This window comes from Ruditapes philippinarum, unplaced genomic scaffold, assembly GCF_026571515.1.
Source record: "Ruditapes philippinarum isolate M1 unplaced genomic scaffold, ASM2657151v2 ctg4983_1_1_1_1, whole genome shotgun sequence".
Classification (NCBI taxonomy): Eukaryota; Metazoa; Mollusca; class Bivalvia; order Venerida; family Veneridae; genus Ruditapes; species Ruditapes philippinarum.
In genome coordinates, this window is record NW_026860383.1 from 60,951 (window position 1) to 133,039 (window position 72,089).

Here is a 72,089-nt window from a genome sequence, read left to right on the forward strand (position 1 = left end):
AAAAAACTTAGCATATGATTGAGTTGAAGCTTATAAAATGTTTATAGATGACAAATGGGACTTATGCAATCACGTCAACTCTATTATCTAGTCTGTCTAAATTGTATTATCTACCTTTGCTAAATCTGATCATAAAAATGTACATTTTTGTCTACATTAAAAGCCTAGATTAAGACAAGATAGTTTCCCTAAATTTTAACAAAACAAACAGGAACAAGGAGATATGCGAAACCATTAAACCGTCATTTTCGTACTTTTTTTAACGAAAGCATTTCTTCGAAAACACCTTAAAGATAGACTTGAAAATGTAAATTTAAAAATTTGAATAGAAGTGCTTAAACTCATAACTGAAGAGCAATTCAAAGCAAGAATTTCGCTTTCTCTATAATATTTTTGTTTGTGACGATGCTGTTCCCGTCCGAAAAATAAACGTTAGTCATGCTCATATTTTCTTAATCGATTGCCTTAAAAAATAGATACAACAACCCTTTGGACTATTCTAAATGTCAGTGTTAAACTTGCTCGTTAGTTTGTTATTTATGAATGGATTGCATTCATACAGAGACAACTATATATTAAAGACATTCAAGACATTGGAGATAATTAAAATGGCATAATGTCTATCAATGTGTAAATGATCGGTGAACAGAACATGGTGTATATTTTCAAAAAAAAACTATTAATGAAACAATCAAGAAAAGTCCATTTATTTTATAAAGCAAATAAGAACAATTGTTTTTATCCGGTTTCATTTTTAAGAGTGACCGTAACAATTTTTTAATTATGTGTAACATTATTTCTGTTTAAAATCTTTCAGATAAAATGGCAAGTGACGGATACCATGCAAAAACATTCCACAAAGACAAAATATCATACACTGAAATATCTCGATCCAATGGCTATTTATGAGATAAGTGTATCCAGGAAATTATGTTGTTTTAAGGGTTCAGCAACAAAAAGATATGTAATTACACGAAAACATGGTACGCTATGATAGTTAGCGTAACCTATTTAAGTACTTTCTATTACTTAAATTATCTCCATAACGAATAATTACAAACATGGAGTACACTTTATGTTTCTGAAGAATAATTAGGTTTTTAATAAAACAGAGGTAAAAATATGTTTCCTGTGACTGTAACTGTATTTGAAAATATCAAATCTAATAGCGCAAGACTATTATCTTTCGTTTTTGGGATTACAGTTCAATAAAGTTAGAGAGTTTCTGTATATCGAGTTGTGTGCCTATGAATTTCCAAAAACTAAATTCTTGATACTTTGATTATTTTTTTATAGTTTTATATATTCATCAACAATAACTATTTAAGATAACTTACCTTGCATAAAATATAGTAATATATTGTATCAATATTGCATTTTATTTCATTCCGACTAGGTATGCCGAATGATCAAGGATATGATGCAATGTCAACAAGTATTGATGTACGGTGGACTAAACCTGATTGTATTAATAACCTGCAATTGAAATACCAAGTCACGTGCAATGAGGTGGTAAAACTTAAAACTTTATACCTTTATACCAACTTGTTAGTTCTTTTTTTTCAACGATAACAAATCAGTTGCTAGGTACAAAGTGAACAGTTTATTTTACCTAAGAACATACTTAATTTAATTTACACAAGAACTTATAACGTTCGTCAAAATAACAAGACCACCATTAACGTTCATAGTCACGCAAAGAATAACACACTAAAAAGGCAGCTTATCTGGTACAATCAGATTATGATGTTCAATAAATGCCCAATATATAACATGATCTTGATGTGTTAAGTTGATATTAATGTACATAACTTCATATATTTTTGCATTTTAAATTAGTATTTATAAATATAATTATCTAATGTTTACTCAGATGTTAGGTGTTCACTTTCGAAACAAAATTACATTAAGAAGGTTACTTACGTTGTTTCGAAATTTCAGTGTTTATTATTTTTCTTCGATATTTCCCTCTGTACGTTTAGCATACGTTTGAGCCCGATGCTGGTGTCACATGTCCTATGTCATTAGCTCAGGGCTGACCAACACGTGCCAGGTGGTCCTTTTGACGTGGAAACCTAGCCTAGCGAACATAAAGATCAAACATATCCTTCCACAAGCTGGCGGCCTAATCTCTCCGGTTTTTATAAGGCCATGGGCATACCTGAACGCCCATAGGTAGTAAGTGGTGTCAAATGTCCCGCTTATATCCCAGATTTGAGGCCGTAATTTAGCCAAAATGGGCTGAAAAAAGTGTGGTCGCTGGGGGTACGACGCTCGTTTTGGCTCTTTCTGTGCCCTTCTGCTCCAATATAGAGACATTGTAAGGCATGCCTGTAGTCTGCGTTCGTGTCCCATCCGTGACCGAGCCGCGATGCTGGTGTCACATGCCCAATGTCACGAGCTGATGGATAAACAACACTTACCGGGCGTTATTTTCCCGGAATGTGCGACAACCTGTATATTCAAATCAATTTTGTATGACTTTCCCGAGCTTTTTATATACTTCATTTTCATTAACTGTATTTATTATTGAATGATCCGACTACTGAGAGTGTAATATTGCATTGTTCAAAGGCATTGAAGGTTTTCAAGTCAAATAGTTACAGGTAGGAAACTATCCAGCGTAAGGCGGATAATATCCTGTGTTCCGGATTCCGTGTACTGGAACTTTTTATTTTACCCGACTCTGCTAGATAGAAGTTTGGTCGATCATTAATGTTTACCGTTCTGCGCATGCATACCGAAAGGCGAAACCCGAAACAATGTCATTGTCGTTACTTTGACTTTCGCAGTTCTGGACGAAAGCACAACAACACGGAAATCTTCCGTCATTTCGTTATTTCGACCTTCGCGTTTCGAGTGACAATAAATGTAAAACTTAAATCCGATCAATAACAAAATGATTAATACGGAGTAAGGCTTAGTTTATTGAACTTGGCAGGATTATTGCCATTTAGGTCAAAAGTCAAGTCAAAGCAGAAATTTGTATAAAATTGGCATTTTATAAATAACTAGAGAATATATATATTTTTTAATTTGTTGTTTGAAAAATTGTTTGAACCTTGCTTATGACCAAAAGCTGACTTCTACTGACCTTGTGAGATTTTAAGTCTGAGGTCTCTTCACAGTGTTTTCAAGTTGTGAAGTTTTGTACTGACAAATACTATGGCCAGTATTTCACACTTATTGATTTGAGAATATTAGGTCATAGCAAAAAGTCTCAATGAAAGGTAGGGTGAAATCCTTTAACAAATTTATGATTTTAATGAGATAGATTTGAGTAAGATAGAATGGCTTACTAGTTTAACTCTTGAATATTAAAAAATTTGCATTGAGTAGATGTCATTGGGACAAATAAATGAAGTGAGGGTATTTTAGTGTCCTTTTGGCACGTTTCTTGATACTATCTACTCATTTTAATATAATATAATCCAATTAAGGGTAACTCTACAATATAAAAACGTTGAGAGTACAGAATATTTTTTTCAGTTTGAGAAAGAAAACACGGACCAAACCGAAAGTACGATAACAAATCTCATGCCTCGTACGACGTATAAAATTGAAGTATTTGCCATAGACAATAAAAAGAACTGTCTTCTGTTTGCAAAGAAAATTACAACAACGGATTGTAAGACATAATTTCGTTTTTGTTTTGAGTTATTATTTTAGCATTTTAGGCAGCGCCCTTTGAGACGGATTTTTTAACTTTACAATAAGAAATAAATCCGTAATAAATTCTCAAACAAACAAAGTGTTTTCATTTTCTTGGTTTATAAACACGGACAGACTAATCGAGCATCCGAAAGGCAAATGAGACACCAGCTAGCATTTGTTCTAATTGTTTTCATTAATAATTATCTTCACTTTCTTTATCTAATATAACTATAAACATATTGAGAAATTAATTTCACAGATACATTCCAACTAGATAAAAAATGTTACTAAAACCTTTTTTATCTGTTCTTATTTCAAATGTAATAGTGAAAGTGAGCCTGAGAGATGTTTGCTCTCAGCCAGGAGAGTCATGTGTAGAATGCAACATAAAGTGGACTATTGAAGACGTTGTTATACCAGAGCACGATGATGATATACCAGGACACTTAAACGAATCAAACAATTTATATTTTAATGTTATATGTTATTCAGTAGGTATATTTTGTGATATCAAAATGTTTGATTTTGAAATAAAGACGGTTTTTTTAAAGAAAAGTGTAAGAAAAATTAATAAGATATGTAGTGATTGAATGAATATTTTTTATGTAAATTTGATTTATTCAGATATAAATGTATTTACTAACGTTAATCCCATATGAAATTATTGAGTATTCGTTCATTCTCTTTCTTCTTCTGTTAAAATAACAACTATATAACAGCTGTCAAGACAAATACTTACACGGTCGTATGTAACATAATTTTTCAGGAGGGACAAGTGGTCCATACAAAGGAAACGATAAGAGTTTCAAGCTATACTATACCGAAACTATATCCAGGTCGTTCCTACTCTGTATATGTTTACCCTGTTTACCACCCGGTTACATTTGAACCTGCCATGATGGAACTCACAATACCATGTACGTACTTTATGTTTATGATTTATTTGCACTTAAAGTCTGCTGATTTTTAAATCGTATCACTTTTATTGTTATATAATTTTTATTTTTAAATTTTCATTTAAATCAAAATACTTAAAATTCAAATTAGTATAATATTAGTTATAAATAGTTTTACAGGTAATATGGTCCTATATAAACGGCTGTTTGGAAATATAACCCAAGCCGCTAGGTCATATAACATGTCCGTAATATTTATAACAAATTTATAATACAGCAACTTCCGTTCTTTTGAGAAAAAAGTAAGATTTCTTAGAAAGTTGACAGCAGATGTGTATATAAAACTATAAACGTTACGATAATCCAATAAAAAGTGAAGTTACAAACGTCCAGAATTAATAGTAAATAGCAAATAGAGAGGTTCAACATGAATGTTCTTTATGTTGTTTCGTCTTACATTGAAATTGTTTGAGTAAAGAAATGAGTTTCGTTTATTATCAGTGCCTATATCAAAATCGTTAAGTATGTTCATGTACAGTGACATTTATTTCATATTACTGTTAGAATTGTTTAGGAAGTAACTCATAATAAAATCATGAGCGTTTTATTGTGTCATCCGATAGCAAACATGTGTACAATTCTACTGACAACTATGAATCAATTATTATATGATGATGAGTTATTGACTTCCCTAATGTATAATACATCGAGGCCGAATGCCGAGGTGAATTAAACATAAGGGAGAAGTAAAGATATACGCAAATAGATTCATGTGCTAACTGTGTTATTATATGATCAGAAAAAAATTGTTGTAAATTTTCAAATTTCTTATTATTTTTCACGCAATCACGCCCATAATCAGCAGACGTTAAGTGTAGAAGCTGTTTTTTGGGTGTTTTTTTTTCAGCATTTGTATCCCTTTTTAAAGCCTGTTACAAAGTTCTAATATGCAAAACAAAAGGCATTTTTACTTCAGATTTGTTTGTCCTGATGCATGTTACTTTTCGCTGTTACACTACTGTTTGCATACACGTTTTTCATTGTTGTAACATAAAAAAAACACTATGCAAACAGTGTTCGGAATGAACGTAAGCAGGCGAAGATACCTGAAGCATCACTTCCTGCTAAAGTAGATGCTTCAGAATATATCAACCGTCTACGGTCAAGTTTAGTTGCCGTAGAGATGCCACATATAGATTGTTCGTCACCATTTATTTAGAATGATTCGGCAATATACTCCGGAAGAAACGGTTTTCCAAATATGCTTAGAAAATAGGTACAACTTCTATATTCCCCTTTTTTCTTCGAAAAGGAGGGGGACCATAAAGATATATATACGATTGATCAGATCAGTTAAGTCAGATATCTACCCTGAATTCAATATATTTTGATGCAAAACAAATTATAGTAACTATAAGACTGGCAACTATACTAAATAAATATATTGCTTACTAATGCATTCTTTTAAAAGATAAAAAGTAATAATTTTCAGAAAGGAAAGTCAAGTTTCCGTTCCTCTGACTTGATAAAAACAGGTATTTTGGTACTGTCACTGATCATCCAGTATCATTTCACCAGTTTAGGCGATTAAACCTAAACGTTCAAACTATATTTTCACTAAAATATTTTATTACGAGCAGATAAACCGACTAATTTAAAAGCTGCTGCAAAGTCAACAGAGATTGCTTTACAATGGACGAAACCAAAACATACCAACGACAAGGATAAATTGGAATATCTAGTCACTTACGGTGAGGTAAATCATATTTTTTTTTATAAAACTTAAAATAGTTATTGTTGCTTTCACTGTTTATTTATCTATTGGTAAGTGTTTTTGACATATGTACTATAATGTTACCGCAATGATTTTTATCTTTTTCTCTAGGCAAAAACATAATTTGTTTTTGTTTTAAAGGAAAAACAGAATAGCTAGAAAAATACAGACATCTGCTTAAAAAGTACCCATGTAAACATCAGAAGTGTTCACATCACGCTTGCAAACACACAAGTGACGCGAGTTTCCTACATTTAACATTTATGTATCAACTAATAAAATTCAACATTTTAAGTATTCGCTTTAATTGCACAAACTCACAAATATTTGCTTTAATTGCACAAACTCACAAATATTTGAATACTTTTTACGACGAAGCCCATTGTTATGCAAACCTGGCCGGATGAAGCATTTTCTAGCGCATGCGCAATCTGTTTAGGACATGTAGGGCAGAAAAAATCACTAGTAATGTACTTGACATTCATAAACAAAGCTGACAGTCCAAAGTATCATAATATATTTAAAAGTATATCCCTTAACAAAAACGGAAAAATAATCGTTGTGGCCAAGGTGCTATAAAAATTGGAAAAGATTAGCAATACTTTGTACCCCCCCCCCCCCCGCGACCGTGTTGACTTTCATTGAGAAAATCAGTGTAAAAATGTCGAAATTCGTCATTTGGCAAGAAAGAGATATATTTGATTCATCTTGAAATATATGTCAAATAAAAACGATCTCAAAAATTTAAATATAATGCATGCGTGTAAGTTAGCTCGGTGAAAAAGTATACAAATCTGCAAAATCATCAGCTACGAATTAATTATTGTTCTGAAAAGTTAAAAAATATGATTATGTTCATGAAGATTTATTTAGTTTAGTTAACCTAATTTAATAATGTATCTAGATTGAATGTGATGCAAATGTTTAATTACATTGAAAAATGTTGAGCAGTTAAAGTACAATTGTAGGTTAATACATGCTTTAATGTCACATATTGAATTTAACAGAACTGATAAAAAATACTTTAATTTGGAGTATCGTAACTTTCTTTGTGGTTCAAAAACAGCCCAGGTTAAAGAAATTGTAATAACCGGTCACGTGGCCATCTGTTCGACACTTACCATTGTGACATTCTGCACAATCAAAGAGTGTACAGTACTCACCGCATGACCGCCACAACTTTCCTTTGAAGGTCGGCGTTCTCTAAATTTCAGTATTGGAAAACTTTGGGGTGCTCTAAGAGGTATCAGTACACTTTCTCGTGCGTGCCCAGTTTATTATTTTATTTCAAGTAATAAAGGTGAGTATACCTGAAAAAGAGCAAAACAAAACATTACACAGTTGACAAATTACATATCATCTCGATCTTTATTTTTTCAAAACTTAAAAATGCAGTTATTATAAAGATGTTGACTCAAGTGGAAAGTGCCATTTTCTGCATCCTGACCTCGACGACAAATCTGAAACAATGATCAAATTATTCATTACTTTATTTTCTTATTTATTTACTTTTTATTTTATTTTTTGCTTTGCTTTTAACAATGCCTTCGTTTTACAGGAGATTCTGACCAGTAAGCAACTTAGGAAATCACTACAAGTATGAACATAATATTCTAAATAGCTTTATTATTAATACATGGAAGTAGTGTTCAGAAAAAATCACTACATTGTCGTTAGTTTTAGAAAATACGCGTACAAGATATACCTCGAAATATACACCGGGATTCTTATCGACAATATTTCCTTGATTATATTTTGAAGATGAGCTGAAAAGAAAAAAGAAAAATGCATCAACATACCTCGTCAAATGGTTATTTATGTCCAGTTCCTTCAACGGCATCTAATAGGTGTATTTCTGTGGGTATTTCTTAAAATATTTATATGTTTGAATAAAGCAAATATTACGTACGAGAGAGCGCAAATTTCCAGAAAAAGTCGTGATGGTCATGCGGTAAAACAGTAACAGAATTAACACTCGGACTTCACCGGCATAAGGCGACAAAAGGGTCAATCATGCAAATTAATCTCGACGTTCCGTCTCGATCAATTTTCTATGATTGACCCTTGTTGTCGCCCCATGCGCTAATACCAGCCATATATTCTATAACTATTACGTATTCAATACTAAATATGTACTTCACGGGAAATAAATTTAGATCTCCTACATCCTGCTGTTCTACTTTAAATTTGATAAAGAAAAATTCTAAAATGATACTTTCCACAACTGGCTTATGTATGGGTATTTGTATTATTTTTATTAAGTTTGTTCAAATAAAGTTCTAATTATTTTCTTTCATTTGTTAAAAATTTCAAATCACGTTTTGGGTACTATCATGTAAGTGATTCCAACACAAAATTCATAGTTAGATTTACTTAAGAATTACTTTTTATACGCCCGTTCACCAGATAATAGATTGTTATACAGACAGACATATAGACAAACTTGAAGGATCCAGTTAATACCAGTACACATGCACAGAAATGCAAAATAATCCCTAAAAACTTAATAAGGTAACAAAACGGTTGTTTGATGTGTTGTGGAAGAAATAAAATTTGATGTTTTCTGCAGATTTTATATTTTGATATTTACTACCAGCAGACAGCACAATAAACAGAATATATGTTTACAATTACTTTACATAGAACTCGGAGCTTGAAACACTCTGTTTTATTCGTTTAATTCAATGCAACATGTAAAGATTTAAAAACACATGTCAAATTGTAAATGATGCCAGCTTCAGTCTCTTATTCTTTTTATTTATTTAAATGAAACAGAATTAAATAATTAAAAAAGAAATTCAACCTTGCAACAACTCAGTGGTACATATTAGACGAAACTTACTTATAATTATTGGCGAAAAAGTAATAAAAAAAATTAAGCACAGCGCCTCCAAACATGGAAACAAATTAGAAATTTCGTGCCAACTCTGCAAACGGACCCTCTATTATAAAATAGTAACCATTGAAGAACTTAAGCATCCTATTTTCTAAAGATGATTTCAAAAGAAGATAAAGTCTAAGAGGAGGATAGTAAATATAGGTATAGGGAAAGAAAGGAAATAGTTAAAACCACAGCACTCCACAGTAAATTTCCAGTTCCTGCCGTCAACGTCATCGTACAAGCAATACGTCAACGATAATTCTGATCCCAAACTACACAACCTGGGAAAACACATTTTGTTGAGAACATATATGACATAAAATTGAAAATATACAATGAATATATGCAATCTTCAAGTCAGGCAATCAAAAATATTGCAATTCATTCCGTTGAAGCCCAAAATCTACTGTGGTGCGGAACCCAAAACAAAACAAAATCGTCCCTCTAGCAAAAAATACCTACAGATGTACATGCTAAAGTATCACTGTTTCTGCTTTAGCAATTCCCTATACATGCAAAATATCACAAAGAAACAGGTGCTTGACCTTGCAGATCTTTTGATACTGCTTAAAGTTTGTACCCCCTTCTGTAAAATGACTTGTTTTTACCGAGCATTCTGTTTAAATGAAATGCAGCCTTGACATCTACAGTCAACAGCATGGGATTTCTGGCCATGTATTCGAATTAACCTGTGATCATATAAGATGTCACAAAACCAAATTTTATGCTGAAAATGCATTTTAAAGACAACCAGTCATTTAAATCCAGAATAGTCACTATATCAAAGAAATGCGTACATATCTGTGGCGTGCTACCTAAACGATTTGATAAACAAGTCGGTCGTAACCGCGATGACAGATATAACAAACGATAATAAACACATGTACACGGATAAGTTTAATTTTCCCGCGTGTTGTGGCAAGATAATCTTAAAATATAAGAAGGCTTCTGGATATTTACTGCAGCCGATTTATATTATTCTTATAGCTTTATATTTATAACATTATTAAATATGATATCAATATATTTTATAAATATGAAAACATTTTGATTTTGTAGATAATTGTAAACAGTTAATTGAGACAGAAATGATAAAACCAATCATTCAAAGCGTCATCATCACGCATATCATCGTCGTACTAACTTATTTGTCATAGTGTGCATATGTTCAATCAAATGCATTCAGTGTCTTTTTCATCTTTGTCTACTAGTGTATACTAATATTTCAAAAACATGGTTCTTTTATACTCCTGAAACAATAAAATATCTACATGTAAACCTAATAACATTCATGTAATTGTCATATTTCTATATACAGTATAAATGTGAGAACACCAATAAAGCATCGAGCAGGATAACGGATCTCGTTCCCGGTCAAAAATATGAAATTAAAATATTTACCATCCTCAATGAGATAAAGAGTCCTCCCTTAGTAGCGAATGTATCGACACCGCCTTGTAAGTGATATTTTAAACAGGACTCATTTTGAGAATTTAGCCTTCTATAAGGTGCTAGAAGCATTTTTTAGTACAAGTGGTATCTTGGTATATTTTTCCGATTTAGGGTATGCTGAATCCGATACAAAACTGAAAAACTTGATTTTGACTATTGAAATGGCCTTTTAAATTAACCACTAAAATGGCTACCAAATGCCTTTATCATAATTATATGAATGATATATCAAATAAAACTTTTAAAGGCAGGAAAAGCCTGAAATTTGTCACAACATATGTTTAGGTAAAAACCAATTTGACACCAACACAGAATTTAAAAAAGTAAACAATATGGCCGAAAGAATCCAAGATAACGGACATTTTTTATGGGCCAATATAAGGGGGAGTAATTTTTAAGATAATACTGCATATTTTAAGGCATTAAAACATAAGAGACTAGAATGCAAAAAGATGGAATTCTAGAAAGTTCATACTCCTTTAAACATTTACTATATTTAGGGTTTACGCAGCGACCACTACACTCTTCCCTGCCTTATCTGCTAGATAGAGCTTTCAAGTATTTTATCTGGCACACCATGCCAACATGTAGAGTTATTACTCAGATTCCTACTTGTATTTGCACGACACTGTATGCCAGTATTTCTTCCAACAAAGTTTTTAAACTTGACTAACCACCTGAGAATTTTCTAAATAGTTTACTCTTACTCATCAGAGCTGCCAAATGCGATTGGCCCATTGCGTCATAAAAATCAGGAAATATAAGGTAATTACTGATAATGTCCTTTGAAAATTTCAAAACCAAAATTACTCATATACCTTAAAGAAATTGATAACACAATCCCAGAAAAGAGGGAAAACTGCAGTTTAGATTTTATTTTGCTCCACTAAAGGTTTTCTTATTACTGTCGGACAACCCTAAATGAGTATGATGTCATTGTATGAGACTTTGTCTTGAGCTTTGAGACTCCTGCTTCATCTAAATAAGCATCTACACATCTACCATTTATTGACCCATAGGCAACAACATTAGGGAAAAACTGTGTTACTATGATGTATAAAGATTAAATTTGTTTTCGTGTTAAATCTGACTGATTTGTTTCTACTGGAATCGATCCATTACACAACTAGGTACAATAACGTATATAATACAGGCACCGTATTTCTTTCAGTTATCCGGACTCCTTAATCCCAACATTACTAAATGGTCACAGCCTGAGCCTCCCTTAAACTATTCGTCCCTTACCATTACCTACTGGGACAAAGCCCTTCCTATTACTGCCATTACCACAAGTCCACTATCGCTAACCAGGAAAGGCAGAACCTAAGTCACCCAAACACTCAAAATTAACAGAAACAGTATTTAATCTCACAGGTATTCGGCACATTTATCATAATCGCCCCGTGATCACCAATAACAAAATTTCTATCCTGCACCCGTTTACTATATAAACATGTACAAGTAGATAACTCATCGTGGCGGTAGCGAATTTACCCGACAAGGTCAACATATTTTTTCTCTCGCATTTGTTTCATGCAAAGACATATTTTCATACTTAAACGTGCAAACATAGCACAATAGATATAATTTATATCTTTCAGTAACTGTTAAAAATATTGAGTCATTTATCTTCATTTACAATGAATATCAAACGTGAAAAATTGCGAGGTCGACATGATTTGTGCCACGGAAATACCAAAATTACCACGAGTAAACATACATTTAGCTGCTTGCTATATTGTTGAATCAGAAAACAACATTTTAAAGACTAAACAATTTATCAAAGCAAATGCTTCTCACTGTGACAAATTCTGCCATGTGTACATATACACAAATGGGCACTCAATTCATGAGTGCGACAAGAAATATACATATGAAACCATATTAAGAGCTTCGTTGCATAACACAGTAAAGTTCTTTCAAGCGTCAGTATCAAATTCATTCTGAAGACACTTAAATAAGATATTAGTTTAAATAACGAGATCTAGATTTATCTTAAAGGATAATAATAATCATGGTTTGTGAAATGAAAATTTATATGACCTTTATGGCCTCGAGCTGATTTTTACGTATTAACCTTATATTACTAGAAATGTGTTAACATTTATTGCATAATTGGTTAAACTTTAAAAATATTGAATACTAATTTGATTTTGATAAAAAAAAATCGCACCATATTGTTTCACAGTTTTTATCACCTATTTTGACCTTTGGAAGGTCAATGCCATTTTTTCTTGGTTTCCACCCTCATCGTCTTCAGTCTACCCAAACTAGGTTAAAACACTCAAGATACCACTTGTACTATAAAATGCCTCTAGTATTCATATTTTCTTATAATCTGTCCTGTCATTTTTTTGGTAATTGTGATAATTAGGGATAGAGATATGTTCTTGATTAATAAGTTTAATAAAAACTATGAAATAGTTTTATTTCATTTGTGCTTGCCACGTTTTATTTAGTTAATAATAATTATAAAATTGTAAAAAAAGATATATAGCGCATTGGCGCTTTCAATAAGACTTTTCAAATTTTAGAAATGATTATGAATTCTTTGTATTTCAAAAGTAAAAGTGAGCATAGAAGATGTTTGGTATGAGCCAGGAATTTCATGTGTAGAATGCAACATAAAATGGGAACTTAAAGACTTTGATCCACCAAAAACCTGGAACGAATCAGACCACCTCGTTTTCGAAATCATATGTGACCCGGTGGGTATTTTTCTGTTTTTAGTAACAAAGTTATCATTTGAACAAATGTTCAGGCATGGTCTTATCCACAGTTGAACACCTGTGGTCTTATCATTAGTATTAAGGATTAAAATCATTGCAGAATACAATAAAGAATGAAAGATAAATGTACGAGTTGATCAATTTGATTAAAACTTATCTTGTTGTTTTAATTACGTCAATGGCTAATTGAGTTGCTGGTTCGCCAATCTGTCTTTTTCACTTTCTTGGTTTATAAAATACTTTTATATAGCAACTGTAAGGACAAATATTGACGCCTACTTAAAATAATATTCCAGGGGAACCAACATGTGCAAGCAGGCAACAGGTTCAGAGATAAAACCAATTCTAAACAATTTAAACTGGAACTCTCTCCCGGCTGCTCTTACTGTATAAAGGTGTACGCTTTTTATCATGCGGTTAGGCTTGAACCTCCAGGCGTAATTGAATTAACTGCACCATGTATGTCTTTTATGATTATAATTTATGTGCTTAAAACATCAACCATTTCATGTTTTGAATTTGTTTGACTTGTTTGATTTGTTTTATGCTCCCCAAAGGGAGAGCATATAGTTGCTGCCTTGTCCTTCTGTCCGTCTGACCGTCCGTACTTCTGTTCGTCCGCACTCACAGGAGAGTAATTATGTGGCTAGAGGGACAATAGGTAACTGTTCTTTCTCTTTGATGTCATTCATTCCGTAATGCTTTTATGTGGCTATTTTCTTTTGTGTGGCTAAAAAGAAAAATAGAGAGAACAATAGAGTAGCCACATACGAGTAATTACTCTCCTGTTAGAACGTCTGTCCGTCCTTTGTCTTGTCCGGAGCATAACTTGAAATCCCATAGAGATAATTTGTTTAAACTACACACAGTGGTAGCGGGCATTGAGGCGGAGTGCAGTGTCAAAGAACCATAACTGTGTATTACCATGTATTTGAATTATCTCCGATTTTAGAAAAATATTATACGGGGTATAACTCAAAAACTATAAGAGATATGAACATGAAACTTTGTAGATAGATAGATCTCAATGGGTAAATGTGCCCTGCACAAGAACCATAACTCTGCCATGCCTAATTTTGGAGTTATTGCCATTTGTTGTTCCTATTAACACATGAACATTGTCCGGAACATAACTCTTAAATAACTCTAAGGGTTAAGGAAGTAGAATTGCAGCAATTGTTTATCACATCGTTATCGTAACAGGCGACCTAATAAAATAAAGTGACTTAATTATAATTTTTAGCTTCAGGGGGTGATTTAGTTTTTATATCTGGTGTTGATATAAGTTTGTTACACCCAAAGTAAGCCGAAATCATTTGTTTTGGCTTCATTTGACCTAGATCAAATGGTACACCCGTACAATTAAACAAAAACATGCCTATAGTATAATGTGCCTACATAAACAAAATGCCATAAGTTCTGCTATGTTTGTAAGATTTAAATCATCATGACGTTAGGGATTATCAATATAACTTTAAATGTTGCTTTCAAACTGCACATATTTGATGCCTTAACAGATAACTGACCCTGTTTTGTTTCTCGAAAGATTATGAAAATGGCCAACATTTCTTAGATTAAAATTTGATGACCGTTTTTTTACAGTGGCTACTGTCACTCATCTGACATTTATCTCCATACCACTCAAAGGAAATAAAACCCGTATTAATAGAACACATAACATTTTCTCTATATCCTCTATTTATTTTAAATTGATTTCATTCTTAAGAGGCTTATTATATGAACATATTTTTCCAGGTGAACAGGCGCTCTTACCCGAGATCCATTTACGTGTAAGTAAAATTATTCTATGCTTGAGGGAAAATGTCACATCGGTTTAATAAGAGCGTTTAAATGTAGCACAATCATACCTCAAAGTGTTCTTTAAAGCATACTTAAACATTTTAACCTCTGATACATATCGATTTGGAAGAATATGACGACTGTTCATATTAATTGAATCTTAGCCTTTTACTTTATATAAATACCGAGGATGCAAAATCGAGTGTCATTTAATAATCATAAGAGGTAATTATTTTCTGCATTTATGGTTTTTCGTTCAATATTTTATAGAACCCACTGAAATTGTAAGGTTAAAGTTATTTTCCAACGCATTATATTTTCATGTTACCTAATACAAATAAACGACAAAGAAATAGTTCTTTAGTAAATGTCACATTTTCCATTTTCGTGTTGTTATTGAAGTTTCATGTTTTGTCTTCAATTTGATTTTTTGTCTTAAACTTTTCTGTTTTTCCACTGCTAAATGTAAAGAAAAACATCATGTTTGAAGTGTTCAAATTTAAGACACAAAGTTTGAAAGTACCTTTTATGATAATAAACAGTAACTATGCATAAGAAAAATTCGTCTGCATTGCTGTGTTTTATCTTAATGATTTAATTCATTCTCATATTTATCATATATAATAATTGTTTTTGTTTTGACAAAGGATATGTACACACAGTTTATGCTTTAAATTACCTTTATATAGTTTATATGTTACAATAATATCTATTTCAGAATGTAATCATCGTCTCTGAGAAAGATAATGGTGTGTACAGTTCTTTCAACTTTATAATTTTCGTAAACGTTATATTTTATTAAATTTTAGGAAGTTTCCTTCTTTGCATAAATATTTTAGGAAATATTAGAAAAATATTTTACCTGTAGAATAAAAAAGGATGCAAGGTGGCAAGCGTTTCCTTTCATTTGATCATAATCTACTTTAATGTAAACGTTTGATTTTGCCTGATGTCCATCGTCTCTTACTTGAACGTTAAAGACAATAAAATTTTACATTATGATTTTTATTTGACGTGTATTTTTTTTTTAATAAATGCATGTCTTTTTTTTCTAGACCAAACCAATTTAGACCAGCACACACGCAAAAATAAATGCCGTTGAGGCGGTTTAAGTAAGCAAAGACTTGGACAACGAGCCATTCAGTGTTTTTATCTAGACTTTGTGTTTAAATTGAGTTGGTAACAGTTCATAATGACCAGCGACATCTGATGTGTAGATCGCGGCTTTCACCTATAGAATGAAATTACTCGAACACATTTTAGATATAATTTATATGTTTATATTATTTCTTATTTATGTATTAGTACCTTCAGTTATTATCTTGTTTAAAATAACCATGTACGGCCTTTTTCCATATTGATAGTTAAATCGTAAATCGCAGACTTACTTAATGCAGTTTGCATTTTAGTTTGATTATTTTATTTAAACATGTTTTGGGGAAATGTAAATATGTACTCGTATATATGTTCTTTTTTATTCAAAAATATATCTATTTTGAGTTATGAAATAGATGTAATAGTGTTGCAATTATTTGTGTTGTCTTACATTATTAATCAAAATGAACCCCGTTGCCTTTTAGTAAGAACACCTTATTATGTACTTGGGTTGTTATGATTGAAACAGTTTTATAAAAATATGGATTAATCTTTTGGATCTTTTAATTTCCTAATAAATTGTCTTATGTTTTTTTTCTTCTCCATTCATCGCATTACCATGGCCTGTGAGATGTTATCATTGAAAGAAATATCATAAAGAATCGCTTTTCGAATGTATGAATGTCATTTTGAAACCTTTACTTAATCATTTTAGAGCTTTACTTTTTTCAAATTGTATGATGTATTTTAAAGTACTTTGAAGAATAAAAAAAAATGTAATTGTTTCAATAATTGTTTGCTTACAAGTATATCGTGTTTTAATAGTACAATTGCTTCATTATGTGTCCACAGTATTGTCATTTCTTTTAAAAAAAGCGTCATGAGTCAATTACTTTTTAAAATCAAGAAATTCATATATATTACTCAGCAAATGACATATGTATATCATTGACATGAACAATTTAATCAAAGCTCATTAACTGTAACCTCATAATTGATATATCTATACAGAATGTCGATGGTTGTGCTAATGTGCAAGATCCTGCCTAAAATAATACACGAAATGGCACCTGGGGGTTACCTCTACCACAAAGCTTGAAAATGACGGTATGGCCTTTACAGTGTGCCGGTGTGATGTAAAATCAAACGAACAAAAAAAACCTATATGTCTGTCCGTCGGTCTACTGATTGATATGAAAGTTGAAATATCCGACTATTCAAGTTGATAATTTTCCTTGTGAATTTTACGCTACTAACTCTAATATTTGTAGTATTTGGCGTTTTGTTTTTAAATGAAATTTCATCTAAAGATACATTTTAAATAAGAATCATGCATTTATATGGCTACTGGATGATCTATACACTTTTTGTCTGTAGAAACAACAACAACAAAAAAAAAACATCAAACTGACGTTTTACTATATTTGAAACTAACGTTTTACTATATTTGTGATGCTGCAACCTAAACCGTTTTACGAGACGTGTTCAAGTTATGAATTCAACTTGGTCAATGTCTCGCTTTTAACCACGTTTTGCACGAACAATGGTTGTGTAATCTCTCAATTGATACAATACATGTGTAAATCAGTTCACTCTAGCTTTGATCTTAGCTCGATTAACGCTATCTACTCGTGTATATTAAATCTAATAAAATGGTTGAGAAAAGGTTTCCTTTCATTGACAAATTACGGTCCTATATCAAGAACCGCTGTATTCTTGGTATACACGACACATGTAGACACATTTTATGAAATATGTCGGATTCATGGGAATAATTGGGAACAATGAACTTTCTTTTTCATATGTCACACGATGGTTATGAAATTTAAAAGTGGTGTGGATAAAGTAAAAGATGCACCTCATGCACGCCGTCCGAAAACTGCAACTTCGCAAATAATGGTTGAAAAAGTAATTGATTTGATTGCTTCTGATGCAAGATTTACAACTAGGTTATAATACAGCTAAATGCGTTGGTATCTCTGCAGGAGCCGCTCATACCTTCTCAGGTGTGATTAAAAAGTGAGAAGGATAAGTGCCATATAGAAGCCCCATTTCGTAACAAAATAGCAAATATTTGCTCGGATTAGAATCTCCAAACAATTGTTGAAACAGATCCCTAAATACAAAAGGTTAAAGCGTCCGCCTTCAAATCGGGAGGTCGAAGGTTCAAGCCCCCCAGAGAGTGTTAATGGAAGGATAATGTTTCTCGAAGGACTCGTACCAAAATGGCCGCTTCGTGAGCTTCGAGGTAGTTTTAATGAATGGTTACCGATTTCTATCCGCCTGGCGCCTGGCATAGTGGTAAGAGTTGTGAGGTACATGATATGCAAGCAAAAGGTGTCTCATAAATCAGAAATGGCTGGCCATTTCAGTAGGGGTGACACTATTATCTATAATAAAAGAGGAACTTTCTCTTTACCTTTTACAACAATCAATCTTTCGCAAACATCATCACTGGCGATAAAATGTTGGTTCACTTTTATGAGCTAAGGAGAAATATACATAGCAAAACTTTGGCAACCAAAGGAGATCAAAGACATTGCATAGCAAAAAGCACCATGAGCGTCAAAAGCGTCATGCATGTAATTGTCATTTCCAATCAAGGTCCTGCTGTTCAATTGCCGTACCAAAGGGTACAACTATAAATGCCAAGCTTTTCAAAGGCAAGGTCCTTCATAAAATATTTCAAAAACCGTCTAGCAGCAACTGGTCTCTTTGGTGTCAGATTGCTCGATAACAATGCTTCGTCACACTAAGCTGTCATTGTACGAGAATATTTGAAACAGGAAACGGTTGTCGAGCTTCGTCACCTTCCTTATTCGCTAGATCTTGCCCCTTCCTAGACTTAAAATACACCTTGTTGGAAGGAAATGTCAAATGCGAAAAATTATCGGTTCGCCTATTTTCCAGTGTCTGAACAGTTTACCCCGAAAATATTATGACAACACATTCAAAAATGAAATTACAAGACTAAAACTTTTAATTTTGTATATCATATGGTTGTGAGTATTTTGAAGGATTAAGGTAATTCTTTGGCACTGTTTGTTAAGCACAGTTTAACCATATTATTAACATTTGACTATTAACCAGTATGCTAGATGTTTACCATAATTATGTGCATGCACTACTTTGAGCATACATCGAATTCTACACGAATATGCTACTTCTTTACAATAGTTTAAAATTAGTTAAAATAGTTTCATCCAAAATATACGATTCTTACTGTTTAGTGAATTTAGCTAAAAATTCCACGTGTGCTTTTAAAGTTCAAGTAATCTCGAAATTGTTTGTTATGCTTCTCTTTATACTTTTTGTTAATTGTGTATGTTCTAAAATTTGTTAAAGCCAAATGTAAACAAACCATTATCTCCCTTTAATGTTATAATTACTGACGCAATAACACATTTCAGTAGTATCATTCATACATTGAACATTCTTTTGTCGAGTATAAAATCTTCGGGAAGAAAAATATTGAATTTAATAAACTAACCATATAATAAATTCATAATGGAAATTATTTATGAGTCATGGCAGGTGTATTTTCGATGGCATTTCTTTGTTAAGTTATGCATGTCCATCATAAAGAGCGATTATATTTTGAACAGTAAAATAGCATATATTCTATAATTCTCGTGTTAATGTCATTTTTATAACACGTTAATATTATAAATAATAATATACAATATTTTCAAGTTATATTCTTTAATTCAAAACGACATGAAAGTTGTGGACGTACTCCTTATCTATCTCTCTCTATTTTTTTAAGATATAATTTTATTAAAAATGGACATATTAAGAGGAGCTTTGTGGAAGATACAAACTCATATGTTAATCTAAATGCAATCTGTTTTCAAAGAAATCAAATCATTTATTTAAATTTACAATTTCATTTAATAATACAAACATACACAAACAAACACAATCAACTGTAACAGTTACAAAAAATATATATATTTTGGAGTATTTATCATACAACATTAGATAAATAATAGAATGTGTGAAACAGAGTCAAATGATGTATTTTATATCATATACAATATTAAGAATACCACTGTCGTATTTGATAGTTTTTGTTCTTAAACAAATATTTTTATGATATTTTTCTAAAATTTTCATTTTCAAGCATTGTTTACTATTTTTTCCAAAATCTTGCACAATGTATATAACACATGAACCGTTTTATTTCTACTGATAACTTTGAATAGTCTTACTAATATTCTAGTGAACATAGGACAAATTTAAAAAGTAACATTCATTTCTGTGAGAGTTTAACAGTTTGGTAGCCAAACAATCCATACTACAAAATTGGGATCTTGGATTTCTTTTTTATGATAGTGCCCTCCCAACTTGACTATCCATGCGGTCTAAATGTAAGCAAATAACAAATAGCTTTTACTCTGCTTATACAAAAACAATTAGATATAAATATCACATGGGTTTGTGGGTAACAGTAAAAATATAATCACGAGGAAAATAATGTTATCCGAGACGTTAGGTGAGGGATATTTTTACTGTTACTCACAAATCCCTGTCTTATTTATCAAATCATTTAAAACTTCAACTAAATCTTACTGTAACAAAATTGGACCAAGAATAACAATATCTCAACTATCCTTACCTTGCAAGTTGAATAAAAAACACGTTATAAGATTTTTAAAACTGTTAATTAGTACTGTTACACTGTAGCAGTGCAAATTTCTTTGTCACATGGTACACTTGCTTTAACAGTAAGAAAAACACCTAGTGACCAATGGGAAATTAACATTACAAAATAGTGAGTGGTAATAATATATGATATTATGTTATTTTAAATATCATTATTATTAATTTTATCCATGGTGCTTATTAACTTACATTATAATTCAATATTTTATAATACTTTTGTTGAAATGCGAACAAACTGTTACTATTATTTGAAAGGTGAAAAATGTGCAGCCTGACTAGGATTATAACTTGAGACCCTCGGAATACCGTACCGTGGTTCTACCGACTCCCCTGTATTAAACAATCGTCCTCGAGTTTCAAAGAGTTACAAAGCATTGTAAATAAAACTCTGAGTCACGGCACCCGTTTTGCGACAAATGTCTCAGGTTGAGAAAATGTGCAGTCTAACCAGAACTGGAACCTGTGACCCTCGGATTACAAAACCACGGCTCTACCGACTGAATTATCCGGCCACTTCCACATCATTTCTCCTAAATGTTTACAGTTCTTAACTTTTACATTAACAAGGTAAATCAAAGTAATGCACTTAAAAGCCCTTCGCACGTTATTTAAAACAAAGTTAATAAAATTTATGTGAGCTCCTTAGCTGTACAAATGTATGCTGAACGAAAATATGCAAAAGGTTAACATTCTTGTAATTGTATGAGTTATATCGCATAAAGTAGGTAAAAATGTTTGGTTACCACTGTGATGAAAAATAAAATAATGCAATACTAAATGTGAAATTTCGGATAAAGAATATGTAGTGTTACATTCATCATTAAATTTTAGTTAATTATATATTGCTGTTATCTAGCAAGAACAAAATTAACAAAAAAATTGTCTTTCGTTATTGTCCCAACTATCTTTACATGTATTTGGATCAATACTTACTAGATCATTTTTAGACAATTTACCACAATAATTGAATATCCCATGTTACAGAAATAAAAAGGCATGAAGAGGTCTTAAAGTGAATCAAGTTAAGCAAATAATATACATATAATTCTACTTCTGATGAACTATCAGGAACGATACGGCGATAAATTTCTTAGATTCCAATGGAATTCACGCTTACTTATTAGGTTAATTATAACACCGCGGTTTGTCATTGAAATAAAGCTTAACGCTCATACGCGCTCAAACAATCCAGTGGTGCGTCATTGGTTTTGAACTCTTAATTAATTGCAGATATAGTTTTCACGATAAATCTATTTTAAATGATAGTACCCCACTATGGTTCTGTATTGAAAGCATGTTTTCGAGATCGGTGTATCATTTGTTACAGGTCCAGATCAATAGTTCAAATCAATTTAGAAGATGCAGATACTTGTTGAAAAAATAATGATGCCCTACAATAATTGTGAAGAAGTCCTGACATAATTTCCTTTCCTTTCGTCTTTAATATAATAAACTATGACCGGGATTGGTGGTTAACATATTGCAATAGTGCAATATATTAGTATAATATTAGGGGGGATGAACATTGATAGAGTTCTTGCATGTAATTTGTATATCAAACTACAGTGAAAGTTGAGAAAACCGGACGGCTTTCGGACCGAGGGTTTTGTCCGGTTTTCTCAGCGGTCCGGTATTCTCAATGTCCCCTATAGCTATTTAGGATCATATAAACCAAGCAATAACTTACAAAGGATGCTGAATGTATATATACAATATGTTTTAATTGTTTTTGTCCCATTATTGCATATAAATACAATAAAATTTTGGATTTAAACGAACAGCAGTTACCTCATAACGATAAAGTCCGATTAAACCCGCATATGTTTACATTTGGGTAATGGATAATGATTTAACGAACATAGTTCACTTTGTTTGTTTATATAATAATGCCCCATTTGTAAATATTGCCTTTACCATATTTGTCAGAGGGAGATTATTTAAAGTAGGTCTCGGCAAAGTTTCACTGTCTTTAACTAATTTAAATTTGTCACTTATAGACAGCTCTCGTCAAATTCTTTTAGGCCATGGAATAGAACTTAGCGCTGATAAATGTCGTTTCCGTTGCGTTGTCATTTTTGGAAATGAATATACAAAAAGCAATGCAGTACAATAATATTCTATTTTTCATTTATACTGATTTTAACTTATCAATTTCTCGTGCATTTTGACATTTATAAAAAACGGTAACATCGATACTTTACAATGAATCAAACTGTAAAAAGAGACATAATTAACAAATCAGATAATCATTGTTCCGTTACCGTTCCGTTAGCGTATTAGACACAACCAATTGATAATTACACAAGGTTATTCACACCTTCGTCGTCCGGTATTGTCAGGCTAATTGTCTATATAATGGACTTTGTAGCCCCTTTCAACCGTCCGATATTCGGTTTTTGCAGATTCCGGTATTGTCAATGTTTAATACAATAGTTTAAAGAAGGGAAATTTGGGATTGAATTATTCGTCCGGTATTTAGAGAGTTCCGATTTTCTCAGCGTCCGGTTTCCTCAAATTTCACTGTATATGAAACATATCACAATAACTCTGCATGCTATTTTATATTCATTATTATTATAAGGATAACCGGTCCTGGCATACACGTCAAGATATTATATATTCATTTTAAACTTACAGGGTATATATATTCAGTTTCATTGTGTGATTTTTAGAATAGATAACTAATAAAAGTAAAGAAGAGCTTTATTTTTAGTATAAATATACTAGACAAATGTTGCTCAGAAAGGTCAAAAATGAATTTAGAGACGTTTTTGTTGCTTTAGGTCATTTAGAAAAAAAAGTCTCTGATATCATGTTTACTGCAAAGTGTGAAACAAATGAAAAATGCAATTTCAAAGAATTATATCTATCTATGCAAAATGAAAACCATTTACCTTTTCTCGCATCCAATAAATTTCCATAGCAGCCGTTGATTGATTTCTTATAGCAATGTTTGAATTTCAACATCAAACAGTGACACTTATTTTTAAGAACTATTTAATATAATTAGTTATTATATTATAAGTGATATCAAAATAATGCTTTTGTGTAGATAGTAATGTTTTGAATAAAAGAGCAATAGAGTATTTATTGTAAATATAGGTGCCTTGTAAACGTTATCATCATCTTTGCTTTTTTACTTTAGTTATGAGCACTTTAGTATGAGCATTAAATCATTAATATTAATATTATTATTAAATATAATAAAAAATGATATAGACTTGATAATTAGATCTACAAAGTTTAACATGTTCCATCTAATCATTTGCAAGACTATATCACTCGCAAATGTTATGTGACTTTATTTGTTTCTCTGTCAGTATCGCTGTATTCTAGAGAGAAAAAGCATGTCACATTAGACTAACTGGACCATTCAACAGTGAATTTGTCACACATATTTTTCACTACTTAAGGTGTCAACGTAGTCATTTATCACTAACAATACATACAACCTTTTCTGAACACATTCGTGATTTAATTTTGGAGAAACTACCTATGTTTTAAAACGTTTTTAAAATGGTACCTTTACTGTTTTAGTCTGCTACGAGCGTGACCTGTCAATTATCGATAACGCTCCGCCCCCTGTTGCGGCATCAATAATGGAAATGTTTAGTTCCATATATATCCGTGAATTATCCGTTGTTTTAGTCGATACTACTCGTAATAAATTTATCATACACATACTGTAATATTTTATGAATATCTCAACATCATATCGTTTTCCTTTTATTTAGCCTTTTTAATAAATTAAGATATTGTCGGCAAAGGTGGCATAAATAATTTAGCATTGCGGCAAATCGCACGACCACGGGGATGGTTATTACAATGTAGTTCCTATCATTAATGTGTGAAATAACAATCTGATAGATATATAAATTTGAGTTTATGGACTTCTCTACGGATTCAAGAGCTTGCTTAATATTCAACCTCGTTTTATAACAATGTCAAAAATAACCACACTAAAAACAGACATCTTTTTTATGTAAACGCTTATATATGACGGAAGATTAGGTGTTCCTGAAAAATTTCTAAACTATTTTTACGATAGACCGCGGATGATAATTTCTCTACAAATCAATAGAAAATACATGAAAATATATTATCAGTGAATGCTTTGAATAAACTGTTCGCCAGTAAATCGAACACAGTTTTAATAAACATGGACAAAATATGAAATTTATTGTATATCCCAGAAAAAAAAAATGAATCTCTATGCCGTGCATAAGTGAACATTCATGATAATAGAAGCCAAGAAGGTCAGATCATATTGATCGAGTAATACCTTTTATTTCTTTTAAAATACGTCTATCATTTATATGATTCAGAATTGGGCGGGGAAATATATAATATTGCTTCTTATTGCATCGTACCAAGGACTTAATAGGAGCTTAGTTTTTCGTTTTTTTTATTTATATCTTGACGGAATTTCATAAACGAATACACAGGCAGAGTGACTGGTATAACATAACCATAATGCTGATAACTTCAAAATTGAAAAAAAAAATTAACCCCGCAAGCGGTTCGCACGTTAAATACTTTTTTAATAATCAAGCGATTTACATGCGGTTTAAAGCACATGAAAGGAAATTCATTTACGGAGGGAACCGTGCCAGGATTTTTTGTTTGCTCAATCAGAGACTTAATTATCTTTAATTACGTACTATGTATGGTTAAATAAGTCGCATAAAATGTTTAACGTTATGCACTCTTTTTTTTTCTTTTAGAAAAAATCTGAGACGCTGTTCCAATGATGTATTAATTATGTTTATATTCCATAAGTTTGATGACAAAAAATGACTTTGATATGACGATTTAAAATTTAAGAATTTATGTTATAACAACTATTACTAAAATAAGTTGGTTTAAATGACATTTATGTTAGTACCACGGAAAGTTGTTGCCTTAACATTAAAATAAATCGATTTTTTACAAACTGTGCCAATATTTTATAACTGCTATGTTGTACAATATATGGAATCTGATTTGATTTGATTTATATTCTTATATTTACGTAGTCGGAAGTGTCAGCATTGGGCACAGTTGTATTGTTCAACTCCATATATGTAGTTAGCTCTCGAGTCGATGTATTCAGTCGCTCGTATGGACTTGTAGAAGGCGCATTGAACTCATCATAAACATTCCTATCTCTCCTGCTTGTATCTAAATCCGTGTAATTGGATGTGGCATTGACTCCGACAGTAATACCTAAATCAATGATCATAGCGTAGTAAATTTTCATTTTTTTATAAAACTGTCGTAGTTATACCAAAATGATGAACAATTTATAAAACATGCAAATTAAATGATAGTATACTATTTACGTCATTTGTATAAATATTAAACAGCCATATCATACGGTTTCGTTTAGTTACTCGTTTATTTTAATTTTTAGAATATGTAAGCATAGATACTATACGAAAGTTTCACGTTGGCAAGACAATTCTCTTCCAAAAACTTATACACAGAACAACAGAGATAAACGAAAAGAAAAAAAAAAGAAAAGTTAAACGAACAGGAAGAAAGGACATGATTCATTTTAAATCTTAACTACCAGTTACCTGATTTTGGACTGTCATGACGTGAATGTCTCATATTCCTGAAAATAGTTATTGTTAAGATTCATTTGTCTCAACAGCAATGATAACAAAGAAGAAAAGACTATGCTATCAGTAATAAGAGTATATTGTTATAAGAGATTTTATATTATTTTCAAGAAAAACTGTCATAGTTATTTGTCATAGTTATTTTGTAGTGAAAGGTATCATGCAAAAATGAAAAATCAAAAAATTAAAAATAAAATATCCAATTCAAAGTCAACGAAATGAGAGCCATTTATGTGATAAGAGGAAATAAATAAGCTTTAAACTTTTATTTAGTACATACATGTAAAGTAAACTATCTGGACAGCATCTGGTGTTTGTATTTATTGCTCCGATAGTTTATATGAAAAGGTCAGCCAAAACTATCAAAAATTAATTGGCCCATAAATGTTTTTATTTTTTTATTTTTGATAATTGTAAACTTTCAATATACACTTTTGTACATGCACGTAAAAGGTTGAATGCCGTTTAACATGTAAATTACTTAAATCAGAAGACACATAGAAATTATGCACACAAAAAATGAAACACACCAAGATAGTTACCGAAGTTTCAAATTTTGGGCATGAACGGATTTATGTAATAATTAAATCCGACAGAAACAGCTTTTAAAGTAATTATGATTTTATGATTGAATAGATAATATGAATGTATCCAGCCCTTAAAAATATAAATAAAGGGACTCAGTTATTGCTTACAAAGCTTGAGACATTGAAATAATGATTTCATGCATTGCCCACAAATGATTGTTTGTTGGATAGTTCTTATCAAATGCAAAACTCGAACATGTTATATGTTTTATCATAAAAGAAAATAACTTTCATTACTTAAAACGTCTGTATCCGATAAAAGCCACAGCAATAAAGGCGAGTGTAGTAACAGACGCACCGACTCCTACACCAACTAATAGTCCAGTGTTTGAAGAATGCGTTGTCTTTGTATCCTCCAGCTTGTAAATGCTTGCTTAAATTGAACAATGATTGTTTACTCTTCTCACAATATCAAATGAAAAAAATATCAATAAGTAATAATCTGTGTTAAAGCTGCATTAAATAAATATGTAACAATATTTTGTCGTCGGCTTAAAAAACAAGCATTTTACAGTTTCATTAATCATTTGAACGGTATTCATGGTATTGTTGTAAATCTCATCAATATTGCACATAAATTACGATTTTAAACGGAAAACCCAAGTTCGTACACGAATTTGAACATGCAAATGAAAGACTGTAATCAGCTCGTGCATGCGTCACAGTGTCATAGTTGCTACCTGGAACACAGCAATTGTGAGATTTCCTTGTGAAAACACACTTTAACAGTTTTAGGCTAACGGACAATGAGGCCTGACGTTCAGGGAAAACATAATCTCCTCATAATAAAAAAGATCAAATTTGTATTAAACTAGAACTGCTACTTAAAGCCTTGTTTGTTGTTGATTTAATATTGATGTACGAATGATACGGAGTAGGAGTTTCTGATGTAGACAGTAAACGACTTCCGATTTCATTACAATCAGGTTGCAGATTGTTAGCTTAAAAACTCATGTTATTTTCAGCAATGAATATGTGAAAGGTAGAACCAACATGAACATTTCTGTTTTACTAGTGACATGACAAGATTGTTAAAATATTACTTTCACAAATTTCAAAGTATTTCAAAAATAGATACAAACAGTTCTCGATTTACTTTTAGTTTTAAAACGCAGACGTTCTGTGTGAAGTGAGTTTCCTTCTATGTTTCTTGCAAACATCTCTATTTCATACTCTTGCAGACTGGAAAGGTCATTTAAAATATAATTCATATTGATATCACCGTTATCTTTTATTGATTTGTTCAACCATACAAGTTCGTGAATCATTTTGTAGATTATAACAAATGTTTGTTGAAATCCTCCATTAAAACCAGGTTGCCATGACAATGCTACCGAAGTGTCTGTAATTGTGTCGTTCATGAGACGGAAATCTTTTGGTGTCTCTGGTTTATCTGTAAATTCATAGATATTTTATGAACTCGTAAACTAAAATATTTCCAAGGATATCTTCAGGCATAGATTTTAAAAAACAACATATTTTCCACATTAAGTACAAACACGCATGGATTCAGGTGTGACACCTTTCATTAAATAGAATTACTGACATTCATATTTCAACAGGATTTATTCAAATTCTAAATAAATACATCATCAATAGTTAACTATAACAATATAATAATTAAAGACAACAACAACTTACCTGTTGCTTTCAATTCGTAAAAGTGTGTATACATTCCAACTGAATTTTCGACAACTACTTTGTATAGCCCTAAATCCTGTTGAGTTGTGTTCCTTATAGTTATATTTGTTTGTACATCACTTGAATGTATCATGTATTTATTGTCATTATCAGAAATTGAAACATTTTCCTTAAACCAACGGAACATTGTTTTGTTTGGTTTATCAAGATAATTCCAAGCAGTAAATAGTAGTGTTACATCAACGTTCAGAACTGTTGCCACTTTTATAGCACTTGTGTCGCCAGAGGATGGTCTTGGTCGGCCTGCAGATAGAAATATTGTTTTCCATTTTACGTTTATGTTTATAATAGTAATGACATCTAATAAACAATGCAATGCAATCAGCACTTTAAAGATAAACTTAATTGAATGATATCAAATGGAATGTAGAAATTTTAAATTTTATTTACATTTCAGCGTATATCCTTGCTAGGCTTTTAAAGATACATTGAATACAAATCGTTTAAATTCTTACTTTTAACGATAAGAATCAGTTTTGACTGTGATGGTGAGCCCCTTGTGTAGTTGTTTTTCCCGGTACAAATATATTCTCCGGCATCTTTAAATGATGCATTGTGCAATGTGTGGTGGGCAATATTTGTCTTTGATACTTCGATAATAAAACCACCCCATGGAGACTTTATTTTTAAATCTGACGTAGGATTGGCTTCAGCAATGCATTCAAATGATGGATTTTGAGTTCTGTTTACTACAAAGGTCCGACCAGAGCTTATTGTAGATATCGTAAATGTGTTAATTTCTGATGGAACTAAAAATAATAAAAAGATTCTTAAAACATGACTGAAAAATAGCTTGTCTATATTTATTTTTCTGTTTTAGAAACTCTTACTTAGCAATGAATGATATATTAATTGTAACTTCTAAAGAATATCACAATATCAGACGCATATGCCATTTGTCATATTTTCAGAAAAGCACGTAAATATCTTACAGAAAACATTTAGATGAAAAGATTTTCTTCTTTCAATTTTTGAAGATCTACCAATCGTAGGATGCATCTCTATTACACTACAGGTGTAGTTTGCATCGTCTGCTCTTGAAACGTTCTTGATAAACAATTGTCGGTTGTTCCATTGAGTTTCGTCACTAAGTTTTGACCATGTAACTCTAGAGTTTGAAGGGTTTCCATCTACTACCGGGCATAATGTTTCCAATTGTGATCCCTCAACAATACTTACATCATGTATATTTTTCACAATGGATGGATCTTTGAATAACAATTTGTTGTTTTTAAACAATATATATTATACAAAGGTTTCCTTTTATAAATACAGAAAAAGTACTATTAAACAAACAATTAAATACATTGTGTGTAGAGTGAACAATGAATGTTAACATAAAAATTGAAGGTTGATGTAAATACCTTAATAAATAAAGAAGTAATCGCAAACAAGATTTTAGTGCATAAAACTTTAATAATAAATATGTATGCGATCACCGTTGCTTGGTGAGTAGGACAGCTCTCAGTTTACTCCGTATAGTTGAGCTTCAAATGGTGTGCATACTCTATCTCTCCATAATTCTACTTTCTTTATTTCAATTGTCATAAAAAATGTTTACATTAATTTTTGAGTAATCACGCGTGTTATTATATTTGCCATAATTTAATATATGTGTTGCCATAGCAACCAAATATTTCGACATACTAGAAGAACAAAGACATGTTGAATATACAGACTACCGACTTTCCATATATCAAGATTAATAACTTTATTTTCAGTAATTTAATGCGTTATCACGAGATATAATTCTTGTTGAAGGACAGATGGACTGAAAGTTAATCTAAAGTACCCCCGGTTAAACTGGTTTGCGACTAATAAGCAAAGTATTTTCGTGGAGAAAGATATTGTATGCAAAGAAAGAAAATGTAGCAACCATGATTTTTGTTTAAAAGAAATAAATGAAAAATGCAGTAAGACCGGAATAAAATAGAAAATCACTTGTTGGCGATGATATATGTATCAGTATCAATAGACTTATTAGTAATTTCAATTTAGAACGTCTTCCAGATTATATCTCCAGACATTCCGGTATCCTCTTATTAATTAATAAGAGTGTAAAATTTCTTACTTACATAATATGTTCAATTTTATTTGTGATTTATTTTTCCCTACTTCAGTTTTGCCAATTGATCTCTTCATATTATTTTTAACGTTGCAAGCATATGTTCCACTTTCGTGTCGACTGATATTGAAAAATTTCAAAACGTTTGTCGACTGTGTTTTCATATATTGCTCATATATCCATTTGTATGTCGGCATTGGTTTACTTGTCGAAAAACATGTCATATTAATTGTTTCTGATTCAATAACACTGACGTTTCCAGTTGTAACTTGAACGCTGTCGCCGTTATAATTTGATATGTGTAATGTAGGAAGCCCTGGAGGATCTTGAATACAAATTATAAAATGTAACGTAATGAGATAAATCCTTAACTGACATAAGATACTTTGTATGAATTTGTTGAGAGTTTTGAGTGTAAGTGACGCTTCACCTTTGAATTAAATAAATATAAAGTAAAAAATGGCAAATATATTTTGTCTCAAGACAAACAAAATAAAATCCAGAATACTTAAATATGCAAAACACTATTTTTTTTCCTTCAAATATAATAATCAATTATGTGTATACTTTAGCTTAGACATCGTAAATATAAACTTACAAGAGACAATAACTGAAAACGATTCTTCTGATTTTGAATTTATTTCTTTTTGACTTGCGGTTTCTTTCATCAAGTTTGTTGCTCTGCATGTACTATTTATGTCCAAAAGAATGTTAGATATACTCAATATGGGATTGCTTTTGTTATCATCCCATTTGATGTCAGGTACAGGATTTCCTTTTACATCGCAATAAATTGAAAACGTATCATTTATCACAACGTAAAATATGTTTGATTGAATGAGTTGTCCGCTGGAGTTTTCAAATTTAAATTTTGGATCGCTTGGGGGGTCTGAAAATATCAAAAGTTTGTACATCATTTGTTGAACGAGACAAATATTATGTCAACTGAAATATATCAATAATATAAATATTATAACAGATAACAAAATATAAGATACTTTGATTTTACTGCAATTATAGTTATCAGAACATTTTTCTTTTCTTAAGACACATATTAATCTAATTGTTCAAATTTTCTCTGTCTGTGATCAAAGCAATCTGCTTGGGTTTATTTCCATGAAATGGTTTGTACTTACACAATACTGTTAGAATTAGTGATGATGAATTACTCCCGTCCCCATAGGAAGAATTCTTTCTTGCCATTCTGTTTGACGCCAAGCATTTATAATTTCCTTGTTTGCTGATTTTAACGCTTGTTATTTCTAACGTATCACCTTTGCCAGAAAAGCATGGACCAGTCCATGTGTAGTTAGATAAAGGATTACTTTCGCTATTGCAGACAACTCGCATTATGTTGTTCTGTATAACACGAACATCGCCAAAAATATCTGTTTGTCCAATTGTAAAACGTGGTGTGGTCGGAGGGTCTTAAAGAGAAAACAACAACTAAATTCTGACAAAAATACATATGAATTGATGATTTACATTAACTTTTATCAAACTAAAATTATTAGCAATGTAACCACTATTTCTAAATTATCTTATCACAAATCTGGAAAGTATCAAACAATAAATGTTCAATGCACAGAACAAATTCTAATAAAAATATCGTAAATATCGGCAATTTAGTTTCAGGAACAATAAAAAACCTTTTTAAATATGTATATCAGACTAGTCTGACTTTGTAAATTTTAAAGTTAAATGCGTTGCTTTCAAAAGATAAGATGTTAAGCCTTTTTTGAATAGTCGTTAGACATGTTCAAGGATAATAGAAACTCAAACTCACATTGTACATTAACTGTTATGTTCGTAGTTTTTTGCCAATTACTTATTTTGTGATTCGATGTACAGGAGCATGTGCTATAATTGCGCAATGCCGTCCATTTAACTGTGCTTGTTACAGTGCTATCTTGGGTTCGCGATATTGAGTCATGACTGTCGAAACAGTTCCAGCTTAACAATGCCAATGGGTTTCCTCCGGTAATCGAACAAACAAATGACCCTTTATCAGACTCAATGACCCGTATAGCATCGTTAGACCCAACTCCTTGTATCAAAGGTGAATTATCTGGGGGATCTGAAATAAAAAGTCAAGCTTGGGTAAGTTAATTCGGGTTCCATGTAAAAAAAATTCTCAGTCTACCAGTTATCAAACTATTTAAAACAATTTTGAAGGTTGTAAAAATGAACTTGTTTTTCTTTTAATTTTTAGTTTTTTTATAATTTATTTTTATTTAAGGTTTCTTAAACAAAACAAAAACTAATTGAAAGACAAAATACTTTAGATGTTTCATGACAATTCAATGCAACATATCTTACATCGATGCGTTTTGTCTGATGCAAAACAGTTCATCTTTAGATGGAGACAACTTGCTTATGCATGATTTTATCCTCGGCTGGTTCCTAAATGTTACGTTCTATATATATTTATTTTATAATATTTATGAATATATAAATATGTGTACATCCATTAGAAATTTGACCAAATGGTCAACATGAAAATATGAAAATAGGGGTTACATAATAATTATATAATACCTATTTCCGAGTTATGTTAGCTATGTCAGTAAACATTTGTGTGCAGAATTCTAGGTAACTGTTTTTTTTTGAAAACATACTTCATGATAATAAATATAGAATAAAAATATTTAGGCCTTACATGTAACATTAACAATTGTTTCTCTGCTTGTTTTGTCAGCTTTTTCAGATTGAGTCCACACTTCACAGTACAGACGTAAGTAATTCATCGTTCTATTTGGACATAATGTCAGTACACTCTCAACGGCTTTGAGACCATATTCGCCATTAACGTCTTTGTTGGTTGACAAATGTGTTAGATTATATACAACCTGGTCGTAACTACGAAGATACCATTGTACTCTTGGGTCTGGTCGACACGCTGATGTGCTGCAAGAGATTTTCTTTTCCTGAAATTCTTTCATGTAGTCCCCATTATGTTGGCTCAATTCCGCGCTTGTAGCCGGAACTGTTAAAAGTGTTACAGCATAACATTATGGAGATTTCAAAAATATGTATACACATTTGTTGAAGTCAAAGATGGAAAAAAATACCACATTTTTTTTCTAAACTTATCATAAAATGTTTTCGATATCATTGTACTAAATAGTAGAGATTAATTTCCTTCCACTTTAGTCATTAGTTATTCAATAAAAACATAAATTGTTAGAATTATAACGTTTGAAAATAATAGGCAAGTGTGTGATAAATTATATGATCAAAACATTAAAATAACATTTACACGACAATTTAATGAACTATGAATCATTATAATTGTTTAGTATTATAACGACTATGATATGAGAACTCCGTGAAACTGAATTTGCATAGCTTTTTGTCAGTGATAGCATATGCATAAATGTTGAATGATTTTGAAATAATACGGAAACAAAAAAAGTGTTAGAGACAATAAACGCAAAAACAAATTGTAACAATTATACAATATATAAAGATTTTAGAAACTGGGTCAGTAAACTGTTTTAATGCATACTAATGTATAGCAATTGATAATTTATTATTACCTAACACTTTTATAGCGACTGTATTTGATGAGGAAAGAGTTCCTGAACAAGTCCATTTAGCTCTATGCTGTGATCGTTCAATTTTCTTTAGAATTACAGAGTACGTTCCATCACTATTGCACACACCACTAAATAAAGCACTATTATTAAGAAACCGCGATGTAATACATTGTCCTTTGGAGTAATATAAATTTGCGCCACCAGTTATCTGAGAGTTAAACCAAATTGATTCTGTCAGAATTCCATTCGTCATTGAGCATGTGAGTGTAGCACTGGAATTTTCTGTGGCTGTTATTTGCAATGGTGTAAGCTGAATGGAGTTTGTCAATACACCTATGTAAGAGAGACATCTAATTAATTACGCATGCCTTCAAATGCTTGTGATAAGCACAAATAAACTTATTTATTACCGGGTATATTTAAAATAGAGATATACAGAATCCCTAAAGAAAGCCCAACACGACAAAATTGAAAATGTTGCAGGCTAGGTTTGATTGAGCCTGGTAAGTGCAAGATACCGTCCACACCCCCTAGCACCAGTTTAGGCATAATTCAACAATGGTGAAATTTTGAATTTAGAGACATCCCGCAGATGTGTTCATACGGTAGTGCCATTCCACGAAAAGCGGCGTATGGTCCCAAAGTAAAAAGAAAGCGTGTGCCCTAAACGAGAAAACAATGAGCGGAACTAAATGAAATAGAATTTTGAAAGGGATCTCATGTTTTGAAGCCTGATTTTCACAGACAAGACGTCAAAAGACAAATTTAAAAAGCAGGCAACATATCCTAAGGGTGATTACATAGTATTCAAATAGGAATACTGGAACCACCCAAGTTGGAAAAAGGCCCAATAGAAGAAACTAAAACTACCGCATAACATGTTTACACAACAATAATGTTGTTTAAACGATCTTTAAGGATCGGAAATATAACATACGGGGAGATTTTTTACAGCCGCCACACGGCACAAATATTACGGATGTGACAATAAAATAGAGAAAGACAGAATCCCTAGAGAAAGCCCAACATGACAAAATTAAAAATGTTTCAGGCTCGGCTTGGGTTTTTTATTGTGTCGGGGGCCGCGTCCTTTGAACGTTGCCTTTGCCTTGTTGGTCTTTATTCTTTTCTTTTAGTTGAGCCTGTTCACTGACAGTACTTGGAAGTGCAAGTTAACGGCCACGCCCTCTAGCACCGGCTTAAGCAAAATACAACATTTGAACGCGACAAATGGTGCAATTTTGAATTTAGAGACATCCACAGATGTGTTACAACAGATATAGAAAACATGTTAGAGACTATGACAGAATATGAAATGACAATAAAGGTTGTGTTTGTCTGTCTTTTGAGACAAAATAAATACAAAACTAAACCGATGTTGATGCCATTCATTGAATAGTTAATAAAATAGTATGTTGTAAATAGAAAAAGTAAAGTGATGATTCGTTAATCAGAAGTGACATTTTACTTAACCAATACATAGGAGTTACATTGTCTTTATCGTATAAATCATGTAAATTGAGACCCCTTGCATTAATTTGTCTAATGAAGTTGAATACAGAAAGTAGAACAAAAGAGCAGTAGAACTCAAACTTATTCTCGCAATATTTGAAGATTTGTTCATGTACAAATATTTCTGTACGTTGATAACGTATAGAAAGATTTTGATACTTAAAGATCTACTATGCTTACATTTGAACCAAAAAGATGATCATTGCTACACAGCACCATCTTTGTAAATACAAATAAACACTTTCAGACTTCATAAGAAGTAGATTTAAATTAAACACTATATTCTAGGAACAGACAAACGTAATATGGAAGACAGCTTCCCTTTTTACTCATTCTTTCATTCAAATAAGAAATATTCAGTTAGAATATCATATATTTCAATAAATTACTGTGAATAAAATATTTCACTTAAAGTGGCATAATATTTTAATTTAAAAAGGGTCGTTTTGTTTGAATCCCAAAAATAACTACCAATATCAAAAAATAAATGTAAAGAAAACAATCCGTTGATTTTTTAACATAGCTTTTTCCAAAAAATTTTTTTGAAAAAAAATTTCCAATTTATGTAATTTACATGAAATTTAAAAAAATTTATTTACCTGCAGTTTTTAAATTATTAAAAATTTGAAACATTTTATGAAAAATATATGAAGGGAAACCACATTTTCGTGATTTTTAACCAAAAGCTTCATCCTGAATATGTACCTTTATTACTTGGGAAAAGACAAATTCAAATTTTTTTAAATTTTATTTTGAAGTAAAGAAAAGAAATAAAAACAACTTCAAAAATTAAGTATAGGTCGTGGCAATTATTGGTACGGCAAATGTGCCGAACGCCTGTGTTATGGACAGTAACGAGTCATATGATTTACCTGAAACATTCAAGGTTTGGACCTTCCTGGCGGATTCCTGTTTATGAAAATAAGTAAATAAATTTTGCCTTTCAACTATAAAATGTACAGTGGTACAGATATGACATTTGTGCGTTTTTATTTATCTCGTACGCATGATATACTTTGTCGTGACGAGATAATATAGCGGTGTGCACGAGATACTATGTCGTGGCCACGAGTTCCCTAATCGTTCGTAAGAGATACTATGTAACGGCCACGATTTATTTAGTTGTGGAAACGAGATAATTAAGTGGTGCGCACGAGATACTATATCGTTGCGACGAGTTACTACGTCGTGCGCATGAGATACTATGTTGTGGTCACGAGTTACTGGGTCGTGGGAACGAGATGATAACCTAAGTGGTGCGCACAAGATACTATGACGTGGTCATGAGTTCCTTAGTCGCGGGAACGAGATAATATCGTAATTCAATGAACATCGAACTAGTCTCGTTGATTGATTGCCGAACTAAATAATGATTGTTGTAAAAGGGACTGTACAATTTGCGTATTAAATAATTCGTAATTTGATTTAACTTCAATCTTCGTTTATTTGATAAATGGTTTCTTGCAAATTCATTTCCATTAATATGATTTATCTTTAAACAGTGAATGTTTAGAACAACTTCATTTTTGTTAGGCGGTTTTATGCCCTTCCTAAATATTTAACATTTCAAGGTACAAACCACAACCCTAACCCTCCTTAATAAAATGCAATTGAACTTAGTTAGACTGGTTATACGGAACTTATTAAGTAAATTTAATTTAGTTACAACACATTTAACAAAGTTAGACTTTGCCGAAATTTGAAAGAAATGCAATGTGATTGGACAAATAAATAATGTTGATCATTGAAAGTCCTCAAAGGGTCATAATTTGACGAAAATTTTTGAACCGGGGAATGTCGATGAAAAGCAAAACTAGACTTGATATTCATCCGGATGAAATTGCACCAGCTATTTCTAATGTGTAGTCAGGACAAGTTTTGTGACAGCAGACAGACGGACGGACAAACGGAGAAGTGATCCCTTTGTCATCGCTACTTAGTAGCTGGCGACACAAAATTTATTTACCAATGTCATTTAAATATCAGAATTATTTTCTGAAAGAAAAGTAATATCTCTAAGCTATGGTGGCTGATAAGTGTCATTCGTGTTTTTCCCCGCGACCCCGCCAAGCGAAAAGTCGACAATTGACATGTTAAAATGGAGGGGGCGCGGAGCGAAAAGTCGATACTAAGCGGAGCGCGGGGCAAAGTTTAATAAATTAAACTTCGCCTCGCGGAGGGCGGAGCGAAAATTTACAAGTTAAAACGGCGGGCGCGCGGAGCGAAAACACGTTTTATAGCGCTTGTTATTTTTCGACCTTTCGCTTGGCGGGGTGGCGGGGCGAAAACACGCTAATAATCGGGGATTCGGGAAGAATATTTATTTTTTAAACTTCGTCCCGCGCCCCCGCTAATTCGCGAGTTTTCGCTCCGCGCCCCACAGTTTTATTTCTTAAATCTCGCCACCATACTTAGCTAATTTTGTTAAGTTCCTGTTAGGTTGATTTTAGCATAAGCACTCAAGGTATAAGTAACGCAACATTTTTGAATGGTTTATACTACGTCAGTGGCAATTACTCCACAAATTATTAATAAATCCACAAGCAAACACCAATGTCACAGAACTGGACATGCTGACAAAAATATTTGTTTAGTTTCATGACTTAATGTCAAATATTATTGAGGTGAACACACAACACAAATTAAAAAAATACAGCTATTTACTGAGTCAAGTACGGAAGAGCATTAGTGCCAGGTGTATGTTTTTTATTAACTCGAAATTTCGAGTTACTAACTCGAAATTTCGACTTACTAACTCGAAATTTCGAGTTACTTATTTCGAAATTTCGAGTTACTAACTCGAAATTCCGACTTACTTACTCGAAATTTCGACTTACTAACTCGAAATTTCGAGTTACTTATCTCGAAATTTCGAGTTACTAACTCGAAATTTCGAGTTACTAACTCGAAATTTCGACTTAGTAACTCGAAATTTCGACATACTAACTCGAAATTTCGACTTAGTAACTCGAAATTTCGACTTACATTGCACGACTTTCATTGGTTGCCGGTGAAAGCAAGGATTGAATTCAAGATACTTTCTTTCGTGTGTAGTTGTTGCACATTGACAGAGCACCTTTAACATTTATTTAACAGAACAATTTTATAGGGTCTAATTGTTCACACATACTGAACATAGCCTTCGCTTTTTTGTGGAGGGGGGGATGTAAAATCACACTTTCCACATTTCCGTGTTAACAGGGTGTTTCTTTTTCTTAAGCACACATACAACCATCATATGGAGAAACAACAAGTCTAAAACCCACCCTATTGTAAACTGTGCAATATCATGTGTTAAATAAGTTTTAAATGACGTGTATAGGCCAGTTAGTCTGTCACGTTTCTTTATACTAATAATGTTTTTGTAACATTATTCATTATTTACTAATACTTTGATTCATATTGTGTTGATAAAAGTTGATAAAAGTGATACTTGTTATAATATATATGTTGGGAACAATATAAAAGCATCCGATTTTACAAGAAATATAGTCAGTCCAACAATTTTGACAAAGGCCTCAGCACGCCCTATTTTGGCCACGCCGCGATACTTTCCTCAGATGTCCCACACGTAAAGTATAGGATCGGTTTTTTTACAGGGATGAGAAGAATATGATTAGTGAAAAGATATGTTCGAACAGATGGGATACAATACAACGTCTGAAGAACGCCTGAACGTACAAATTAAAGGAAGCCTTGTATTTTTTATGTCGGGTGTGTACATGCCATTACTAAGTTTAAGTTAAATTTCAATAGTTTTTGTCCAGGCACCCGTTTCTCCATCTCCATCGTTCAAAGGCACTGCCTACTATATCTTATACCATCTAAAATAACTTTGGCCATTCTTGTAATGTTAATAAGTCGAAATTTCGAGTTACTAAGTCGAAATTTCGAGATAAGTAACTCGAAATTTCGAGTTAGTAAGTCGAAATTTCGAGTTACTAAGTCGAAATTTCGGGTTAGTAAGTCGAAATTTCGAGTTAGTAAGTCGAAATTTCGAGTTAGTAAGTCGAAATTTCGAGTTAGTAACTCGAAATTTCGAGATAAGTAACTCGAAATTTCGAGTTAGTAACTCGAAATTTCGAGTTAATAAAAAACATACACCTGGCACTAATGCTCTTCCGTAGTCAAGGGCAATACATAACTCTAAAAATAATGAATAAAGCCTACAATAAAACGCCAAACTCACAACTACACATGCTGACCAACATTCCTGTCAACTTTCATAACTCTAGGTCAAATTCCTCAAGGGCTATTCCTCTGACAAAACAGAATAAATCCACTAGCAAAACACAAGGTGCCCAATTTCTCACTTATCAACATTCCTATACAGTTTCTTGTTTTTAGGTCAAATACTGTTTGAACTACTCGCGACAAAAGTTGAAAATTTTAATGCATTTTTTTTACTAATTCAAGGGCTCTTCCTCTACAAATAATGGACAAATTCACAAGTAAAGTACAGGGTGCATAACTACACATGCTGACCATCATTCCCGCAGAGTTTCATTACTCTTAGCTAAATACTATTTAAGCTACACACGACTAAAAATATTGTAAATCGCAATTTTGACTAAGTCAACGGCAAAAACTCTGACAAATTAATCCACAAGCAATAGCCTAGGTGCTTAACTTCACATGCTGATCGACATTTCTGTAAATTTTGTTGATTCTAGCGAAAACACTTTAAAAACTACATGCGACTCAATATGAGAACAAACGGGCGGACGGAAAAAGGTAAATCTAAGCACCCCATACACACAAAAATGGGTAAGGTAAGCGAACGCATAAAAGAACAGTTGCTATATTTTGAATATATCATATCGGCAATTGATTGACAGCGTGTCAACCAATCAAAATTTTCTAAACGTTTGTATAATGCTGTATCAAAAATACACCGAAAGTCAGTAGCTAGAAATATTTTAAAATTCATCCACGCCTTATTGTTGAAATTCATTTCGAATAACTGTTCGATTCAGTTGCTATCTGTTGATATAAAACAATTTGAAATATCTGTCTATGTATTTGTTTAATTTTGATTTCATTTAAAGCGTGTACGCGTTGGATGTGTTTGTGTTCTTAAAATAAATTAAAAAGAAACTGTTTAAGAAATTAGAGGTTATATAAAACTCTCATGAAAACTTTGGAAGACTTCCAGAGAAATATTTTTTAAAAATTCTGGAAGTAAAGTGATCCCTCGGAAGCATCAATCGCAACAAAATTAAATAAGAATTGCAGACTCGGTTTGATTGAGTCTGTACATGAGGGATAATGAATAAGTGCAACATCCCTCATGCCCCCTAGCACCGGCTTGAGCGGTACTCAATTCTTTATAGTGTCATGTGTTGCATATCATCAGTGTGTCATATTAAACAGTTACAAGATGGTGTAGGCGCTTTAAAGATGCATCAATGGAAGGGGACTCTTCAGTGCTATTACCAAAAGATGCAAAGTACGAGTATTTAAAAAACGGAATGTTCTTTGGGGGCTACTTGTACGCATCTGAGAGATAAGGCGGTAAACATTTTAAAGTATCCATTTTAGACGACCCAGTCAAAGCAGTGCTTCTAAACCGCACAACCGCACAAAAATTGATGACATTGTACCTTAAACCTAGCTTGAAGAAGTTTTTTGTCTTTGACATGAATTTGTACACGCAATATTTCCACACAACCAGAAAGTACAGTCACAACATATGAGCCATCAAAAACACAAATATTCTTTCTGTACCTGGACTAATTTTAAGTCTAAAGCAATTCATATGCACTGTTTTCTTTAATAGTCCTGCTCATATGTTTAATATTGTTATAGTAATCAATATGCCTGACTTGTACACGCAATATTTCCACACAACCAGAAAGTACAGTCACAACATATAAGCCATCAAAAACACAAATATTCAAATTTCTACAAGGATATTTCCAAGTTTACTTATGCATCCCCAGTTCTACATAAAACAGCTTATCATTTTTAAAAGGGACCTTCAAGGTCAGTCAAGTCAAACTGTCGCCGCATTAGGCAAGTCGGGTAGACAAAAAATCACACATTTAGCATCTTGAGAGCAGGTGAGCTAAATTGTGTAGAACATTTAACATTTTCTATAAAAAACACAAGCAATGTCCAAGTATAGGACAGTTTGTATATTTTTCTATTATGTTCAGATAGTTTGTATATTTTTCTAATATGTTCAGATATTTTAGAGTAATTATAATATTTATGTAGGTTACTGTTTAATTTTTCATAAATAACTACAATGTACTTACTTTAAAAGGTATCCTTGTCGGTAAACACATTACGTGGGTATAAATTATACACAGCTCCATAACTTCCTGCTTCGAATTTTGTATAAACAGTATCTTACGTATACATAAAAACCTATATCGATAGTTCAAGGTCATTTAGTGATAAATGACAGAAACTTTATTATCAGTTTAAAATATTCGACATAATGTACTTTTCTCTTTTATCCAAGTTAAACTTCAATGACCAATTTACAGATAATATATTATTTATATAAATCGGAATGTCATTATATTTATAATTCATATGTAAATATGCTTAAGTTGTAATTTAATTGCATGTTCGATGTTTTCAAATACTTAATCCTTTCATGCATTGTGTGCTTTCTTAAGATATTTATTTCCTTATTATTGATGCAGAAATATGTTGCATAAGCACTGTGTCTGGTTATAAATGTATTTGTTTAATTATTAACCAACATAGTTTGCTACAGACAAGGTCCTTTCTGTCTTTATAATTGTATTCAATTTAGCAACGTATTATTACCACAATATTGCTTTCGGACGGTTAACATTCTTATTGCGATCGAAATAGCAGAGCAAGGTATTACAATAAGGAATATACAACTCTGATGAAAACTAAAAAGAATGCAGTCTTTTTAACATATATTTATAAGCTAATAACATAAGTAATTTGTTGCTTTGTTTTTGTTCGAGATACGAAATGATGATACTCTCAAGGTTATCAAATATATTAAATATGCATTGGATATAATCATTTCATTATATATTTCATCATATAACTGTTTGATACGTAAAAGCCTACTAAATTAATAAAACTATATATGTTTGATATCTTAAAGGCCCATTAGGCCTCTGAAATGTTATCAATTTCGTTTCTAAAAAACTTTTTTATATTTTGTATCTGTTTACGGTTTCCGAAAAATACTAGTTTGCCACACGCATGCTTTGTTTTACTACTTTTGTTCAGTTGCAATTGGTATAAGTAAAGTGAAATAGTGTTTTGTACGAAAGTCAAAATACTACTTTGTTTGCATGTTACCTTTGTGGCACATTCCTCCACGGTCAGTCCAACTTACTTCAGTTTTAAACATCTGCTTAAGATATATTAGAAAAACGTGTTAAACATAATGATTGACATTTCTTAAGAATTAAAAATAAATCGGAGTCATGATGCGCCCTTAATTTACAAACGCCTTTTAAATAACTATTGTTAAATTTAACTTTGTTTATTCAAATGACCAAAATAAATAGATGGACAGTTTTTTTCCCCGCAGCCTAGAATGAATATAACTAAAGGCCAAACCATTCGGTATGATTTAGAAGAACAAAAGCAATTAAATCTTAGATGTAAAGCCAATCTTAATATGCGCATGCTACTATTCCTTGATTTATTTCATACAAAGAAATACCATATTTATAGAATAGGACATATTCGAGTCTGTATTATTTGTTTTACAGACCTCCGAAAAAGACAAATGACAGATTTAACTCCCCCCGCCCCCCGCCCCCAGAACATAATCAGACCTTAAATAGTGGACAAATAAAATTGAACGGAAAGACAAACAGTCTAATTTATGTCGTTTACTTAAACATTTGTTAGTAATTCCACAAGCCTTCAAACTTTACCTAAAATAACCTCCCTCTAACATGTCTAAGCTAACTCTTTTGTTCCTTCATCATTGAATTAATGATTCATGAAATGAATTACTACTCAGTATAAGAAATGAAAACGTTTTGCTTTCCTATCGCAGGGAAGTTACAAAACAAGTCTTTATTCTATTAAGATGACTGGAAATATCAAGTTCTTCCATGCGACTCCAAAGAATTTGAAGCTCTCTCAGTTATCATTTATTTCTAAAGAATATTGTCCAATCGCCCCTTCGTCACTGTGTTTAAATTGAGTCAACCTACCACTATTTTTTATGAATATCAAATATTTGATAACATAAGAAACATTCATAGCTCCTTCGTAATAAGTCATCTTGTTTAAAACGGAATTCAAATCAATTGAAGCAAATGAGATCATATTTTCTGCAGTTCATAAATATATCAAAGTATGTTAGAGGTTTGAAACATGATTTATTGAAACATCAATCAAGCAGTCGTTTTACACATTGAATTTGTATTCTCCAAAACCAGCTTACGTAAGTCAGTCCTTAATGTATTAAGATAGCGTTATAATTACTACATATCATCCATTAAGTATACATGTTTGAACATGTATGTATCCTTCAGTTTTGTTCCACATATTATATGAATTCATACACATTGTCTCAGTAGATTGATGCCATCATTTTGTTGTAAATTTAAAATAGAGTCGGAGAAGAACTTTATACTATTTTATATATTTCGTTCTAATCCATTTTAATTTTGTATATATTGAATGCATGCATATTATGCACTGTGTATGACTATGGATTAATATGTTTAAAACTAAAATTTAGAAACATATACAATCATGTATGTTAAATTCAACATGAAGTTAAATGCATATAAGCTTATGTTGTACTAATATCATATTTGAAGGACACATGTTAAAACCAAATAGAACATTCCAATAATAAATGAATAACAATGCACTGTTCTAAACGTGAAAGGGCAACATTTAACTATAATTATTGCGTTTATTGGTTTATCAAAATAGACATTATGAGCATCATAAATCTCAGATATGTATTCAAAAGTGAGGTGTTTGACATAAACACGTGTTAGGAATAAAAAAACAGTAAACAAAGTGAATCATCATAATTTTCCCGAATAAATGATCGGCTCATCCCGGTTGTGTAAATGGACAGTGTTATTCTTAGAATAATTTAACTCGCTAACTAATGCTAACACTAAACTAATAAAAAGTGATGACATAATAATGTTGTTCAAAAAAATGCACAGGCACTTATTATGGTTAAAAGCGACGACGACATTACTATTTTATACAACAAGAGTCTGCATATTAAATAGATTATTAATTTTGATCTTCAAACATTAGTTGGGTTTAAAATAAAAATTATGCTTTGATACTTGCAAAACCAACTTTCACTAATTAATAAACGACCCGAAAAAACGTGACGATTCATGTATAGGTGAAAGATGTAAGATAATTTGAAAGAAATCTCTACTATTATCGACATAACTATTTACAAGCTACAATTTTTGTCGATTTTTGACTGTAAAAATATCAATCGTAACAGATTGATGAAAGCTGCAGAGTAACACCTAAAGCTGGCTAAACTGTTTTGTCAGTTTAAAATATCTCGATATCGATTTCTTATAAATTATAAATGTCAACCTGCCAACCTTTAAGTATAAGTCGTTGAAATTTCAATAAAACATATGACAAAATCCGATCAACACATTTTCCCTACACATAAAATAACCTTGAGACTATAATTGTGACGTATTTTGTGAAATAAATGACACATGGCAAATGTATCGTATTTTCATGTATCACCTAAATTGCATTGATGTCATACGTAAAAAATTATATATTTAAAACCTATTTAACGTATTGTGTAAAATCTTTATATTGTAGTCAAAATGATCGATTTTCCTTCATTTGTTTCTAAGTAGAGCATGTATACGTATATAGTTCGTATTAGTTAATAAACAATAAGATGAATCAAGTAGTATGTATAAAGCGCCTTTAATATAAGTGTAATTTTCTCAATATATTTCAAAAGCTTTTTTATATTTTGTACGGTGAACTATCCTTCTATAATTCCCGTCTTTATATCATTTTGTTTCATTAATTCAAATCGACATACAGCATTTTTATCTTTGTTTAGATGACATGTTAAGTGGACATTTTGGAAGAAATAAAATCCGATACTATAAATACAATGCTTGTTTAAAACATCTATTTTTAAAGAAAACAAATAATTAAATGTTCATTTTCAAAGGGTTTTTTTTTTACTTTGAATAGTTTTACTAAAATTCTTAATAAAAACAAGACAATTACTTTCTAAAAGTTTTATAGTTTAGTGTATTCGTTTGTTTTAGATAGACAAATGAACTAAAAATTGTATTTTATTATGTTGATAATGCCTTTCCAACTTGACAAAAAAATGTGGCTTAAATGTAAGTTGTTAACAAATATCTATATGTATGCTTATACAAAATCTATATTATGCTATTTTAAGTATCATTAAAATGAATAATGAAGCCAACTTACTAAGATAGCATTACATTATTAATTTTGTAATATGTTTGAAAGCTGTACAAAACAGTTACTTTTGTTTGAATTATAACAAGTTTAACCTCAGGAATGTAATCAAAGGTTTGCTATTTCCCTTGGCGCATTAATTGAAAGAAAATAAATTGACAATAATAGTTTAAATTATTTGTTAAAGGTTTTTAGTTGTTTGAGGAAAATAAATATAGAATAAAGTAAAATTAATTGCATTGAACGCACATAAGAGAGAAATATCGTATAAAATTGGTAAAACAATATTGCTGTATGAAATTTGCACAACACTGTGAATGACCTGTAAGGTAAAATATTTTCAAATAAAAAATATATTTCAATGGAAATGTTCATATAGAAACTTTTAATATACATTCAGAATTAATTATATTTATATCGTTTCTATGCTTCAAGATTAAAATGAACAAAAACATTGAGTGCCTTTATTTATTTTAACAAATATCTGTATTTTGGATTTGATCTTCTCAATGTTTCAATAATATTCTTAGATAAATTTTGTTTTGCTAATACGATGGAATTAAACATACATTTAAACAGTAAAGTATTACAACTATAAAGGTATGAAAGGGTCATAAATTTCAGCAATCGATGTACTCCTACTTCTGATTGACGTTTCGGAACGATACATCGTATGTGTGCGTGTGTATATAAGGTACAGTATTCACAATTCGAGAAATTTATTTGCATTAATATAATTATATTTATTATTTCTCTATATAAAATATTTAGACATAAAACTTTAATATTTTTGAAAGACGTTTCCCAGCACACAATTTTCGATTCGAGCCAAGTCTAAGCCTGCCAAGTCAAAGCTTGTCTATAACAGAATTAGGCATCTGCACTTTCTTTAGCAGTTTTTACAGTAGGCTTTCGAGAGTAAGGCACAAACAAAACCAATTTTAACATCATAACAATAAGTATGTACAAATCATAATTTCTATCGCTTCAAGTTCCATAAAAATGTATATTATATGAACGTTTTTTGCCATTATAAGCAACATTGTTACCAATATAAAATATATTTGTACCTAACACAAACATAAATTAGATAATTAGAATAGCAAATTCAAACTACAACCATTCCTCATTTAACAACATCAATAATATGTGATTCGCAATATAATTTTACATAAGCTGTTTAAGTATCAGTTTTTTTTCTATACTTTTCCATGAAAGACTTCATTAAATGTGTTTTTAAACATTGATTTTACCATGCACTTATCATGAATTCACATAAAATCTAAACATTACTATAATAATATGATATTTTGCCGACAGTTTATGCCTATATTTTTTATGAATATTACGTTTAACAAAATGAATAATTCAGTAACATTTCATGAATCAATTAAAATTGATAGTTTATATTCTTATATTAACGTAGTCGGAAGTGTCAGTATTAGGTACATTTGTATTTTTTAACTCCATGTATGTATTTGGCTTCCGGGTTGAAGCGTTGAGATGTTCATATGTTATATTGAATTCATCATAATTATTTATTTCTCTCCTGCTTGCATCCAAATCTGTGTACGTGGATGAGACATGGCTCACGGCAGTAACACCTAAATTAACGAGTATATATTAAAGGTATTGCAAATCAACTATGTTCTTTCTAAAGTTTGAGCATGTATATATTGTATGAATTTGTAACGTTTAAAAGCAGCAAACCCTGTGTGCCTTAAAAAATACAAATTAAATATAAAGAAAACTCATTAGTTTCTTAATGATAATAATAATAATGAATTATTGGATATTAACACCTCACGATAATCATCTATATTAAATTAGTTAAAATGATTTTTGACAGGTCATATGGCCCAATATAAACGGTTGTTAATATAATCCGAGCCGCTAGGCGAGTGTTATATTGCAAACAACCATTTATATTCGTCCATATAACTTGTCAGGAATATTTATAACCTATTTATAATACTGCAAACTTCCTGTTTAGAGGAAAAAGGGAGCTTATTTCATAAATTGACAGCAGCCGTGCGTATAAAACTATATAAACGTCACGATTGTCCAATGGAAAGCGATATTACAACCGTGCAGTATTATAAGTATACCAATATGAACACTATACCATAGCAAGTTATATAACTTATTTAATACATTTAGTGTTACAACTTATACACGTAACAGCAGAAAAAAAGTAAGCATGCAGGCAGGAAATCAAGCGTTTACTTTAACAAATTAATGTTATTACCTGGTTTGGGACTTTCACGATGTGAAGATCTTATATTTCTGAAAACACAAGTTTTTATTAAGCGCTATTAGTCAAAATAACAATAGCAACAGTGAACAGAATTTAACTATATATTCATAACATTGTTATTATTATGTTTCAATGAAACCTGTTATTATTATATTAGTTGTTTTTTTACTGTTGAACTAACAAACAAACAAAAATCACTGTCACCCAACCCACGAATCATGGGTTGAGCCCTTACCAGTTTACTACCATGTGTCTTCATATAATTCAAGTCCCGCTTAGTTCAAGGAAGCGAAAATAAAAGTGATTTATATCAAGATATGCTCTGTAGAAAGGGTGATTCCTCAAAAGTATGCATCACAACAAAATTGCATGACAATTGCAGGTTTTGTTTGTTGAAGTCTGTACTTGGGAGAGAATGAAAAAGTGCAACATCCCTCACTCTCGCTAGCAACGAGAGGTATTCAATGTTCAACACTTAAAACTGCTGTTCAAATCAATGATCCCGAAGGACCTTAAAATATAACGATACTGGTGAGCAATAAGGGGTCGAATGTTTAAATCTGCCATATGGCACTTGACAGCTGCTGTTGTGATGTATAAGTCTGGAAAAGGGTGATCCCCCTGCAGTAACAAACAACAAAACGAGAAAATGGAAACTGCAGATTCAGTTCGATTAATTCTGTACATGATGAATAATCAAAAAAGCAACACATTTTGTTTCCAGAACTTGCTTCGCAATTTAGCTTGAAATGAATGTGTTAAGCATATAAATCTGCAAAGTAAAAAAAAAAAAAAAAAAAAAAAAAACATTAAAAACATTCTGTTTCTACATAATGCTGATTTAAATGTAGCATAATAATATGTTTCCCTATCGTTTAAAAAAACAATGCATCATGCAAGCACGTCTTTATATCCCCTAAGGCTTCAATGATCGCATTTTGTTTGAATTATGCGGACATTTTATCACTGAATTTACTAAAACGTTCTTCTAGAGTTCCATTGCGTTTGATTAATACATGTATATTTTCTTTTGTTTTAGTCATTGCAAATTGCATTTATGAAATGTATGATTAATTTTTCAAAAATGTATTGTTTGATTGTGACTCACATTGAAGCAATAAAGCTATTGGGAAAATTGTAAAATACACATAAAGTAATTAGAATAAAATTAACACCAGTATGCCATACAAGTAATATAACATAGTTCAATCTTAAAACTTTTTAGCTAAATAATAATACAGAGCAACGTATATGACTTAATTAATTTTTATTACCTTCTCTTTAAGAAAAATACAGCTAAAAGGATGCTCACAATCATAACAGCAGCAACACCTGAAATACTTCCACCTATAATGCCAACATAATCTGATGACTGTGATTCTGCTTTTTTAACGTTTACTGAAAAATATACATAAATAAACCAAGGAACACATAGGTAACACTGCATACAAATCATACAACATTTTAAACCATTTTGTCTAGCTTTTTAATTGTTGCATTGAATGTCAGCAACATCATTTTAATTTTTTACTTAATTATATTTACAGTAAGTTTGTCTAGAAATAAAAACTTATCATTTGAACTTTGCTTTGCTTAACCTTTTTTCTATTTCATGTCTCATTGTTAATACATAAAATGTATAAAAATCAACGTCAAAGCCGAACAAAACAAATGAACAATTATAAATGCAGGAATGTCATCATTTTGTTAAAGTATTTAAATCATAAATATATGTTATAAGAAATCAGCAAATGTATATAATTGACTTACTTTTAGTTGTGATCTGAAGATTCGGGGTATAGGAAGAGTTCCCCTTTTTATTCATTGAAAACATTGTTATATTATACACTTTAGAACTCAACAAGCCAGTTAACGTATAGTCCATTGCCTGTTCATTTGTATCCTGAACTTGAACACTATTCCACTTCTCCTCCTGATGGTACTGATATAACAAAATAAAAGTCTGTGGAAAGCCACCATCAAAACCTGGAGTCCAAACCAATGTTACTGACGATTCAGTGATTGATCCCGATTTGTACGTTAAATTTATAGGCACATCTGGCTTATCTGTAACAGAAATTAAGTATATACATAATTATAAAATATTATTAAGAAATAATATATATACGCAAGTGCGATATTTTTTTAAATCAGTAAATCATTATGAATAATAATATAGTAACTTTTTTATTATTTAACAATACCATGCACATATAATTTTCATAGGATATGATCCATGCATAATAATCAATAACATATTCATTTTGAAAAAAATCATATGAATTCAGAAATATAGTTTACCTTCTGCTTGCAACATAAAATGATGGATATACTCTCCTAATGTGTTTGACACTTTGACGCTATATTCTCCAAAATCTATTTGTGTAATGTTTCTAACCGAAAGGCTAGAATTTAATCCAATTGTGAATATTTCAAATTTTTCATCATTTCTTTCAATTGCAACATTTTTGTGGAACCACATAAATTCTGTTTTATTTTCTTCATCCAAGTATTCATAAGCAACAAAATTCAAAGTTTTGTTTGTATACTGAGCAGCTGCGATCTTATTGGGGAATATGCTATCAAGTGACGGTCGTGGTGAACCTGGAATTTATACAATATGTTTTAATAGAAATAGTTTACAACATGTTCGTTCTATCCATATTAAAGCTGAAAGAATATAACGAAAATGGATTTACACAAGAAACATCACACTAGTTAAAGTGTAAAAATTGGAACCCTTGACTGTTAGTAGGCGAAATTGTAAAACAAGGGGAATTCACCTAAAATCAAAATATTAAGAGTGTTGTCTCTTGATATTTATTTTTGCAAAATTGCTTGAAAGAATTGTCATTGCTTGCAAGGCACATTTGAAATAAAATGGGCATGTCACGCATATAATTATTGTGTAAGCAATTTTTCTGTAATTATGCCCCTTTTCAATTTAGCGTTTTTGTCACAACTTCTAATTATCAGTAAGCTGATTTCAAAATTTATAACGTGTGATATTTTATTGTCATGACAAGGTATTATATACTGAAGTCAAGACATTATGCCTCTTAAAGAAGTTAAACTTTTTATAAAAATGTGTAATTGATTGTGGATATGCATTTTACAGACGAGCATTAACAGTTCATGTTGTGCTCTTTTGATGCTCGCTGAAAAAAATCGGGGGAGCATATAGTCGCCGGGTTGTCCGTCCGTCAGTCCGTCCGTACGTACGTCCCGAATTCGTGTCCGGCCCATAACTTCGTTTTTTGAAGTCGGATTGTACAACTATTTCACAAAAATGATCACCATATTAAGACAACGTGTCGCGTACAACATTTTGGTCGCTACCTTAAAGGCCAAGGTCACAGCTTGACCTTGCAGCAAAATCGTGTACGGCCAATAACTTTCTTATTTGAAGTCGGATTTTACAACTTTTTCACAGAAATGATCACCATATTGAGACAACGTGTCGTGCGCAACATTTGGATTGCTACCTTGAAGGTCAATGTCACAGCATGTTCTTGCAGCAAAATCTTGCCTGGCCCATAACTTCGTTATTTACAACAATTTCCCACAAATGATCACCGTAATAAAACGACGAGTCGCGCCGAACATTTGGGTCGCTACCTTGAAGGTCAAGGTCACAGCATGACCTTGCAGCAAAATCGTGTCCGGCCCATAACTTCATTATTTGAAGTCAGATTTTGCGACTATTTCAAATAAATGATCACAATATTAAGACAACGTGCCGATATATTTGGGTCGCTACCTTGAAGGTGAAGGTCACAGCATGACCTTTCAGCAAAATTGTGTCCGACCCAGAACTTCGATATTTGAAGTCGGAAACCATCAAAACGGTTTTTGTTCTTAAATTTCGAACTATAGTCCTGTATAACGTGACGTTCTCGAGTCGGTATAAACTGCAAATGTGTTGACGATTAAGGCACGATTTGAATCGGTCGGTAGTCGGTAAGATTGATCGTTGGGCTTGAATGATAAATTAAAAAGAATTTGTATTTGTTGTCCTTGAATGTAAGACAAAATAATATATATGTTCATTATAAAATGCGAATAGAAAAAGAACTAATAAAAAGACATCATGAAACGCATTCAGCGGATAAGTAATATTCATGTTGTCGTTTTGTTTATTTACATCACACTTAACGTCATATAACTTTTAAGTAATCCCTTTTATATGACGTGTATATAATGCCCTAAAGTGTCTGTTTAACAGAGGAATGTTACAAAGCGGTTGGAGTTAAAAGAAAGCGCGTGATGATGTTTTTGTTACCCCATTTTTGGGCTTTATATCATCATCTGATAAAATAGTCTTAATATACTTGACTGTGAAAATAATTCATAGCGCAAAAGAAAAAAAAACTGAAGTGAATGTTCGTTTTAAAAATAAATAAATTTAGTAATTAAAAAATTAGTACTATTAAGCGTGTACTATAATTATGTTTTATAAAAGAAAAATATTATATTCTTCAAAAGAGTGATCTAGTATCAGATAAAACAAATCTAGTATCAGATAAAACATGAATATCTTATATATAATAAGTTTACAGCAAGCAGAAAAATATGTTTTTTCTGGCTCCCTTCAAAACATTTACACGAGCTGATTTGGATTAAATCAATGCAAAACAGATCAAAACAATTTGTTTTTAGGTCAAAAGGCGATCGCTCAAATACATTTAAGAATATAAAAATTTACAGATGCATCTATGAACGAAAGTGTTAGGCTAGACATGACGATAGGAAATGTTAAATGTGTAACCGATACATTACACATCCTTATACTTGCAGGTATACAATCAAAGAAAAGTTAAGTTGCAGTATCTTTGTGATGCCGCGTAACGTGAATTTTACAATACAAAGCCCAACATAATATTATCAGCTCATTCGTTGACCAAGCTTTGAAAGAAACAAGTATTTTTATCGTTTAAGCCAATGGTAAATGTACAAAGAAAGACTAAATGAAAGAAAGTCATATGCAAAGCCGGTTAAACTTACATTTGACAATCATTGTCAGTTCTGATACTGATGGTTTATCCTTTGTGTAGTTGTTTCTGCCTTCACATTTATATTTGCCTGCGTTTTCGTACGAAGCATTTGTTATGCTGTAAAGCAGCAAATTTCTGTTTTTTACTGTCGATATCCTCTTGCCACGTGTATTGTATATAGATAAATCCGAGGCTGGGTTAGCTTCTGCTGTACATTCTAATGAAACTTCATCTGTTTGGTTTACAATAAAAGTTCCACTTGACTTGTTTTTTACAACAGTAAAATGTTTGATTTCTGAAGAAACTGAAACATATTATTATAAAGTCAAGATAAAAAAATCATTTGTTGCCTCCCTAAATATGTTTAATACATTTTCGCTTATTAATTGACAAACTACACACCACGGTAGAAAAAGCGAAAGTTGTAAACGTAAAATCCTTTGCTTCCCATAAAAAGAAGGCTTTAAAATAATAAATGAAATATAAACTATTCAGTTTTTAGATTTAGCATTGATAATAAGGATAAAATACATTTTACATTTTCTGATGAATGGAAAATTCAAGTATTCTTACGTGTTACACAGTTTCAAATGTGATTTCAATAAAACCACTTACTTCTCTGTGAACGTGTACTCTCTTCGATAGTTATATTTTTAATAAATAGATAATAGTGATAGTAACTGACAATATACTCTGTGTAATCAATAAAAATAGGAACCTCAAATAGTTCACATAATAAGCTTGCGTTATTCACGCCCTTCCCATAAACATATAATAACATTAAGTGATTTATATAATAGTGATTTTGATTATAATAACAAAGTATACTTACAAAAAACATTAAGATGTATTGTTTTGCTTCTTATGGCCAATGTTTCGTCACCAATTGTTGGAATGATTGTACTTCGTAAAGTGCAAGTATATTTTGTATCATCTGCTCTAGAAACATTAGTTATAATCAGTTGACTGTTCTTCCAATTCTTGTCATCACTGATTCTAGTCCATGACACACTTTCTTCTGTTGGGTTTCCCTTCTGAACTCGACATATAACATTAAGGTCTGATCCTTCGAGAATACTTATGTCTTCTAGTGATGAAAGTGTTGATGGATCTGCAATCGTGTTTTAAAAGACTTTGAAATGAAATTAAAATTATGAACGCATGCATGTTGACACATTAATGTTTTGAACAATTGCATTCCTCAACGTTAAATATATTTGAATCATCTACGAAGAAAATAAATTTAATATTCATTTCATACGTACACTTCATGTCGAGTGACAAGCTGGAAACGTTCAATCCTTGTTCAGTGTCACCAAAAGTGCGTTTCATCAAGTTACTCGCATAACAAGTGTAATTCCCGGCATCCTCTCGGCTAATATTTTTAAATTGACGTATACGTCCTTGTATTTTATCATTGTGGCTATCCCAGGTGTATTTTGGGAGAGGTTTTCCTTCAGAAAAACATGTCAAATTGATGTTGTCTGTTTCTCGTAATTGTATAGTCGCTGCTGTAATGTTTAATTGTCTCGTTCCGTTCGAAATCGTGATCGTAGGAATGTATGGCTCATCTACGAATGTAATAATGAGCATCCACAGAAATATTTTTTTATTATGTTCTGGCACTATTAACTAGTTTAATACTAATCATTATGAGCATATAAAAAACACTAAATAAACAATATTCTTTACTCAGTGTCTTTAAAATAAGTCATAATGATATCAATAAAAGAAATGTTTACTCTTAATAAATAGAACACTTTTATAAACATGGTAAAATTTTTACTAAAAGTAATGCAGGCCTAGCTTAAAATAAACCTGTTAATGGGAGGTAATAGTTGAAAATTGAATTTTGTAGATATGACTGATTTAAAATTTCACCTGTCTGAAAAAATTATTTTCACAATTAAATTTAAAGATTTAAAATTGTGGTTTGGATCGTTTCTTAAGTACAATTTTATATAATAATGTATGTAAAACATACGAAAACCCGTAGAAAATGGCAGATGTGATACTGTGATTTTCACCGCTTTTTCCCATTTTTTCTTTGCGGGCATTTTTATTTGTGTCAAAAGTAATTAAATTATTTTAAAATATTTGTCATTTTACGCCCACTTGAAGTGGGAATGGATTCCGCAGCAGCAGTGTAAAAAACGAGTTCCTGCAAAAACTCTATAAAATTTTTGAGTATGACCTTTTTTCCATTGCATTTCATTTTTGAAAAAAGGGACCCCCAGGGGGGACGAAAAAAGACGATTTTTAAATAATTTTTTGACTTTCATTTTCCGCGGATTTTGCCCTTTTACAACGGATGGACAAATTTTAAATAGTGTGTACATTTTTTTCAAATCTTTTTTATCATTGTTCCCCAAATTGGTTTTTTAAACAAAAAGTCAAATTTCAAAAAAGTAAAAACTGAAAAATTTTTTTTAAAAATTTGTTTGAAGTTCTTTTTTAAAGATAAAATTATCCAGCACTCAAAAAAATTACGTGAGGAAACGGGAATACATACAAAAAACCCTTTTTTGTAACAGAATTTCTTTAGCCCAATCACGAGGTCTTTCCCAAAGGGGGGTGGAATTTTACATCCCTATTTTTTGTTTTTCTCAAACCACTGGGCCGTCCCGGGAGTTAGGGGGGTGCTTTTTTTCGCATTTTAAATTCACGGTTTTTCTCAAAAAAACGTTAAAAAGTTTTAACGGGTTTTTTTGCGATGGCTTTTGGTTTTTTGGGGGGTCTTAAAAAAATTTTGTAAAATATTTTATTTGATTTTTGATAGATTAATCAAAAACATAGTAAAAATAATTTGCCACGTTTTTCATAAAAAAAATATAACATATTTTCCTTAAAGCAGTTAAATAAACTCTTTAGGATTTTAAACTTTTTACTACGAAAATCTTAAATAAAAAAAAACCATACGCAGTTTTTTATGATATAATTAAAATAAGAACTTACAAAAAATCAATCATTACAGTTTAGTTTGCGTATTCAGAACGAATGTTGAAATCAAGACAAAATGAGACCACGAAACCCCAACCCCTTTAAAATACGAAAAAGTTTTTTCTTCAAGGGAATAGAGTTGGTTTTCTGTTTAGCAATTTCCCTTCAAATTTTCTATGGATCCCGCCAAGACGAAAAAGTAATTGCCAAAAATCAGATTCTATAAGTAAATACTTTCACCGTCTTGACCCAAAGATAACGGTTTTTTTGGGTTTTAAGTTTCAATTTTTTTTTACAAAAAATTGAAAAAATTAAAATTTGCAAAAAGCATAAGGGGATTTACGCTTTTAATTCACTAAACAAATACTTCACTACTTGACTTAACAGTTTAGCAAGCGTTTATAATATTGGCATTCGATACAATCCTTAAAATCTTTAAGTTGTCTCGCTGTTTCTACTTGATTGAACAAACAATACGAATAAACGTTGGACTTAATATAATAAGATCTTATAGTTTTCAGAACAAGCTTAGGTATCTTTCTCCGCTAAATCAGTTCTTACAATTAAGAAAAACTACAACACCAAAAAAAAAGATTATAATAATGTATGTCATGCTAAAATACTCATGAACAAAACATTTAAAAAACAGTTTCTTTAGACAAAATATCCATATTTTGATTGACGATCAACCAATTCTTAAAAAAAAGACTTACAAGCAACATTCAAAGCCAATCTATTGCTATAAACGGCTCTGGTTTCGTCGTCTGTCCACGCTTCACAATTCAACATCCAGTTGTTTATCGATCTATTTGGGTAAAATTGGAAGGTACTTTCTACAGCTACCAGTCCATTTTCGCTAGAATTGAGTGTCTGTGTTGACGAATTTACAGTTATCTTTTGTTTAACGCTCTTATCAGATTCAGAGAGATACCAACTTACACTTGTTTGGTGGTCGACCTAGGTTGGAATGGTCTTACACTTATTGTTTGTTGCGAAAAATGCTCTTTTATTGAAAACTAAGAACTTGGTCCAGATAGTTGTACATTTGTAACAGAAACTGAAATAAATTCAAATGATAAATGTGATGAAATGATATCAAAGAGAATGAATAACAAAAGCATAATTTTATGCATAAACAATTTGATTTAAATCATCTTCTAAACGACACTGCACTTTAGGATCTGATTACCACCAATAGGTTATAATTTTCTCGTGATCTTTCAAACAACCAATCAGCTTTTTAATTATCAATTTTGAAAGCGATACGGTTTCTAATTTCAAACTAATACTCAACAAGAAATATACATGTTATTTGTTTTTTTCCTTTATCTATTGTATTCTTGATAAATATTTAATCCAAAGCAATTTTAACATATTTAAACATTTAAAGGAATGAGGTTAAAGTATTATCATGCATCTAAGATAAATTGAAAAAGGGATTGGTACACTTTAAACGATTGATAGAGTATAAGCTATTTAAAAAGATATTTAAACTATTTGTTTTTTCTTAAAGAAATACTGGTAATATCTTTTTTAATAGCTTATTCTTTATCAATTCTTTAATCCCATTTCTTTCAATGTTTTTATATATCAAAAATTGCTTATATTTGTAAAATTGTTTTAACTGTAATAAGAATTGTTGTGCAATAACTTGTATTATGTATTTTGTGAAACGTATTTGTTTTGTAATCTATTTGTCTTATTATGTGTTGTTTCATTGTAATTTTATTTTAATACAGGTTTTATTTTTCTTTGAATGAGAGTTGTCTGAGACCTTAAATTCCTATGCTCCGGATTTACTGTAAATATGCTAAATCACCCTTAGATTCTTATTTGTTATAATCGAAATAATAACGTGACGAGTTGTTAGCTCGTAGACTACTTGCTTTTTTGTCTATGTACTTATAAATCCCCATTAATGTCGCTAACAGCACTTTTTGTGTTTTTTATTGCTACTGTAAGTCTTTAATTATGCAAGAAAAAAATATGGCTCTTGGGCAATGTTATTTTCTATCTTTCCTTAGGTTTACTTAAAAAAATAATGTTACAACTTGAGACTTTATACATTGATGGATAGTGTGAGAAAAATAACATTGTCCAAGAAGCATATTTCTCTTTTGCATTATTTGAGATGTAAAGGATGTTTTAAATCATTACAATCATACACAATATTATTTACAATATTTACGAATATTATTAAATGATATTGGAATTAAAGTGGAAAAGGTGGAGTGTGATGAATAAGGAACGATGTGTGTACGGAAAGGATATACTTCTAGGAAAAGGAAGTACTTCCCGTAGACAAAAAATAACAATTTTGTTTTTCTTTACGCTGATTTCAGACATTTTGGTCACATCTCGAAATTCAGCGGATTAAATCCTACATAACTTATTATTAATTTCCAATTTCTCTCGCAAATAATAGACTATTTATACTACGTGATTTCTGAATCAGCATTTAGAGAGATAAAATCTTTAGACTCACAGTCCGAATTCAACTACCACTTAACAGTGATATTAATTGAATCCAAATCAAATATTTTTTTAACGGTTGCCGTGGTTAGAATAAACGATATAACTAAAACATGGAAATTTCTCAACTAACTCTTCAATATGTGCCAGTTATACAAGTGTCACATTTAATACAATACTAATAGTTTGTGCTTAATCATATTCATTTTTAGAGAAAGAAGTACTTTACTTACCCTTTTCTAATACTTTAACAGTATTACTTTTTCTGTAACGATCAAAACATTCCCATTGGGTATTAATATCATCTTGTTGTATACGTAATATAGTTACAGTAAACGATGTATCAGATGGACAACCAACTCTGTAAATGTTGTTATCAGTAAAGATTCCACTTCCACTACAAGTATTATCTTGATGTCTTACTATAGATGGTGTATGTTGATAATTTACAATCCACTTTGTCCCTGCGACATTGTTGTAACCAGTATAGGTGCAGGTTAATGTGAGGGCCTCGTTTATATCGGTGTAAGCCTTGGTCGGAGTTAGAACAATGCTTTGACATGGTGTACCTTTGAAACAAACGATATTTAATGAGTTAAGTTTAGCAAACAATTTTATTCTTTCTATTTTTTCAGCCGACTGCATATTTGTGAGAAAACTTGAACACGTAATTATCCTTAAATTTCGACAGTTTTATCTTTAAAAAATAAACATGTCAATACCTTTGGGAGACTGAATTATACTATATTATACTAAAAGTGTTTTACGGTGTTTCTTATGAGAGAAAATGAATATATATTATGTAATCTTCTTAAACTGTTTTCCGGACGGTAGGGATTTTTGTCAGCAGTCAGAAAAGAGATATACCATTGACAAGAATGCAACAACAATTAAATTGCAAATGCGCTGATAAACCAAATCACATTACTTAAAAGATTTATGAAAAAAGAAATAAAAAATGGAAACATATTGTATCTGAGAAGTCAGTTAATTATATAAATCAAATGCAGCTGTACTGAAAATCATTAGTAAGTGCATAAACGATTGATTAATTGTTGTACTTACCCTGAATGAAACATAGAGCAATGATACTTAAATGAAATGTCCAGTTCTGCATTTCCAAAACTCAGCATATAAATACCTGTAGCTATTAAATAACCTGAAAAGGTATTTTGTATAGTTTCTCGTGGTCACATGGATTCATTACACTATTTCAGTGAGCATTTAGATTTTCAGCTTGAAAGCTGTTTGATTTATCAATAATGTAGTATTTACTATTATTGACGGTCTTTATCACCAAAGAATGGCCAGTTGGCATATTATAACTGTCGAAGAACATCAATATATAGCTATGCTGTCATGTTTCTGTCATCAAATAACTATAATAAAAATGAACAAATTACGAATACTTAAATTGAAGTCAAATGCATAAAATTCAGAACAAACTAACATTGTTAACACTGTCAGTGTTTTATCTGCCCTTCAAATGATGTTTGTTTGTTTGATTGATTGATTGGGTTTTACGTCACAACGACACATTTTAGGTCATGTGGCGACGTTCCAGCTTTATAGGAGGGTGAAGAACTCAAGTGCCCTTCCGTGCATTATTTCAGGCACGAACGGGCACCTGAGTAGGCCCATAAAATGAGAAATCGTTTAAAATTCAAGTTCAGATGGCTCGTAAACAAAGTCAATGAACCCAACATTTTGTGCTCAAACTGTTGATGTTGAATATCCTAAATGTTATCTTCTGTACTAAAATTGCGTTTAATAATAGCATATAAAAGGAAATACAGCAACTACTTATAAAAGACAGACGCGAGGACGGTCGTTTAACATATGTTTTTAATGTAACGGCACAGTAATGGAAACCTGCTGCTGATTATATTTTACAGTTTATTCATGTAAGCAAAACATTTTTTTATAAAAATACTTAAAGATAAGTGAAATATAAATAATTCGAAACATTATATAATTATTTTAGAGACTCCTTCGTCTGCAAATGTCTCGATTCTTTTCTCGTATATTACTGAGCAATTTAAGTGTTTAGACCAATATTACTTACATGTGTATTACGAAAAAAAATGAAGGAAGTGTTTAATTTGATGTTTGTTAATGTGCATAAACAGAAGCGGTTAAAACTTTATTATTCCTCGCGTAAAGCCGGCTGGATTGTGTTTTTCCGAACGGTTACTTTGAAATTGTTGATGTACGTTAGAGAAACTATACAGAGTGATGAAAGGCAAAACGAAAAGGTGCATTGCGCCAAAACCATTTCTCTTTTCATTCCCTTTATACTAAAAATTATAAAATAAGAACTAGAAAATAAGAAAATAACGAAATACAATTTAAAGGAACTTAGTAATATAAGTAATAGTTGGCTTTGGGAGAAAACATTGAGAACACGAACTATACCTCTGACTTTAGTACGTTTTTCATTTAACTTGTGATCATGTTTTTTGTTTCAAGGTGTGTCTCTGCTCAGTCTTGTTAATATATCTATGTCATTTTTCAAACCAGTTCAATGATCAAAGCCCCCTTTAAATAATAGCCCAAGTATAAAATTATAGAAACCCAGTTCACATCCTTTAGCAATGCATTCCTGTCTTTCAGCTCACTATTCAATACCCATAACTATGCATTTTCATTGAATTTAGGTTCTTTTTAACTACACAATTCTTGTTTAATTTTACGGGAAATGTCAATCTTAACAGTTATGTAGTATTGTTTTTCATTAGGTAAAATTGAGAGAACTTGAATCCCCGAAGAGCGTCAAATAAAAAATAAAAAAGTTCAGGCTCTGTTTTAATGAGTCCCCTTTCATCAGCTAATTTTAAAGCAGTGTTTTAACATTTAAAGGTGTAATTGTAAAATACGATTTAAAAAACATCCGCAGATGTGTTCATACGGTGGTTATCATGAAACCTTCAATGTGACACGTTTATGCCTTACCATGAAAAGCGGCGTATAATCCCTAGGTAAAAAATAATATTGCCCTAAACGAGGAAACAATGAGCGGAGCTGAAAGGAATTTGGAAAGGGTATCAAAGATTAAAAAACCTGCACATCACAGATAAGCTGTCAAAAAACTTTTTTTAAAAAACAAGGTCACCTTCAATCAAATAATGTCTTTTTACTGAATTACTGTTCTTTGCCTTTCTTAGCACACTTGATTTTGTTCAAGGTTAGCTATAATAATCGATACGTGTCTGCCGGCTGTAGTTCTAGTTCGCCGTCCGCCTAACAATAACGAAGGCAAAGCACAATCATGAATTCACTAAATTTTTACTATAACGCCATGAATAACATTTTATCATGCTATTACTATGACAACTGCCTGATAAAGCCAAAGCACAATCATGAATTCACTAAATTTTTACTATAACGCCATGAATAACATTTTATCATGCCATTTCTATGAAAACTGCCTGATAAAGCCTGCCTGGATACAGACAAACTAACACATACATAATATAATAGGGAAAACTCCTCTAAGTATGTTTTAATCATATACTTTAGATGCCTGTTTTGGTTAAAGCGAAATAATATTTATGAATGCATGTGTCCGTTGTAGCATTAAGTAAATCCGGACCAATTTGATTATAGAATATACTTTCTCATAATTATTTTATGAGGGAGCCTTCCAGGCAAGTTATATCAAATTTTACGCCGAAGAAGGCATGTCGAAAACAGCGAATACATAAAATCACTTCTCAGGACTTTGTGAACAAGTGGGCTTAAATTTATTTAGCATGTATCATTTTTCTGCCCCGCGATGAAATGGCTGGGGCATAAAGTGTTATCCTGTTCCGTATTTCCGTCATTCTATCATTCACTCATCATCAGTTTCTGTTCATTATCTTAGTAACGATTGCACACATTCAACTCAAATTTGACAAATGGATCTATCATAAAAATACAGGTCAAGTTCAAATTTTGTCATGGTTTGATGATTTTTTACAGAGTTATGCTACTTGATGAAACTTTTAGTTTTCGTTCATTATCTCCTTATCGGTATTACACATTCAACTCAAAATTGATATTGATACATCAAAGAAATGTACAGGTCAAGTTCGAATGTGGTCATGGTTCGATGATATTTGGCAGAGTATACCATTTTCACTTTGAAAAAAAAAGGATATTTTCAGTTTCCGTCCATTATCTACCCAAATTTGGTACATATGTATATGTCATAAGAATACACATGCCATGTTTCAATTTGGTCATGGTTTGATAATAGCAGACATAGTTTTCACCTTTGAACTTGAAAAAATCTAAAACTTTTAGTTTTTATTCATTATCTCCCTAATGGTTGTACACATTCCACTCAAATTCGACATATAGATAAATATTTGGAATAAGCAGTTCTAGTTTGAATTTGGTCATGGTTCGATGATTTTTGACAGAAAAATACCCCTTTGACTTTGAAAAAAAGGATATTTTCAGTTTTTCTCCATTATCTCCCAAAACGTGGTACATATGGATATGTCATAAGAATACACTGGCTAATTTGGTCATGTTTCGATGATAGCAGACAGAGTTATCCCTGATGAACTTGAAAAGAAATCTGTCATTATCTCCCTAATGGTTGTACACATTCCACTCAAATTTGACATGTAGATAAATCTGGAGAATAAGCAGTTCTAGTTTGAATTTGGTCATGGTTCAATGATTTTTGACACAATTATCTCTCTTGAATGTTGGAAAAAATCGAATTTTCAGTTTTAATAGTCATACTTTTGTGGAAATATATGTTTATCATCATTTTGGCAAAAACTATGCAATATGCAATTTACAAAAAGCTTAGTACGCTGAATAGTTTCATTGCCTTGAACTTTGTATAAAATGATTTGTGTTAACATTGAATAGTTTTAAGGGCTTTAAACTTAAAATGAAAAGCAAAATATTAATAACATTTGAAATTTTGGCTGCATGCGGGGAGGGGGGTGTTGGTCGGTGGCGTGACGACACATTTCTAGTTCAGAAAAATACATGCATTTTCAAAGTTTATGGTAGATTAGATAATTGGTACTTTTTTAGATATTTTATAATTACTAAGTTGATGTCGGTTAAGGTTGAATAATTTAAAAGCAATCAATGGCTACTTACGTTTAAAGGTATCCTTGTTGATAGAATCACTTCATTGGTTATAAATACATCTATCCAAAACGTCCTGGTTAGAGCGATTTATGTAAACAGTATTTTACGCAATATACATTACATACCTATAACAATTCAGTTAAAGGTCGTTCCAGTGATAAATGACATTTATTTTTACTATAAAGTATAACATTTTAGACATTATATGTTTTCTTCTCCAAGTACAATGTCCATTTACATAATTGATTATATGTAATTATTATATATAGAAATGCCTTTCCCATTTATCCGTTTACATGCTTAAGGTGGTATTTAAATGCATAGAGAAAATTAAATTCTTCAAATACTGTATCCTCTTGAACAATTTGTGTTTTCTTTAAGTGTTCAATTCCTTTAGTATTTGTATTTACACATTGCAGGTTATAATGTCCCTGGCAGTTTATACATGTCAATGTCACTTGATTTGGCATACATTTACAGACTCGGGTTCGCTGTAATTTCGGTCATAAAATAGACGAAGAAAATATTCAGAAAACAAAATTATTTAATCTTTGCATTTACATGTATCCCGTTTTAAATTACAACAGTTTACTGGTATACAGAAAACGTTTTGTCGTGGTGGGAATTAAATGTTAAAAAGTGTATAAAATGTAACATTTTGCAGGACAAACAAACACATGTAGTTTTAAGTATATGAAAGTTTAGATAATTGGTACTTTGTTAAGATATTTTAGCATTTAATTATTTACTATATTGATGTAGGTTTATGTTGAATATACCAATAAATAAGTACTTACTTTAAAAGGTATACTTGATGATAAAAAACCTTCAGTGGGTACAAATACACCGCTTCATAACTTCCTGATTTGAACGATTTGTGTAAACAGTATTTTTTGTATACATTACATATCTATAACGATTAAATTGAAGGTCATTCAGTGATTTGTTTTTTACTAAAAATACTTTTCGACATTATATTTTTTGTTTTCTCCAAGTAAATACCTTTACAGGTCGTGATTATGTTTAAATATATACGAATTGCTTTGAAGTTTTGAATTTTACAGACCATATCAGCCAAAAAAAGCATAAGAACTTAAATCTTCAAAAACTCAAACCATCAATCGTACAATTTGTTTTTTCTTTAAGTATTAACTTCCGTATAATGTCTCTGTCAGTTGGTACGTGTATGTGTCGATTGATGGTACATACATTTACAGACTCGGGTACGCTTTAATTTCGGTCATAACATAGAAGATAAAGTTAAAAAAAAAATCGGAAAATAATAATATTTAACATTTGCATTTACATGTTTCCCGTTTCAAATTACAGCTTATACATTTATTTAGAAAAATGTTTTGTCATGGTTGGTATTAAATATTTATAAAAAGTAATGAAACATTCATGTTATATACAATCTTGAGAATAAGCTCTAATAAATATGAAATTACAAATAGAAAAGAAGTAACTTTTTCACTAAAAGCATCTAACAGTGAATATAGTAAACATTGATATAGTCTTGAATATGAAGTAAATAAACCATTTCTTTTCACAATGGCTAAATAGATAAATTTGCTAAGGTTATTTTGAACTGATCTGTTGTTTGACTTACGAATATCTATGAAATTGTAAATAAAGTAGGGTGAACGTTTTGGATTCTAAAATGGCGTTTATCGTCCTTGCGTTTTTCATATAACATGCGTTTGTACATCGTGCAAAATACGTTTGATAAAAGCGTGCATCTTTCCCAAGCTAAATATTCACGACGGTGAACAGAGATTTAATCTTACTTTACATAGGTAAGGATTTAATTACTCAGAAATTGCAACATTTTCTTATGTTCAATGAAGCACACGTGTGTTTATATGTGTACCAATATATTCGAAAGCGTTTCTATAGCGTGCATCGCTTCAAACCAATATATCCAAAATTAGATACGTTAGACATTACATGATTGTAGACTATTGTCCTCCTTACAAGTTCCTCTTCTGACGTTTCATTTAAGACTGTCCAAACCATATTTTGGATAAGAATCTTTTCTTGTCCTTAAATTTATTAGGGTGAGAAAATGTGCAGCCTGATTGTAACACTCAGAATACCGTACCGCGGCTATTCGCGCTAACTACCCCCCCCCCCCCTAATAGCGAACAGTTATACCATAACATATTTGTAAGCTATATAAAATTATCAAGATTGGAGAGTTGTGTAGCCGGTCCGTGACCCGAACCCGTAACGCTCAGAATACCGTACTGCAGCTCTATCAACTGAGCTAATCGGCCGCTAATGTATTAACTTCTCTAAACCATAATATATTTCCCAGCTATAAAGAAATTCATCATCGAATTTCTCAAGGAGAGGAAAATGTGCAGCCTGGCCGTATCTCGGACCCATAACACTCAGAATACCGAACCACAATTTTATAAACTGAGCTATTCGGCTCTTAAATATTATTTCCTTAAAATGAGAACAGTTATAAACTACAGTAGGGTGAACGTGTCAGTTTACACTCAAAACGCACGCACGTTACACGCTATACGAACGCACGTTACACGCTATACGAACGCACGTTATACGCACGCAAAACGAAACGAAATACGCAGACGCACGCAAAACGATATACGCTAAACGAAATACGCTAAACGATATACGCACGCTAAAACGCACGCAAAATGAAAACATTTCTAAACCTTTATTAAAACATTGTTATCATTTTTTAACAACTTTAGCTACATGTAGAACGTTTTTAAAGCGATAAATTTTGATTATCATATAGACCTATACTGTATGGTAGCTAGAAATGTATTTTAAACGAGTTTATGTAAGAACTGAAATGCACTCAACCTAGCACCGAAATTAATTTTTGTCACAGCCTCAACAAATGATTTTTAGATATATTTATATAGGGTTAACGCACGTTTTTCCGTGTTATAACGTCTGCAGAGTCCCGAGGAACGGTTGGTGCCCGAGCCCGGTAGGGCGAGGGCTCCAACAGTTTCGAGGGACTCTGCAGACTTTATAACACGAAATAAACGTGCGTTGACGCTATTATAGCATACAATTTTCAAAAAGATTCGTGATGTATAGTTTATACAAAACACAATTACATTAAAGTCTTGTGCTTGGACGGTATTTATCCAATTCTATGTTTTACGTATGCCTTTCATTTTTCCGGGGCCAACAACTTGGAAAATTCTCGGAACCGAACGAAATTTTGAATTTTAATTGATTTAACAAAGCTTGGCCTTTGAAGATTTATTATCTCAAGAAAAAAAAACGTTACATTACTCTATCCTCTACCCAAGACAAAACATGACCCTCAGAAATTTTTAGAATGATATCAGATTGACGGTAGAAAAAACATCAGTGACATCAGAATCGGTTTTCTTTTTCAACCAAACAAGTTTATAAAAATATCAGGCACTTAGCATTATTCTCTCAAAAAAATATAAAGAGCATTTATCAACATTAACATAAATAAAAACATTTTCTCATATTAATTTTGTGTTATCTAGTTTTGTAAGTTAATCGGAGTGTTAAACTGAATAGATTGTACTGTATTTGTTTACATTGACAACTGTCCGTTTCTTAGAAAGGGCGACAACCAAGATTAGCACCGATATACGCCGTTTTTCCGGCATAGTTACTTGAATGTGCGACTGAGGCCCTCGAATCGATAAATTTCAATATAACAAGAGCGCATGACTCTTCGGCAAACAGGCCAAATCGTCATTTTGTGTTTGTTTGTTTACTGGGCCCTGTATGTATTGCGCATAGGTGAAACCGGGCTATAACAAGAGCGCGTGACTATGTTAACACATGGTTTTGGTCCCGTTATAACATGGGCAAAAGAGGGGAAAATAGCCGATTTTATGCTATAATAAGCTATCATGCGCTAATATCGACAGTAAAAAAGTTAGGGTAACGCGTTCCATCGGATAAAGAACTATCCCTTGCATTCACTACGTAATCTCTACGTAATAGTCCAAAATGGCCGACATTGAAGCATTCATTGCAAATGTTCATAAATATACAGTGCTAACAATTAAATTCAGATGGATTTATGTGGCAAATCTATATATTAAGTGAGGCTGCAATCGAACTATATAATCTTGAGTGTAAAATAAAGGAATTAACTATTTTGACAGAAGTCAGGAAAACAGATTAAAAACACAGGATTCTACCACGGATAACATTGAGGGAAATGGATAACATTAAAGGAAAAGCTTCCAGAATCAAGAATGATTAAATTGCTGGCACAATACGTAGATATAAGTTGATGTCCTGTATGTTCCATTAGGACACCGCAAGATTTACTGTCTTGTCGCCAGTAAAAGCTTCTCAAAACGAAAGTGAAAGTAGAAATAATCAGCGAAATCACTAAAAAAGGTAAACTTTCTAGGGCATTACAATATATTTGTATAGATCTATATAAATATAAAGAACGCAATTTTATTTTAGGTCTGAAACTGTAATCAAGAGGAAAAAAATGAGGAAAATTATTGGATTTACAAAGACAGCACAACAGAAAATATTTTTCATATCACTTAAAATTGAAATTTATTGACATGCGCTTAATATGTAATATGAAATTAGGCAAAGCCTATGAACGGGGAAATCGTTAAAAATTCCTTTCTTTCTTTCCGTTTTAAAATTGTTATTCGGTATTACATGCACCGCTTCCGTTTTCACTCGAAACACTCGACATTTATTATTTATCCGAAAAGTTTAGATTTGTTCTGTTATCGGAATACCCCGCCTTTTATCATTGAGTTACATTGTAAATGGCGGCCCCCGACTAGAACTGACGCTGAAAATTTCATTGATAGGTATAGAATCTATATATTTTTTAATTGTTTTTTATTTGATTTTCTTTTAAATATACACATGTAGTCTATAGCCGGACAAGCCAAAGCCTGGACCCACTTCGCGGGCCCGGTCTTTGACTTGCACGTATTAATATGCTTTATCACACACCAGTGCCGATTTTGCCACTCAGTAAATATGGTATTGCACATCCGTGCATATAATTTGACATGACGTCATTAGCGTTATAAAAACATTGTGTAAAGACGCGCTAAATGTTAGCGTTATACTATAGGCGTGTAAATGAAAAACTACTCTTATTTCACTTTAAACGGTCTTTATTTTGTGTATGTGATACAGTAGGGTGAAAGTTTCAGTTTACACGCAAAAGGCACGTTCCGGAAAAAACGCATGCACGTTACATGCTATACGAACACACGTTACACGCACCCTTTATGAAACGAAATACGCAGACGCATGCAAAACGAAATACGCTACACGATATACTCACGCTAAAACGCACGCAAAATAGAAATCGTTTCTAAACGTTAATAAAATATCCTTATCATATAAATTTTTAACAACTTTAGCTAGATCGTTAAGTGATTTGATTAAATGATAGCTAGCCATTCATGTATTTTAAACGGGTTTATGTTAACTAACTTATCTTATGTCCCCTCAATAGTGAATAGTTCTGAGCTGTAAAAATGAAAAAAATAGTTTTACAGTATCTTTTTTGTGATTCCATATACCATGCCAGTAATGGTCCCCTGACAGGGAAGGGAACACTTCCTTACTGATAGTGGATCTGAACACCTCTGTCTGCATTATAGGACATTTGCCATACCTTTTTTTTATTTTTCAATGAAATTTGGTGGATTTTTTCCATATCAATCAAACAGATGTAATTGTTACTCAATATTATAGTGATATGTTGCCTTACTAACTTGGTTTCATTTCCTAGGAGGTTATAATAAGGGAAAATTACCCCCATTTTTAAAGATGTAATGTATTTGCTTGAACAAATAGGCATCATAGAAAATTTACCCTATCTCTCTTCATTGTCAATATAATTCAATGGGGTTTTCTTATTTTAGTCAATTAGATGTAGTAGTTACTTGATAGTATAACATTATTTGGCTCTACTTACTTTGTTTCAGTGACCAAAAGGTTATAACAAGGTAAACGTACCCAAATTTTCAATGATTTAGTGTGGTAAAGTTATTAATAAGGCATTATAGAAAATTAACCATTATTTCTTAATTTGCAATGAAATTTTTTGGGATTTTCTTATATAAGTCAATTTGATGTAGGTTTAACTTAATATAATAATACTATGTTGCTTATATAACTTTGATTCATTTACAATGAGGTTATAATCAGGTAATATTACTCCCATTTTTAATGAATAAGTGTGTTAGCTTGTATAGTTCTATACATCATAGGAAATAAGCCATAATTTTTTGAATATTCAATGTAATTTATTGAGATATTCTTATTTTAATCAATTAGATATGTTTGTTAATTAATATAATAGATTTATGTTGCACTTATAATTCTGTTTCATTTCCTAGGCTGATATAATAAGGTAAAAATCCCCATTTTGTAGTGAATTGGTGTTCTATCGTAAGACAGTAAGGTATCTTAGGAAATTTGCAATAACTCTTATATTTTGTAATGAAATTTGGCGGGACTTCCTTACTTTAGTCAATTAGATACGTTTGTTAATTAATATGATAGATTAATGTTCCTCTTGTAGCTTTGTTTAATTTCCAAGGCTCTTATAATTAGGTAAAGTTTTCATATTTTGTTGTGATTTAGTGCACTATCTTGGACATTTAGGCATCTTAGGAGATTTGCCATAATTCTTATATTTTGTAATGAAATTTGTTAGGACTACCTTATTTTAGTCAATTACATATGTTTGTTAATTAATATAATAGATATATGTTATATAAAAAATTCTGTACCATTTCCTAAGAGGTAAAGTTTAAGGTAAAATTACCGGGTGTATCAACATTTTATGTGGCACTGCTTTCTTTAATAGTTGGGGTCCAGATAAAATTTACTATACCATTTATATTTTTCCTAGACAATTATTGAAATCTTCTTTTTTAAGTCATCTAATGAAAGCTTTTAATTAATAAAGTTTATTTGGAATGAGTTATCAATTACATTACTTTTCATAGGGATCTTGTATTATGCCTTTTTTAATGAACTGACCTACCTATGAAGCATAAAATTGATATTGTAGGAAAATTAAAATTACAATCAATTGAAATTGTACAGGTCTCAAAAGATATATTAGTATGCAAAATGAAAATGGGTTTTTGTAAATTTATATAAATACATAGGTGATATTTAAGCATGTTATAGTTAGAATTTTATCAGTTATGAGGTTTATATCTTACTTGAGGGAAGTTAAACAAGTGACTTGGGACTACAGCATACCTATCTTTCTCAGCTGAGAAAAATCTTCAAAGAATTATATGGTTATATATGGATAGGTTATATACTTTTAAGTTAGCAAAGGGCGACACAGGCTCATCTCGGGTATCTCAAAGGGATATAATGTTAAGTAATGATTAGGGATTGATAAACCTTAAAAGTGATTTTAGATAATATACAGAATAAAAATCAAGAAAGCTATATATTTAAAAGGTATCAAAGTGGATTATATTATGGACCTCATATAAGATTAAGATATATTTGAGCCGCGTCACGATAAAAGCAACATAATGGGTTTGCGACCAGCATGGATCCAGACCAGCCTGTGCATCTGTTCGCTATCAGTGTAATACGGTTTGTAAGTGAACAGTAAAAGCCCAGGCCACGTACAAAAATAGTAGTCTATGCCTTGATTATGAGCTGACAGATAGGGGAATTTTGTAAAGGGTGGCTTAGCCTGTCTGTTGTGATTACATGTCTAAAAAGTACAATATGGTATATTTTAGCCACCATAGAATTTTATATCTAGAAAAATATCTAGTTATTTTTATTTGTACAAAAATATATAGAAATTGTACAATGTACAATGTATAATTAGTAAAATGTTCACTATACATGTACAAATAATGAAACTATTAACAAATGTCGGTACAGCTGCGGTACAGTATTTAGATGGTCACGGGTTCGAGTACATGTCAGGATGCAC

At 31.5% G+C, this 72,089-nt stretch overlaps 3 protein-coding genes across 3 annotated transcripts; 1 reads left to right on the plus strand and 2 right to left on the minus strand.

The window, feature by feature from the left end:
* The first annotated feature begins 3,249 nt into the window (after positions 1–3,249).
* On the plus strand, positions 3,250–15,224 carry LOC132759850 (uncharacterized). The gene is made up of 9 exons (XM_060751709.1): positions 3,250–3,628; positions 3,982–4,145; positions 4,421–4,575; positions 5,625–5,749; positions 6,191–6,306; positions 10,524–10,662; positions 13,223–13,365; positions 13,683–13,845; positions 15,142–15,224. Exons 1-9 carry the CDS (start codon positions 3,538–3,540, stop codon positions 15,222–15,224), a joined length of 1,179 nt encoding a protein of 392 aa, XP_060607692.1. The 5' UTR covers positions 3,250–3,537.
* Positions 15,225–25,795: 10,571 nt separating this feature from the next.
* LOC132759845 (hemicentin-1-like) lies at positions 25,796–34,772 on the minus strand. Its single transcript, XM_060751705.1, has 13 exons — positions 34,442–34,772; positions 33,562–33,888; positions 32,689–32,979; positions 32,039–32,329; positions 31,501–31,791; positions 30,913–31,227; positions 29,770–30,045; positions 29,293–29,586; positions 28,778–29,080; positions 28,233–28,529; positions 27,374–27,509; positions 26,505–26,542; positions 25,796–26,151 (listed from the first exon to the last, which is right to left on the minus strand). Exons 1-13 carry the CDS (start codon positions 34,692–34,694, stop codon positions 25,940–25,942), a joined length of 3,324 nt encoding a protein of 1,107 aa, XP_060607688.1. The 5' UTR covers positions 34,695–34,772; the 3' UTR covers positions 25,796–25,939.
* Positions 34,773–46,750: 11,978 nt separating this feature from the next.
* Positions 46,751–55,216, minus strand: LOC132759851 (cell adhesion molecule DSCAM-like). Its single transcript, XM_060751710.1, has 8 exons — positions 54,889–55,216; positions 54,456–54,734; positions 53,634–53,927; positions 50,931–51,233; positions 50,400–50,696; positions 49,904–50,027; positions 48,621–48,658; positions 46,751–47,976 (listed from the first exon to the last, which is right to left on the minus strand). The coding sequence occupies exons 1-8, from the start codon at positions 55,214–55,216 to the stop codon at positions 47,777–47,779; spliced, it is 1,863 nt and encodes a 620-aa protein (XP_060607693.1). The 3' UTR covers positions 46,751–47,776.
* Positions 55,217–72,089: the final 16,873 nt, after the last annotated feature.

Excerpts from the sequence above, each read along its gene's own strand:
- LOC132759850 (XM_060751709.1), top strand. The coding sequence starts at position 3,538 with ATGCCTCGTACGACGTATAAAATTGAAGTATTTGCCATAGACAATAAA. Across the intron at positions 4,146-4,420 it reads TTAATGTTATATGTTATTCA|GAGGGACAAGTGGTCCATAC; the intron begins GTAGGTATATTT and ends ATAATTTTTCAG. Across the intron at positions 6,307-10,523 it reads ATCTAGTCACTTACGGTGAG|TATAAATGTGAGAACACCAA; the intron begins GTAAATCATATT and ends TTCTATATACAG.
- LOC132759845 (XM_060751705.1), bottom strand. The coding sequence starts at position 34,694 with ATGACGAATGGAATTCTGACAGAATCAATTTGGTTTAACTCTCAGATA. Across the intron at positions 29,587-29,769 it reads TTTTCATCTAAATGTTTTCT|TTCCATCAGAAATTAACACA; the intron begins GTAAGATATTTA and ends TATTATTTTTAG. Across the intron at positions 28,530-28,777 it reads TTACGAATTGAAAGCAACAG|ATAAACCAGAGACACCAAAA; the intron begins GTAAGTTGTTGT and ends ATGAATTTACAG.
- LOC132759851 (XM_060751710.1), bottom strand. The coding sequence starts at position 55,216 with ATGCTCATTATTACATTCGTAGATGAGCCATACATTCCTACGATCACG. Across the intron at positions 51,234-53,633 it reads ACTGACAATGATTGTCAAAT|GTTCACCACGACCGTCACTT; the intron begins GTAAGTTTAACC and ends TATAAATTCCAG. Across the intron at positions 50,697-50,930 it reads TTTTATGTTGCAAGCAGAAG|ATAAGCCAGATGTGCCTATA; the intron begins GTAAACTATATT and ends TTTCTGTTACAG.